At 45.4% G+C, this 72,089-nt stretch overlaps 2 protein-coding genes across 2 annotated transcripts; both read right to left on the reverse strand.

Moving 5' to 3' along the window:
• Positions 1-2,248: 2,248 nt before the first annotated feature.
• On the reverse strand, positions 2,249-8,877 carry LOC120841331. The gene is made up of 5 exons (XM_040212211.3): positions 8,830-8,877; positions 8,608-8,756; positions 6,464-6,528; positions 5,321-5,404; positions 2,249-2,370 (listed from the first exon to the last, which is right to left on the reverse strand). Exons 1-5 carry the CDS (start codon positions 8,875-8,877, stop codon positions 2,249-2,251), a joined length of 468 nt encoding a protein of 155 aa, XP_040068145.1.
• Positions 8,878-24,830: 15,953 nt separating this feature from the next.
• LOC120841332 lies at positions 24,831-25,403 on the reverse strand. Its single transcript, XM_040212212.1, has one exon. The coding sequence runs from the start codon at positions 25,401-25,403 to the stop codon at positions 24,831-24,833; it is 573 nt and encodes a 190-aa protein (XP_040068146.1).
• Between the last annotated feature and the right edge of the window lie 46,686 nt (positions 25,404-72,089).

The following is a 72,089-nucleotide window of genomic DNA, read 5'->3' on the forward strand; positions in this document are numbered from 1 at the left end:
CTTACATTCTTAAGGAACCCCAACGTGGCGAAGCACAGTACGTGCTAGTTTCTAACAAATACGGTGTTCATTCAGGTGGGGCTGTGCACCGGAAGTGTAGTAAAGTATAAATCGTGCGTAGCAGCCCAGAGACCTTTAACTGAACTTTGAATGAATTCCTGCTTCAAAAGAGTAGCAATGCTTTTTTCAGTCTACACTACTGCTTTCCCCATCTGCAAAATATTCGCATTCGCCAATTAATTTTATGTTCACAAAGTAAAACCGCTTACATTGCCATATTTATGTTATATCTTGCTAGCATTAGAGCGATGGCATGTTTTATGCTTGCCGCTACGGGCAAAGCTGAGGGAACGAAATAATCTAGGTTATGCCCGGCATCATAATCTAAAATAGAATCCAAGGGCTTGTACGACCATTTAGTATTTAGTTCAATAGAAGTTTAATATTGTGCAGCTGTACTGGTGATATTTTCTGCATTGAACGGATGAAAAATAGTGATTTCCTCCAAAAAACCTGCGTGCAAGGCGTTTACAAAAGCGATCAGCAAAAATTCAAATGCGGTATTTGTGGATTGTGGGGCCAAAAATTCAAGGCATGAAACGTGGATTGACATTTATATCTAGGACAAGTATTTCCTACACCGTGAAAAATAAATGTCAAAAATCCGTTTCACAAGCTCTGATACTAATTTACGGTATAGCTATGGTCTCGTGCAAAATTAGTGCAACAGTTTCTTTCTTTTAAAGTTTTCTTTAAGGTGTGTTTGATTTGTTGGGTCATTGCTGTACTAAGCGTCGACTTTTATTTGCCGCATTTAAAGTCCAACGGATTTTCTGCAGTGCATCAACGCTGACAAAGCTACTTGCGTGAGCAACAGGTACGTGGGTGCGGCACTCTGAAACTAGTTTAGTCTTGACAATGCGTAACAAAACTGTTTGACGCCGAGCATATTTACGTATAAGAAATGCCTTTGTACATCACTCTCGTTGTAATGAAGGCATTGGCTAGCAACCCTACATGGCCCTATTGTAGGAGGTAGTTCAAAAATATATCTACCTGAATAAAAAATTAGGACATTTTTTTGTATTGAACATTTAGTACAATTTTATATACTATCCCTTTATAACTATTAACCTCATCAGCATTTGTTTTCCTTAATTTAACTCCTTTCTTCAAAAAATATCTCCTGCTTGCCTTTTACACTAAGGCAAGCAGTGACAGTTGTAACAACTGTCACGACGACTTCACTTGAAAACGGCCGTTCACGGAACGATTTTTAAACAAATCTGAGCAAAATATAGTCTCGGGAAGTCCGGTCTCTGTTATTTGGTGATGTCATTCTCTAGATAGCAACGAATGGTTCTCCTAAAAGGTTTTTGGGAAAGTAGACGCCCCAGATTTCTCAGAGTTCAGCTAATTCATTTTTTTTAAATCAGCGGTTTTGTCAATGTCTCTGGAATATATTCATATTTATTAGACCACACGACCGCTTGACACGGTCGACCATCTAGCTGCAAGAGAGAGCACACTTGTGTTGGGGACAATACGTACGTATCAAATATTTCATTTCCCGGGAGGCCGCCTTGAATGTGCGAACTGCATCAGCATCACAACAGGCATTTTCAATGCTACAGTGGGGCAGGAACGGCACCAGCACAAACACAAAACTTAAGACATTGTCTTTATTTCACAAACATATCCCTAAACAAACCCATAACCCGAGCAAAAAAAAGCAAAAAAAAACAAAAAAAAAAACGAAGGCATATATTAGACAAAAGTACATGAAGGGTCAGATTTTCACAAAAACCCATAAAACCACAGACACCGCATAGAGCGGTTCAAGACAGACAATGACAGAAGAAGCCCACACAAAATGTAGAAAAGTAGAACTAGCGCGAGCTTAGCAGGGCGAAAGAGATGTATTCAGAAAAAAACAATAACCGGCCGAAGTGACCAATGACAACCCAACGCAAAAGGCTACCACTAAAATAAAAAAAGATAAGAAATAGAAATGGAGGAAAATAGACACTCCTACAAAAAGAAAATGCGTTTCTCTAAATCGTCGGATACGTCATATTTCTCTCCCTCATTGCCCCAACCTCCTTACGTAACAAATTAATTAACCGACTGATCAATGCACTGTTTATTTCCTTATGTATTTATTTATTTATTTAGATATTTTGTTATTGACTTTCTTTTTTAGTGCATGATTGATCTGTTTATTATCTTTAAGGCCACCTTGCGGGTTCTAGCGACAAGTATCCAGGTCGAAGGCATCGTAGCGACTTGGGTCACAAGTGTTGGGAAACTTCTTAGAGCATTCTTGAATTACCCGGTCCGAAGTGCCGGTATTCACGAACATCTTGCAGTCTGAAAATATATGTATTTCTACGCATCATACAACGTGTGACTAGCCGATGTTGGGTTATTCATTTATACGGGGTGTTTCTCGAGACGCGGTCTAAATCGCTATTACAGAAAGTGTACTTCGCACATAGAGAAAGAGTTAATATCATATTTGTCGCTTCCAAGGTCTCTGCTTGAAAAAAAAAGGTTCGGTGTACTTTATTTTTTAATCACTTTGGATTAATTAACTTTTTAATTAGTACATTTAAGGGTACGGTTAAAAAAACTATTTGATCTCCATCGAAAACCACTAAACCATCTCAATTTAGTAAGATATAAGGTACGCAGAGCACTCTACGGTGTCCTTATAAACAGTGAATTTGAACGCGTTTCTAGGTTCCGGTTTCCTCTCGATCTTTGCAAAGATCGCCTTGTGCGCGCTGCCATCTTTGCCTGCTGGGCTCTGCTGTGAGACGTATCAGACGCTGCGCACGCGTCCACAGCTCAGTGACTCAGCGTTTTTCATCCCCCGGGTGATATGCGATGCAAAGGTCTATTGAAGCTCATCTCTGATAACAGCGGTCCTGCCCCCATGGCCAAGGCGCTCAGCTATCGCCTCGCCTCTCGGCGAATAGAAAGGATGAGCTGTTCGAATAACAGTGCAAGATTTTAGCTTTGACACGTGGGTTCACTTCCGTCATGCTAAGAATGCGCAGAATGCGCACGATACTCGCGTCTTGGCCGAGGGATGGCAGGAGCGCTATCGCGAAAATTTTCTCCGATAGAAAACTGGAACCTGAAAGCCGTTGAAATCGAGTGTTTCTTCGGGGCGACCTAAAATGATATACGTTCCTTATATACAGTATTTGAAAAGTGAGTTTATTTAACGGTTTTCGATGATGCTCACCATGTTTATGATTCAACCGATGCCTTTAAATTTCCCCATTAAAAAGTTATATTACTCGAAAGTTATGAAACTAATTACACCTGACGTTACTAATTTTCCCAAATAGGTCCTTTTGAAAAAAATAATGCGAGATTACTGTTTTTTGTGCGACGCGTACTTTTTCGCAGAAACGATTTCGCCCGCGTTCCGAGAAATATCCTACATGAATAACTGAACTAACGTTAAATGTATTCGAGATTCTAGTTTTGAATGTAATTCGTTCACTTACCTTAATGCCCATCCCCGCACAAACTAATCGAAGCAATAATTATTGATTCTCAAGAACAACCGGCGACTGGAACAAACTACCTAGCGAATCATATAAAACTTTCAAACTCCCTTCAAGCTCACACTATTATAATAGTTTTGTTGCTGCTTCTGCAGCATTCGAGGCTTTGTTGAGCTATTCAAGTGTCGCGTTAATTCGTTTTATGCTACATATCGTTTTTTTTTCTAGCTTTGTACGTACACTATGTGAAACTGTTGAAAGTGAAGGTTGTCTTGCCACGCTCTTCGATAGACAGGTTGTGTGCGTTGTGTTTTATACTGCAATTTTTATTAATAAAGTGCCATGTTTTACTGTTATCGCCGTATTGTGCATGCGCGGTATATTCCGGACAGATGTCCCCGGACGATACATGTTTAAAAGTTGGAATTTTAGACGCTGTAGAGGTAAAAACTCTATATGGATTTTTTTAGATTGTTCATTATGACGAGACTTAGCAGTAATGTTTAGAGGTGGGCTAGTTGGTGGTGCATAGTAAGCATACAAGTAAAACAGCGCAAAAAACGAAAGGACAAGTAGAAGAAGGGACAGCGTTGTCTGTGCCCCTTCTTCTACTTGTTCTTGTGTTTTTTTTGCGCTGTTTTAAAGTTCTATATGTTTACTATGACGAGACAGGGCGGATTTGTAAATGATAAAGTATATTCATGACGACCTATGTATGATACAAATTTATTTGTGAGCTCATGAAGTAGGCGTTTGTCAAGGTGTTTTGTGCATGAGAAGTGTAATGTGAGGACTAGGCATATGGTGCGAAATGAGCAGCAAATGTATATTCTAAACTAAGTGCGTACTAAAAAAAATATATTTTCAACCATGATTTGTTTCGGATTATGCACCAGTGCGGACTGTACTTCGTAAAACACTGTAAAAACTTTCCTGCGTGGGCACCTGCGGTACTTGCACCAGTGTTAAATAAAATGAATAATTAAATAAAATGCCTCGAAACGTTTTACTGACAAGCTGACCCTGTTTTTAGCAGGAATAATGCTTGTACATATGTAAAAAAGGGGTTTAACATATTTCGTACATTTATATCGAAAATCTTTAAATAAAACATAAACATTTAGACTATCATAGCCGCAGGTTAAAATACTAACTATTCAAATTTTATGTATGATCAACAAATAGCCCTTGTCGTACATAGCCTCCTCAGATTTTTTTTTCTTTTAAGTTTGAGTTGCTAAACGTGCAAGGGCTTAACATAAATATTACGTCGCGGTAAAGTATAGCACTAATTAATATTTCAGGTTTTATTTTAGCTACTTTTGTAAAGGCAACTATATTATTTGTTTTATTTAAGTAGGCTTTATTTATCTCCTTAAAGTAATTCATAGCCTAGATCAGTGGTTCTCAACCATCGATGTCTCGCGGACCCCTTGTTGATCGGCGGAGATGATGGAGGACCCCGTTTGTGGTGAAGGGAGAGAATAGGTAGAGGCTAAATATAATATTGATATAATGAATGAACTAGTATGAAGTAGACTTTTCTTATTAATTTATACACAAGAAAACACACCCGAGAATCCAAAAAAAAGTTCTTCTCGATCTAAAAAAAAATGCAACTTTCATTGCGAGACTTGAGTGGTGAGGCAGGGCTTCGCGGATCCCTAGAATGCCTTCACGGACCGGAAAGGGTCCGCGGACTTCGAGAGTCCCAGGGAGTCCGCGGACCCCTTTTTGAGAACCACTGGCCTAGATGATTGCGAACACGCCTGCAATTATAATAATGAAATAGAACTTACTTGTGGGCGTCTCACTGTCCTGAATTATGCTACATTTACTGTAGTCGCTGTACGCCACCGTCGAATTGTAAAGTTCTTCTTCATCTGTAGGAACCGAATTGAGTACAGTAAAGCATTTTACTCTAAATGCATCTGGCAGATGTTTCATATACAAGCTACAGATTTTGCAGCGCTCAATTATGTAATATATATATATATATATAGTGAGATTAGTTCGTAATATATATTTTAAACAATACGCTCTAACGGAAGAACACGAGACATATTACAAATTACGCACACACACATGTGTGTGTGTGTGTACGTAATTTTATGTGGGTTTAAAGAAAGATTTACCGCCAGTATCTCAAGGTTGCGTAATATACGGTACGACATTCAGTGGCGTCTCTGAATATATATACTTAGATGTCTCGTTCACATTACCTAAATTGGAATAGTCGTATTGAGTGCTCAGGAATGAAAGCAAATAAAATGTAATATTTCATAAGCCGAAGTTTAAGGAGCGTTCCACGAAAAGTAAAACAAAGTTTCCGTTTTTTGAGGTCTATTTTAAATTAAGCTTGAGTGATATGGAATCGCTATCATGGCTGTGTTAAGAATAATATATAAAAGCTTCAAAATCAAGCAGCACGCTTAGTTTTCGAAACCTGTGCGCCTTACGCTAGCATGTCATAGTTAAAGGTCGTGCTGAGATGGGAAATAGTTGGAATCGGAAGGAAATAAAAACGAAGACATGAGCGTTCTTATCAACAATAGAGGAATCGATAAAATAGCATATCTTTTAGAGCCATCGTACGCCTCATCCCGTTGTGATAGTTTTAAAAAGGATGATATTTGTAGTAATAGAGCACAGATTGTTTTGCATATTCATTTTTGTTATGACGTCCAGAGAGTGGCACAATCTTCCTGAACAGAATGTCTGCATTGATGAGAAAGACGTCATCCGGTAAACGGTAACTTACCAGCACGCTTCAATTCGTCAACGTTTTCTGCTCCCGCTTGTCTGAATGCATTGAATAACCAACCCCTTACAGTGATGTATTTTTGGCAATGTGGGTACAATTTAGAATAACTAAATATAGTTCAGCTGACGTATAACCATTGTTTTGTTCAATGTTTTAGGAAAGAACAATTTCAACTTGCCTTCATTGTAGACAGCGTATTCGTTTGGTGTGATTTGCTCATGAAAACGCAATGTAATGGTTTTCCTGAAAGAAAATTTAATTAAATTACGTAAAGTGTACAGTTGTGAGGCAGAATAACGCAACACGTTGAATAGCGTTTCAATATAAAGTGATGAGGATTGCGCGAGCCAACAGATGTTGAATCAACTTTTTTTTAAATACTAATTAATATTATATTGATATTTGCAAGTCAATTTAATTGTTTAACTTGATTTTTTTTTTGTATATGCTTAAAGCAAAACGCGCGAAAAGGGGGATTTTAGATAGCTATCTGTGATTGATTTCGTTGCTCACACACAGAGAAATATCACTGCATGTTCGTGATTATTGCACTTGAACTTTGTTGGTGAACAAATCAGTTAAATATTCCGGTTCTGTAACATATTATTAAAAAAAAATCGGTAATGAACATTTAATATAAACAATAAGTGCTCACGAAAGCGCTTACTTCGGCTGGGACTTCAAATTTGAGAGTAAACTGGCACAATTTTTTTTTTACTTTAGCCATTACGTTTACATTTAACAATTGGATTATGAGTTCAGAAAGTATTAACCCAGTTTTTAATGAAGATGTGTAGCCGCAAATACTCACGCTACCTACGCTAAGCATACATTTTTGTTATATCTTCCACAACGAAAGCTTTTAATAAAAAAAATTTTATTTGCAATGTTGAAGTGACCTCTCATGCCCACAGTAGGAATGGCCGCTGCTTACAACCGCCTCAGCGGTACTCTCCATAAAAGGGGGAAATGTGGTATGAACCATCCCGCCACCTACCGGCTTGACTGAGCGGCCAGCGGGTATGAAACGACGATATAGTTCTTCTACGCGGCACTCTGGCCCACGGTAGTGTATGTTCCTTCTCCGCGAACCTAACCTAACATTAAGCATACATTTTTCTTATATCTTGCACAACGAAAGCTTTTGAAAAAAAAAAAAAGAAAAATAATTTAATTCTCGAAGAACTTTTTAGCGTACAAAATAGTCGATATTAGAAAATGTTTAATATCAAGTGGGCTTTACTGTCAATATATAACGAAAAACCTGTATTCGTTTCGTGTTCTTGAAAGGGGCATTTCAATAAGGTTTTTATTCAGCAAAAAAAATTATATATACAAAAACGACTCTGTTTATGGTACTTGATTTGGCTTTTTGTGTGCATAAATTTTATAAGGCATATTTTTTTTTTAATTAAGCATTATTACCATTCAGAAATTCAAACTTAACGTGTCAAAAATTAGTCGATTGCAAGAATAATAGACTAATTTCTAGTCAATGCACTCTGTGCGGCTGAGTTACTAGATAAAGGGACAATCATGAACAAAGCATGTAAAAATTAGCTGATTTCACGTAATTAACTTTTAATTCCTGGTTAGATTGGACATGTTACGATCGCAGTACCAACTTACCATCCCATGTTGAACCAAAATAAAAAATTTGAAAATAGGCAAGATGTTCTGAGATGATCAACGATAACTTTTAGGGGGTTCCGGCCCGATTCCGAACCTGGACGCAGAAAGAGCACCAAAATCCCACCCAGAGTGAGGCTCATAAATGTTTGTAGCCATTTTAGTCATGTCGCCACTATATCGGTAGTGTGCCCTTGGTAAATGTGCTGGCGGCAAGCTGCCGAGGTTGTGACGACGTACCGAAAAAGAAAACGTCAACAGTCTCCTACGCACGATTGTGCACATTTTTTGCGGAGAGTTTTCTGAATTGCGCTTCGGATTAAGAAATCAACGCGAAAATTGATCAATGACTACCTCGAAGCCTGTTGCCTTTCTTCAAACTCCATTAAATTGATTCCAACTTTAATACTCCTCTCCGATCAATACCGTCACTGCAGTGTGTCCCATTTAAGGAACCATTAAAAAGTTACTCAATATAATTGAGTTAATTGCTCAACTGATCCTACCAAATACGAATATATATAATATCCTCCTGGCCATCTAATCCACGTGCTTAAAACACATGCAGCTTTTACGGCTTTTGTTTTAGACCCAACACGAAAATAAAAATAAAAAGCAAAGCACACCGAATTATGTTTTACAATATAAGAGTACTGACTGGGGACTCTGTTAGGGAATAATAAAACAACTTACTTGGTATTGTCAGCAAGAACTTTGAATGACACTTGATATAATGCAGATTTATCGGTTGCATTCAGTGATTTTCGCAAAAACTGTGTACATCCAACTGAATCCACGTAAGTCTGGTACTTGATGTAGCCACTCTTGAAGCTTTTCAAAAACTGAACATTAGAAAGAAAGTTGTTTTGAAACATTTCGTAACTTGCGCACAAGATAATGAAAATGTGTATTTACCTTCCACGCATTGTGCTCGGGGCGTTTGTCACTGTCCTTACGGGCCATTGCAAGGAGGGTGTCCGTTGCAATAAACTCCTCAATCAAAAGTATATACTGCCAGAACATGGTTTAAGGGTTCCAATGGAGACTTCCTGAATAATGCGATGTCAGGGAAGTTCGCTTCCGAAGTAGAATGAAGCAGCGCAGATGTACGCGTGCAGAAAACGGGGAGTTCTGGAAGTGCAAACGGTTGTCACGCTTCAAATAGAATCAACGGCTGCCAGAAGTTTAAAAAAAGAAATCAAACCATAAGTTACATTTTCTATATCATGTTCCCGAAGAAGAGAGAAACAACAGACTGCGTACCCTGACTCATGGTCGGCACGTGCGCATTAAGAGCTTATCCCTTACGCAGTACACTTTTACGACACGCTATTTTTAACAATCCTGCCACCAAAAACCAATGTCACGTTGAGGGACTCAAACCGAAAAATATATTGTTTCGGTTACGGTTACGGTCACGGTTACCGTTTCCTGTTAATATCAATTTCGTTTCGGTTTTTGACTGTTTTCATTTTTACGACTTCGGTTACCGGTTACACGTTCCTAAAAACCGGTTTATTTCGGTTGCTCCAATCATTTGTTTTATTGAAATGCTAGACAGCCGCTTTACAATAAACGTTTTAATGTATTTCCAGATATCCAACCATGGGATATTCACAACAACAAGTCAAAACGTCTTAGTGCTTCTAATTTGTAAAATGTTGCACACGTTTCTAGCTCCAACATTTGTTCACTACATCCATTTGCATTATGTAGTTTGGTACCCCATTAAGCATACATATTGTCACGAATGCCCGATGATGAGGCGACGATTGAACAGAAAATGAACGTATAGTTTGGCCAACTTTGGCCGAAAACAAGTATAAAAGAGGAAACGTCGCATGTGTCGAAGGTCGCGGGAGTTGTACAATCGAGTGCAAGAACGAGACCGACTCCGCTATTCGGAGCATCTTTTGTACCAGCGTGGGTTTCCGGAACATCCAGCGTAGAACGTTCGGCGTGTAGAACGTTCGGCGTGTAGAACATTCTTAACTCGATCAGGTAACAAGGCTCTCGAACTAACCAGAACGTCAAGTTGAAGGAATAAATACAAGAGGAGTCTGATCCATGGAATCGAACCAGGAGCCTCCGCGCGATTGCCATGCACGGTGACCAATCTCCAAGCACGCGCTTCCTCGGCGACGCGCATGGCAATATTACCCCCCACCCTTCCCCCGACTACTCGGCGAAAATCGCATTATATATAACAAAAATAAGAATAAAGATCGCTACTTTTTTCGGCAGCGATAGTAAATAACCTTAAGAAGGTTCCCACTGGGCGCTGGAAGAGCCATTTGCACCTTCTCGACGCTATAGTTTGTTGCAACATGAGATAGGCAGAAAAGGCTTCGCCAACACTGAACGATGGAGCAGAACTATGCAGTCCCCTGGTAAAATAGTGCCAAGTGGTATAAAGTGGTAAAATGGAGGGCTGGGCTAGTTGCTGAATATCAAACATAATGTAAATGCAATAGCCTAAAACAAGGAATACCAGGGAGGGGAACGAACGACACAGAAAGCTGTAAAAATATGTCCTGTGTTTTTCGTTCCTTTGGCTAGTCTCCGTTGCTTTGCGCTATTACATCTTTGCTATTCCAAGCAACTGGATGTGGTTAAAGAAGCGCAAGTTTCTAGCTGTCCGAATCTGTGACGCTATAAAAATTGCGGATTTATATGGTAGTGCCATTTTTCTCCGGGGTTTGGAAGTGGAGCTTCTCCTACATATATGTAGCAAACAGGAACGTCACGAACTTCTGTCGAGCAGGATTTTTATGTCAAAATTCAAGGTTCGACTTTGTGGACAGTGCGGCGAGACTTTAAAGACCGACCAACGAAACCATTTTCCGCAAGATAGGAAAATGGCCCTCGCGCCCTCCTCTTTTCACCCTCTCCCAAAAATCACGTGACGGCAGGGGCTCGTTTTGTGTCGGCTTTTTCTGTAGGGATAATCTTCAAAAACCGCGAAATGAGCGACTAGCTGCGAGCGCAACAACGACCTTGAGACGTCCAGGTGTCTTCCCTCGTTGACGCGGGCACGCTGAATCCGCGAGATTGAGGAAGCCAGCGCGACAGAACGCTTTTTCCCATGAGCTGCAGGTCCGAGGCCGCTCGGTCGGTGGAGATCGAGGGGTCTTGTTATGCTGGGTTCGTTCCAGCAGCCGCTTTCTGGCATCACGCGGTTGCTGGAACCATTCCCGTCTCTGCACAAGGATTGGCTTGCGCAATAAAGGGTTCAAGTCGTTGATAATACATTCATTTCTGAAACTTATAAATAAAGTGGCTTTCCCTAACCTCTTCATTACTCTTTGAAACACATCTCCTCTCGTAGGTTGTTCATCCCATTTTGGACTCTTTTGCGTATTTATTCGTCCTTACCTCTGCTTGATGACTGTGTGATAACTTGATTAAGACCTTTAAATATTGGCGCGGGCTTGCGCGACCAACGCTGTCCCGAATTTACACGAAATTGGAAAGATTGGCGTCAGGAGGAGTTGAAGAAGCAAACCGAAAATCTTGCTTCTAATGAAGACGGCACAATCGTAAGATAGGTCTTTGCTTCACTTGCCTCCACAACGCCCCATCGTTTGCACTATCGCAACTTCTCAGTAACATAGCTGTATACCACATTTTACTCATGGTTACTATTGATGTGGCCCCATGGGCTTTCCCGTTATGAGCGAGTCGACTTTTTAACTACCGGCGACTCTCCTGAGTGAGAAAAAATATGATCACCTTCCCACAGCATCCACCCTTTTCTGCCCCCTCCCTTTCCCGAGTTGGGGAGATATCAGGCCACTCCAGGGAAGCAGCCTGCAGACTGCGCTTTTCGGGTACTCATTCTCAACACATTCGAGCGTGGAAGTAAACACATCGCATGAACGACGCCCAGTTTATTTGCAACCTAAATAATGTGGCTCTATACTGTTGGGACCCAATCAATTTCATCATCAATCACTATTTGTTACGATTTCATGGTGAAAGTGTGTCCGTCGTCATGCCGCAAAAGTGATCGATTCAAGGGGAGACATAGATTATTTGCAATTTTCCCAAGCGCCCCGGCCTGCGCGCGAGGAGTTGTGGGAGAGACTGTCCCTCGCCTGGCCGCTCTGCCTTGAGATCGCCTTGCCTTTTCGCTTGCCTCCTCATAATCCTCTGTTTTTCGATCCCATTACCTACTTTTATCTATTCCAGTGTATTTTTTATTGCTTCTAAGTGTTTCTATTCTCTTCTGCGCGCAGTATTTGCCTTTTTCGACGGGAGTGCCGACAGACAACACGCCGTTTCGTGCGTCGTTCCCGGGGTGAGTACTACTATTGCTGCGGATTCCAATTGCGCTGTTAGGTGTTCATTTTGGTTTATTTGACCCGCGTGCAGTCGAGAGGAGCCGTTTATGAAAATCCGCGCAGATGTCATAGGGGTAGGCAGAGCTCTGAATCAACAATCGCGAGGCAAGAGCCGTGTGCGCTGTGATTTGGCCGCCCACGCTCACTCCGTCGACTCGCACTATAGCCTATGCCTTCGAGTGCCGCTTACTTGACCAAGATACAGCACGCCGCTTTGCCGTCGCGAATCATTTGTGCGAATGCCTGCGAAACTGTAACACCATTCGGCATATCCAACGCTGCGGCGCCCGACAACTGCACGCAGCGTCTCGAGCCCTTAGCAAGCGCCGGCGGTTCAACGTCGCGGCTTGTATGCGCCTTTGGCATGCATTGCAGTCTGCTCGGTGGTTGTCAGTTGCTGACATCTTGACTCGAGCATAAGCTGACATCTTGACTCGAGAATTTAAATTATCGAAGGAACTATGAGTTTCAAGAAGACTGCTTGGGCGACAGCACATCTCTGCACTTGAAAAAGGGTGTTTGCAACTGACAACCGCTTAGCAGATAGATTAAGAAAGCATACCATAAGCGCATACAAGCTGCGACATTGGGCCACCGGCGCTTGCGAAGGGCTCGCGCCGCTGCGCGCAGTTTGTCACGCACACCGCACGTTGGATATGACGAATGGTGTTACGGCTTCGCAGGCTTTCGGATTAATGATTTGCGGCAATACATCTCTGCACTTGAAGAAGGGCGTTGGCAACTGACAACCGCTTAGCAGATAGATTTCGAAGGCATGCCATAGGCGCATTCAAGCCGCGACATTGAGCCGTCGGCGTTTGCGAGGGGATCGCGCCGCAGCGCGCAGTTGTCAGGCGCCCCAGCGTTGCATACGCCTTAGCGTCGCAAACATTCGGACAAATGGTTCGCGGCGACAAAGCGGCGTGCTGTATCTTGGTCAAGTAAGCGGCACTCGAAGGTACACGCTACAGTGCGAGTCAACGGAGCGAGAGCGGGCGGCCAAATCCCAGCACACTCGCGGCTGTCGCGTCGCGATTGTTGATTCAGAGCCCTGCCTACCACTATGAGACGTCCGCGGGTGTTCATAAACGGCTCCACTCGACTGCACGCGGGTCAAATGAACCAAAAGGAACAGCTAACAGCGCGATATGAATCGGTAGCAACGGTACACACCCGGGGAACGAAGCGCGAAGCGGAGTGTTGTTCGTCGGCACTCCCGTCGAAAAAGGCAAAATAAAGACACAAACACTATATATATATATATATATATATATATACAAGAATTATCGCACGCAGAAGAGAATGGAAACACCTAGAAGTTATAAAAATGCACTAGAATAGATAAAAATAGGTAATGAAATCGAAAGACAGAGGATTAAGAAGAGGCAAGCTACAAGGCAATGCGATCTCAAGGCAGAGCGGCCAGGTGAGGGGCAGTCTCTCCCACAATTCCTCGCGCGCAGGCCGAGGCGCTTGGGGGAGTTTGCAAAAGGTCTATAGGTCCTCGTATTTATTTTGCTGAAATACTCGCTCCTGTGACGCTCTAGTGCGTAAGGTCAAAGCACCCGAGGCAGTGCGTAATACTTTTCAACTGTCATTGACGATAAAAAATGAAAGCCGTTTACAATTCCCTGTAACGCCGGTTAGAGCGCAGCTCTTGAGGAGGAAGATGGAAGCGTACTGAGGGATAAGTGACTCCTTGAGGTCACGTGACCTCAAGGGGGTCACGTGACCCCCAAAAGTCACGTGATCACCTTGAGGTCACGTGACCCCTTAAGGTCACGTGACCCCCTGAAGTCACGTGACTTCTGGGGATCACGTGACCACCTAAGGTCATGTGACCCTTCAGGTCACGTGACCTCATGGGGTCACGTGACCCTTGGGGTTCACGTGACCTCGGGGGTCACGTGACCTGAAGGGTCACATGACCTTAGGGGGTCACGTGATCCCCAGAAGTCAAGTGACTTCGGGGGGTCACGTGGCCTCAGAGGGGTCACGTGACCTAAGGAGATCACGTGACCTAAGGGGGTCACGTGACTTCAAGGGGTCACGTGACTTCTGGAGGTCACGTGACCTAGGGGGTCACGTGACCTAGGAGTGTCACGTGACCTGGGTGGGTCACGTGACCTCGGGGAGGGTCACGTGACCTCGGGGGGTCACGTGACCTCGCGGTTACGCCGACGGCGACGCCACTCAAGCCGGAAACGGGCCCCTAAGAGCTGCGCTCTAAAACATTTGTGGGAAGTGCGTTAAAATTGTTTACGCACTTTCCACAAAATTGTTAAAAATCAGCTTGCGAAAACCGTTGCTTCCCCCCCCCCTCTCTCTCTCTTTTTTTTTCGCGCCACTACAAAAAATTGCGGCCGAGCAACGAAATTCTATTAAAACCTCGCTGCTTACAGAAAGGACACCAGACTATAGGGTAGTGAATCTGCCAGGGAGTTTGTAGAAATAAAAGGCGACCATTGAAATCTAGCCTTCTGCACATCATGTCCGGGATATTTCCATTTTCCTTCCACGCGATTAGAAGGCAAGACACTGTGGGAATCTATGTGCACTAACATGCTGCTTCTAAAAGAAAGTACCAGATTTCTAGTGCATGTCAATCTACATGTAAATAGTTTAATAAGTGTGCACAGACATTCGCGGCCTGGAGGATGACATGGAAGCATGGCGGAAAGCAGCTTGCTAGAAATATAAGTCCCTATTGCATTGCACTGGTGTGAAAAAAATTATTACGTATTTTTGTTTTATTTCTGTGCGAAAAAAAAAAAAAGCGTTTAGAAACCGAATACTCTGTGTTTCGAGGTGCGCCAAAAGGACATAAAAAACCGGGACAACCTGAAAAATACGAGGCGCCTTGCGTCACTCAGCTTTTCCTGGTTTCCTGGATCCAAGTTACTCGAGCAAGCTCGCATTCTGCTCGCAAAGCCCAGCCGCTAAGGAAAGGTAACGGACGGTGGTTCGAGAGGCGTGCAACCCTTGCCTGCTTGGCCCTCCCAACCACTTCTCCGCTTCCGTAAATTTTGAATGTTGTAGGTTGGTCCAGTAGCTTAGAGCTCAGTTTTCGAAAAGAACCGAAAATAAAAACGGACCAGTACAAGCTAGACTATGCAAGACGCTTGAAGACAGCCTGTCGCAATGGAAATGAACTGCTCTAATGTGGTAAGTCGGGTCAGTCAGTTCATAATTTTTCATCCCCTTTTGAAAGTCTCCGAACAAACAAGGAACCAGGACAAGCTCTGGTTGTCCCGGTTTTATATGTCCTTTCGGCGCTCCTCAAAACGCGCAGGGTTCGGTTTCTAAACGCTGTTTTTGTTTTGGCACGGAAATAAGACAAAAATACGTAATAATTCTCCACACCAGTGCAATGCAACAGAGACTTCTATTTTCAGCAGGCTGCTTTCCGCCATGCTTCCATGTCATCCTCCAGGCCGCGAATGTTTGTGCAGTGATTAAACTATTTACATCTAAATTGACATGCACTATAATTCTGGTAATTTCCTTTAGAAGCAGCATGTTAGTGCACATGAATTCTTCCAGCGTTTTGCCTTCGAATCGCGTGGAAGGAAAATGGAAATATCCCGGGCATGATTCGTGCAGAAGGCTAAGTTCAATGGTCGCCTATTATTTCTACAAACTCCCTGGCAGATTCGCTACCATATAGACTACTATCCTTTCTCCAAGAAGCGAGGTTTTGACAGAATTTCGTTGCTCGGCCGCTATCTTTTGTAGTGGCACAAAAAAAAAAAAGAGAGAGAGAGTTAGAGAGAGAGGAAAGCAACGGTTCTCGCAAGCAGATTTTTTTTTTTAGCTTTTGCGATATTTTGTTGTCTTTCAGTATGCTTTTGTGGTGTAAACAATTTCACGCACTTCCCACAAATATTTCATCGTCAACGACAGTTTTAAGGTATTACGCACTGCCTCGGGTGCGTTGACTTAGCGCACTAGACCGTCACAGGAGCGCGTATTTCCGCAAAATAAATACGAGGACCTATTTCTCCCTTTGAATCGACCACTTTTGTGGCATCACGACGAACACACTTTCACCATGAAGTCGTAACAAAAATTGATTGATGGTGAATTTGACTGGGCCCCAACAGTAGAGCCACATTATTTAGGTTGCAAATAAACTTGGCGTCGTTCATGCAATGTGTTTACTTTCACGTTCGAATATGTTGAGAATGAGTAGCCGAAAAGCGCAGTCTGCAGGCTGCTTCCTGGAGTGGTCTGATATTTCCCCAACTCGGGAGAGGGAAAGGAGGGGGGGGGGGGAGAGAAAGATGTGGATGTTGTGGGAAGGTTTATTCTCACTCAGGAGAGTCGCCGGTCGTTAAAAAGTCGACTCGCAGATAACGGGAAAGCCTGTGGGGCCACATCTATAGTAACCATCAGTAAAATGTGGTATACAGCTATGTCATTGAGAAGTTGCGATAGTGCAAAAGATGGGGCGCTGTGGAGGCAAGTGAAGCATAGACCTATCTTACGACTGTGCCATCTTCATTAGAAGCAAGAATTACGGTTTGCTTCTTCAACCCCTCCTGACGCCAATCTTTCCAATTTTGAATAAATCCGGGACAGCGTTGGTCGCGCAAGCCCGCGCCAATATTGAAAGGTCTTCATCAAGTTATAAAACAGTCACCAAGCAGAGGTAAGGACGAATAAATACGTAAAAGAGTCCTAAATGGGATGAACAACCTATGAGAGGAGATATGTTTCAAACAGTAATGAAGAGATTAGGGAAAGCCACTAGATTTATAAGTTTCGGAAATAAATGTATTATCGACGCCAATCCTTGTGCAGAGACGGGAATGGTTCCAGCAGCCGCGCGATGCCAGAAAACGGCTGCTGGAACGAACCTAGCATACCAAGACCCCTCGATCTTCACCGACCGAGCGGCCTCGGACTTGCAGCTCATGGGAAAAAGCGTTCGGTCGCGCTGGCTTCCTCAATCTCGCGGATTGAGCGTGCCCGCGTCAACGAGGGAAGACACCTGGACGTCTCAAGGTCGTCGTTGCGCTCGCAGCTAGCCGCTCATTTCGCGGTTGTTGAGGATTATCCCTACAGAAAAAGCCGACACAAAACGAGCCCCTGCCGTCACGTGATTTTTGGGAGAGGGTGAAAAGAGGAGGGCGCGAGGGCCATTTTCCTACCTTGCGGAAAATGGTTTCGTTGGTCGGTCTTTAATGGAAGGAAGTCTCAGTTTGGAGAAAACGTTTTTTACGGGATAGATTATTTTATTGTATAAATATTTACAATCAACGAAACATAATTCTAATAACTTAAAAGTTAATAAGATATTTATTCTTGCTGTATTGCCGCGCGCGCAGCTGGCCAAGTTGGCAGCGCACCTGTAGCCGAATGGTTATTGTGCTTGGCAAAGGCTTGGCGCCCACGCAAAGAGCCAAGTTTCGATACCTAGAAGCGGAGGCTCCTTTTTGGTAGTTTTCTAATTGTCACATTCTGGTAAATTCGAGAACTCTGTTGCTTGTTCTAGGTGAGAATATTCTAGACGCCGAACTTTCTACGGCCATTTTTTCCGGGAGCCCACGCGTGTACATATGAGGCTCCACGTGGCGAGCCTGAGTCAGTCTCGCCTCAGCGTTCGATCCTGCTGTTTCGCCGCCATTGACGTCTGCGACGCTAGCCTTTATTTATTTATTTATTTTTTTTTTTTGGGGGGGGGGGGGCACTAGTTCGCCCCATTAAACGTATAGCTTTCTTCAGTTTTCGTCGTCTCATTAACTGTCATTTCTGAACAATATTTCCAAAACAACCAAACAGTGCTGCCTTTACTAAAAGTAGAATGTTTGACTTGATCATTTGCCCATCACCATCCTATCCAAAGCTGAGTGAGCCAGCCCGTCGCGAATGGTCATACACTCTAAAAAAAAAAAGTTGTCAAAGAAGAGTAAGTGCCCTAACTTACTCTACTTTAACTCTCTCTTCATCGAAGTTACTCTTTCGCCACCGCTTCTTTCGATGATACTCTCCCTTAACCCTCACTCGAACTCGAGAGTAACTGTAACGAGAGTTAGTTTCTCCTCGCGGTATCACGGGCTGTCAACAGATGGCGCCGCTATGGGGTCGACGCAGGTTCGACGCTGCTCGGCGCAGATTTCTTTTTTTGTTTTTTTCTTTTCCCGGGGAAGGATTTTTTTTTCTCTACTTGCTTCTTTTTTTTTTTTGCTTTTTTTTTTCGGGGGGGGGGGGGGGGAGAGAAGATGGGCAGGGATGTTTTAATAAGTGAGTTGGTACAGCCTACCTTTATTTAATTTTGTCAACACGCAATTCAAATGTTTTTCTGCAAAACAAACAAAAAAAAAAAGGTGCGCAATTTACAGGTGATTTTTGGCTGCTCCTTGGTGCATATGCGTCGCCAGCGATATGAGCTCATAGGAACCGCCAAATTTGGCCGCCGATGTCCGCGTCTATGCATCGCCCTTCCGTCGCGGCCAAACGCATGGGACTTTTCGCTTTAGATGATTATAGTTGACTCTATGATCTTGACAGAAAAGCTTCGTACACTAACTACGGGTTTACGGAGTGCACTTCATGTCAGGTGAAGAACATTTTTTGCCTCCAACATGTCGCCAAGGCACTGATAGTAGACGACAGTGTTGGTTTTGACCTACAGTTTAGCCGGAAGTGAAGTCAGCTGCAACAAGCCTATACTTAGAAGCGCAAGAAAAACAAACAACCGAGCTGAAAGAAGTAGTAGTGCAAACTAAAAGCGCTACTGCCAACTGAATTTTATTTGGAAAACACGAACATATTTGCATACCAGTGGCGTAGCCAGGGGACCGGGGTGGGGGGGGGGGGGGGGGGGGGGTTCAAGGGTCGGAACATTCCCGAAATTTCATGGTTGTCCTCTTTACCCTTTCCCCCTTTCCAATGTCAGTATAATTTTTTTGTGTGTGTTTTGTTTCGACAATCCACTACGGCGAGGGGCTGTGCCCACAACATACCGAAGCAAAACGAAGACGACGCTGTCCGTGGACTGTGGGAAAAATACATCTCCGGCTCCGGCTCTCCGAACAGCTTTCTCCAAACTTGGCCATGTTAGTAACCAAATCCTTTCTTCAGGCTCGCAGGTGCGAATGGCTTTGTTCCCGACGTCACAAAAGCCGCGAAATCCTGACCTCGAAGGACGCTGGCCTCGCCTCGGGGAATGCAGGCGGCTTAACTAAAGTTCCCCTACCCTTTGAGTGTTGAGGACTCGACGAGCAGCGCAACAAGCAGGGCAACGCAACAAAACTCCAAAATAGCGATACTCTGACTTTACGAACCCTACAATAAGGAGAAAACCGGACGACAAAATAACTATACTCTTTTTCACCTCAACTTGTGCACCGGCGAATTCTCCTCAAAGAGAATTGTATCAGTGCGCCAACCAACCAGAGTGCCGGGTGTCCTCACCCTCACTCCCACTGGGAGGAGTCAGTGTGCATGTTGACAGTTGATTCAGCCAGCGGGTTGCAAGCAGGTTTGTGGCGTGCGTATTCGTAGCGGTCGCTCAGGTCGCTCGCGAAAGAACGGGAGTCTGTGCCATCAAACCGCACTGGCCGGCATCTCAACAGTTGCAAGGAAATGTAATGCATAGAAAACATGATTTGCAGCTATCGTCGCGCTTCGTCGCCATCGCTTTCAATCGGGCATGCGGACCGCGTTTGCAACTTCGCTGCCGCGCAACATTCGCGCTTTTTATGTTGCCTGGTATGTGACATGCCCTTACGTTACGGTCGCGGTTTTGTTGAAAAAGTTTATATTATTTGCTTCTTGAACTGATAGCCTGCGATTTCAGTCTCTCCAGCGTCAAATACCACGCCCGCGAACGGCTCTCTGCTGCACCGATAGGCATGCGAGATGTCCGACAGCATTTGGAAATGACTGGTAAAGTGCCAGATTGCTGTAAAAGACGGATTACTCAGCAGATTCTCAAAATAGTGTAAAACGTGTTTTCTGCAGCTGACGTCGACTGCATCAAAGCCGCGAATGTGGAGTGGTGAGAATTGTGGTCTAATATGAGCAGTTATACAATATTGTTGGTCTAATATGAGCAGTTATAGTTATATGAGCAGTCACCAAGAAAACTGCAAGTATATCTACAAGGTTTATTGTTGGTAACAAGGAGCATACCACATTCATAGTAGCTCTGGTTCATGTTCTGTGTTCATTGCAGGCCACTGTCCACAGCTCTTCTAGCCCCTGCTTTTTTGCTGCGATGACATGTAGCATTCCAAGTCGAAAAATTGTATGATCAAATGGTGGATATACACAGCATTGGTTGTTCTCTTTCCCCCCTCCCCCATGGTAAAAGCCCCTAAAACGAACAATTTCGGTATTGTACTGTACCGCCCAAAACAGTTTCCTGTTACAATGCTTGCATTGTTTGTTCCCAGTTCTCTTACCTTCGAGAAAACAGATGCAGCTGTACTACATCTGGGCACTATAACTGACCGCCCCACATCCACTTATTTTAGTACGGAACTATGTCACTTCATTGCAGGTCTAATCCTTTGAATCACTATAAAATATTTCTGGGACAGCACCAGCATGCATTTGTGTATAGCGAATGTACTTGTGGCAGCTTTTGTTTGCAGTGCCACAGCCCTGCATCTTTGCGACTCATAAGCTTCTTGAAGTTCGTATTTTGTACATCCCTAGGATGAACACAGGACAAGCACTAAAAGGCCCTTTCGTGTTTGTCCTGTGTCCTAGGTTTACAATATGATGTAAGCTCATGAGCCAAAAACTGGTAACACAAGCAAATTCTGTAGACCTGCACTGTTCAATTAGACCTCGGGCACTTCCTGTGTACTCTGCATTCAACGAACTGCATTTCTGGCGTCTTTGGGGCCAGGGGTGTTCTAAAATTGAATTCTGCTGTGCAAGTCTATTCTGTAACCTTCGCTGTACCCTTATTATGCTGTTATATTGTGTACGACAAGTGTGTATGATGTTTGTGATTGGGAGGGGGAGCGGGGGGGGGGGGGGGGCGGCGCCTCGTGAGGCAATTCCGTTTGCCTTTTGTGTCGGCTCTTGGGCAACGACTGTTTGTATGTTGTTGCCTAAATAAAGATTCAATCTAAGAGGAACTAGCAGACGAGTGCACACAAGCCGGTGTAAGCTGAAGACATGCTAAATCCCGCAATATTAGCCTGGGAGACGAGAAGGGAATGGAACGACGTCTTGAACATGGCTCGGTGTTTAATATTTCTGTGCAACATAACGGAGCCGACTCGTCGTGTTGCTGCAACAGTTCTCGAAGTGGCAAGGCTTCAATCAAGGTGACGAGAGTTAGCCCACACAGGCAGGCTGCCTTGTTTTCAGTGAAGGCTTCACGTAGGCTTCCGAAGCCGCCTCGTCGTGTTGCTGCAGCCGTTCTCGGAGAGGCAGGGTTGCATACCAGATATCGGGAGTCAGCCCACACAGGCAGGCCGCCTTGTTTTCAGAGAACGCTTCGAGTGGGCCTCCGAATCCGCCTCGTCGTGTTGCTGCAGCCGTTCTCGGAGAGGCAGGGTTGCATACCAGATATCGGGAGTCAGCCCACACAGACAGGCCGCCTTGCTTTCAGAGAAGGCTTCATGTAGGCTTCCGAAGCCGCCTCGTCGTGTTGCTGCAGCCGTTCTCGGAGAGGCAGGGTTGCATACCAGATGTCGGGAGTCAGCCCACACAGGCAGGCCGCCTTGCTTTCAGAGAAGGCTTCATGTAGGCTTCCGAAGCCGCCTCGTCGTGTTGCTGCAGCCGTTCTCGGAGAGGCAGGGTTGCATACCAGATGTCGGGAGTCAGCCCACACAGACAGGCCGCCTTGCTTTCGGAGAAGGCTTCATGTAGGCTTCCGAAGCCGCCTCATCGTGTTGCTGCAGCCGTTCTCGGAGAGGCAGGGTTGCATACCAGATGTTGAGAGTCAGCCCACACAGGCAGGCCGCCTTGTTTTCGGAGAACTCTTCAAGTGGGCCTCCGAAGCCGCCTCGTCGTGTTGCTGCAGCAGTTCTCGGAGAGGCAGGGTTGCATACCAGATGTCGAGAGTCAGCCAACACAGGCAGGCCGCCTTGTTTTCAGAGAACGCTTCAAGTGGGCCTCCGAAGCCGCCTCGTCGTGTTGCTGCAGCAGTTCTCGGAGAGGCAGGGTTGCATACCAGATATCGGGAGTCAGCCCACACAGGCAGGCCGCCTTGTTTTCAGTGAAGGCTTCACGTAGGCTTCCGAAGCCGCCTCGTCGTGTTGCTGCAGCCGTTCTCGGAGAGGCAGGGTTGCATACCAGATATCGGGAGTCAGCCCACACAGGCAGGCCGCCTTGTTTTAAATGAAGGCTTCACGTAGGCTTCCGAAGCCGCCTCGTCGTGTTGCTGCAGCCGTTCTCGGTGAGGCAGGGTTGCATACCAGATGTCGGGAGTCAGCCCACACAGACAGGCCGCCTTGCTTTCAGAGAAGGCTTCACGTAGGTTTCCGAAGCCGCCTCGTCGTGTTGCTGCAGCCGTTCTCGGAGAGGCAGGGTTGCATACCAGATGTCGGGAGTCAGCCCACACAGACAGGCCGCCTTGCTTTCAGAGAAGGCTTCAAGTGGGCCTCCGAAGCCGCCTCGTCGTGTTGCTGCAGCCGTTCTCGGAGAGGCAGGGTTGCATACCAGATGTCGGGAGTCAGCCCACACAGACAGGCCGCCTTGCTTTCAGAGAAGGCTTCACGTAGGCTTCCGAAGCCGCCTCGTCGTGTTGCTGCAGCCGTTCTCGGAGAGGCAGGGTTGCATGCCAGATGTCGGGAGTCAGCCCACACAGGCAGGCTGCCTTGTTTTCGGAGAACTCTTCAAGTGGGCCTCCGAAGCCGCCTCGTCGTGTTGCTGCAGCCGTTCTCGGAGAGGCAGGGTTGCATACCAGATGTTGAGAGTCAGCCCACACAGGCAGGCCGCCTTGTTTTCGGAGAACTCTTCAAGTGGGCCTCCGAAGCCGCCTCGTCGTGTTGCTGCAGCAGTTCTCGGAGAGGCAGGGTTGCATACCAGATGTCGAGAGTCAGCCAACACAGGCAGGCCGCCTTGTTTTCAGAGAACGCTTCAAGTGGGCCTCCGAAGCCGCCTCGTCGTGTTGCTGCAGCAGTTCTCGGAGAGGCAGGGTTGCATACCAGATATCGGGAGTCAGCCCACACAGGCAGGCCGCCTTGTTTTCAGTGAAGGCTTCACGTAGGCTTCCGAAGCCGCCTCGTCGTGTTGCTGCAGCCGTTCTCGGAGAGGCAGGGTTGCATACCAGATGTCGGGAGTCAGCCCACACAGGCAGGCCGCCTTGTTTTCGGAGAACTCTTCAAGTGGGCCTCCGAAGCCGCCTCGTCGTGTTGCTGCAGCAGTTCTCGGAGAGGCAGGGTTGCATACCAGATATCGGGAGTCAGCCCACACAGACAGGCCGCCTTGCTTTCAGAGAAGGCTTCACGTAGGCTTCCGAAGCCGCCTCGTCGTGTTGCTGCAGCCGTTCTCGGAGAGGCAGGGTTGCATACCAGATATCGGGAGTCAGCCCACACAGGCAGGCCGCCTTGTTTTCAGTGAAGGCTTCACGTAGGCTTCCGAAGCCGCCTCGTCGTGTTGCTGCAGCCGTTCTCGGAGAGGCAGGGTTGCATACCAGATATCGGGAGTCAGCCCATACAGGCAGGCCGCCTTGTTTTCAGTGAAGGCTTCACGTCGGCTTCCGAAGCCGCCTCGTCGTGTTGCTGCAGCCGTTCTCGGAGAGGCAGGGTTGCATACCAGATATCGGGAGTCAGCCCACACAGGCAGGCCGCCTTGTTTTCAGTGAAGGCTTCACGTAGGCTTCCGAAGCCGCCTCGTCGTGTTGCTGCAGCCGTTCTCGGAGAGGCAGGGTTGCATACCAGATATCGGGAGTCAGCCCATACAGGCAGGCCGCCTTGTTTTCAGTGAAGGCTTCACGTAGGCTTCCGAAGCCGCCTCGTCGTGTTGCTGCAGCCGTTCTCGGAGAGGCAGGGTTGCATACCAGATATCGGGAGTCAGCCCACACAGGCAGGCCACCTTGTTTTCAGTGAAGGCTTCACGTCGGCTTCCGAAGCCGCCTCGTCGTGTTGCTGCAGCCGTTCTCGGAGAGGCAGGGTTGCATACCAGATATCGGGAGTCAGCCCACACAGGCAGGCCGCCTTGTTTTAAATGAAGGCTTCACGTAGGCTTCCGAAGCCGCCTCGTCGTGTTGCTGCAGCCGTTCTCGGAGAGGCAGGGTTGCATACCAGATATCGGGAGTCAGCCCACACAGGCAGGCCGCCTTGTTTTAAATGAAGGCTTCACGTAGGCTTCCGAAGCCGCCTCGTCGTGTTGCTGCAGCCGTTCTCGGTGAGGCAGGGTTGCATACCAGATGTCGGGAGTCAGCCCACACAGACAGGCCGCCTTGCTTTCAGAGAAGGCTTCACGTAGGCTTCCGAAGCCGCCTCGTCGTGTTGCTGCAGCCGTTCTCGGAGAGGCAGGGTTGCATACCAGATCTCGGGAGTCAGCCCACACAGGCAGGCCGCCTTATACGCAGAGAAGGCTTCACGTGGGCCTCCAGCAGTTCCCGGAGAGCACAATTGAAGAAACACTTTGCCACACTGCTTACATATTAAGTGGCTCCACACCTGGAATGTGTGGCTGGCCTGATCCAGAGACAACTTCATCGCAGCTTTCATCTTCATAGGAGTCGTCGCTGTCATCTCCGGCGTTGATTTCGATGATGATTGGTGCAACCTCTTTGTCCGACAGGCTGTCATTCTCCCAGAACTGCTTTTCCATCTTCTTAACATGCTGTATAGCAGCGGTCCAGTTGTCTTTCGTGACATTCTTGATTGCCTGCTCTAGAAGCACCTTCACATCTTTTAGTTTGAAAGACGAGTTGCTTCGCGCAACCTCATTCTTCACTTGCCCCCAGATAAGCTCAATGGGATTCAGCTCACAATGATAAGGGGGCAGCCTAAGAACCGTGCACCCAACAGTTTCAGCACGTGTGTCCACTCGGTAGCTGAGGAACTTGTGTCGCACTTGGGAGACTAAAGAAATTAGTTCCACCTTGAGCATGTCTTTGTCCCAGTCAATTCCCTTTGAGCTTAGCCATTCTTGGATGACACTCTTGGTTGAAGATTTCGTGGGGACACACTCCACGCGTCTTGAGTGGTAGGAAGCGTTATTCATTACAATAACGCTTCCTGGCTCTACCCTGGTCAGGAACAAGTCAAACCAATGTTCAAACCTGTTGCCATCCATCTCGTCGTGGTAATCGCCCGACTTCACTCCATGAAAAATGTCGAGGCAACCTTCCACAAAGCCTTGGTCACCCCCAACGTGAGTGACAATCAGTCTGCTGCCTTTGCCAGATGGATTTTTGAGACCGGTGCTGAGGCCGCGATTTCCTGCGTCTCTGGCAGAACGCACCGTCGTGTCGACCCAGATCTTGTTGACGGTGTGTCCGGCGTTGACCCACGTTTCGTCGAGGTAATAGATCGCCTTACCCTCTGCTCGAAACTTCAGGATCGAGCGGAGGTACTTCGCACGCCACACAAGGATGTCGTCCTTCTCAATGAGAAGAGAGTTGCGACTCCTCTTCTGCAGCTCGAACCCAATGTCATGCAAAAGACGGTACACAGTCGATGGACTCGGTTCCACGGCGACCTCATCATCCTTCAGCGCTTCAATGAGTGCTTCGCGTATCTTCGTGACGGTCGGGGTTTCGTTCCTTCGAAAGAAGCCGTGCACGCAGGACCGCAACGCAGACAGCACAAAAGAGTCGTACTGGACCAGGCGACGACGGGTGCCAACCGACTTTGGGCGCTTACCAGTTGGAGGTCGAAGGAGCCCGGAATTCGTGATGGCTTCCTTCTTTATGGCAACAACTGTCCGTGCTCCGACGCCAGTATACTCAGACGTCAGCTGGTATAAGTCGTTCCTCAACCTGTCCGGGTATTGTTCTCGCAGCTTGGCGTACACGGAAAGAACCATCTGCTTGCAATCGCTCGAGAGCTTGCGTCCTTGCCGATGCTTCTTCCACAAATTTACAGGTGTCGTGGCGGCTGGCTTACGTCTCGACGGCGGTGGAGATGGAGCCATGGAAACTACCTCAACGATATCCACAAAGGAAATACGCTGAATAATAAAACAGAACGATAAAGTTGTAAAAAATATCTGAACACGCAGAAGAAGAAGAACGCAATCGGGCCGAGCGCGTCGAGCATTCGATTCCCCGAATACAACAACAACATGACGTCACCGAGTTAACCGGACGCGTTCGTAAATTCAACAGAAGTAAAGAAATAGACACTCAGGCTGCAAGTCTTGCGCCGTTTAAGTGGACAGTTTGACGGTACAATTGTTTTATTTGAGAAAAGATGTTAGCCAAGTCGGGAGTGCTGGATTTATTAAGAAAGCAATTCTGTTTGTGAACGACTCACTCTTCCGTGAACAAACGAACGTAGTCAGTAGGGCCTCAGTCACCACGCAGTGGCTGCGTGCGATTCGTATTTTAAAAAGAATCACACCAATAAATTTGGACATATGAAAAATTATAGCTCAAAACGTGCTACATCATAAGCCCTATTTAAGATGATTGGATTATCACGATTACGACGCTCGTATAGAACTTTTTCTTTGTAGACACTTTTTTGTTTATATTTGTTTCAAAAAAGGCGGAGGAGCGCTTCGTGGTGGTGCGACGGTGACTGGCCAATGCGCGGCCTGTAGAGGTGGAGCCTCCGGTGCACAAGTTGGGGTGAAAAAGAGTATAACAGCTTAGCGTTTTTTTTTTTTTTTGTCTTTTTTTAAGGTTTACTTGCCTCTACTTATTTAGCTTCAATAATACACAAACAAAAATGCAAAAAACACACTCAAAAACATCCCCATCATTCAAAAAAAGAAAAGAAGCAAGAGAGAAAAGCGACAGCATATGCACTGTTGAAGCAACTTTGGAATGCTCATAATCATTTGGTTTCAAAGCGTACCTAGTTGACTTCTTTAATCACTGAAGTGGGTAATGTTTACATGCTTGCGTTCAGCACGTGAGTCGTGGAACTTCCTCCACGTATATAGACTTTCAAAAATGAGTTCAAGAGCCAAGCAGTTCTTGACTTTTTTTTTAAGAATGATTATTGACCTACAACTTCAAGCGTGTCATCAACGTCTCCAACAGAACCAACAGACTCACGCCAGGCAGCATTGTCCGCCCTAGGCGACAGCGATGTTGTGGCCAACGACGCCGGTCGCCAATCTCCAGCCTGTGCGGAGCATTCGTTTTGTTAGATGAAATTCCTGGGGAAGTACTGGTTTTGACACAGATGTGGAGGGACCGCACCGCTTAGCGCGTCTCAGCGGTACAGGCAACTTGCATTTGCCCATAGACCTTGTATCCTAATGTAACCCGCCTGCTGCAAATCCTGGCCACCAAGCTCGTTAGCAGCGCTGAAGCGGAGCATTTGCTTTCGAGACTCCGAAGACTGGAACGTTGAAGCACCTGAGGGCTTCAACGTCCCAGAGGCGCTTGCTACTCCGTTCTAAGCTGAGACCAGACGCTTCGCCTTCAACGCGAGCTCGCTGGCTTCGGCAGTGCATTGGTTGAGCGTGCCTGCGCGATCACGCTTGTTTTTGGAAGGGCAGAAAGCTCGCGCTTAAAGCGGAGCTTCTAGTCTGAGCTTCATGGTGAACGCAGCATTGGCGACGTGCGCGATCAAAAGCGTCGCTGTGATCGGCCTTCCACGATTGGCCGAATGGTCACTATGACGTCAGCAAAGGTTTTCTCATTGAAAGAAATAAGAGCAATGCACGAACTTCAATTTTGACGGGGTTGGCAGTGTTGGTTTAAGAGCGCAATGATCTCAAGCTTCCACCATGCTAATTCTAAACACCGTCGAACTTGTTGTTCGTAAGGTAATGACGTCACGAGAGGAAACCATACGAGGGCGCCACTAAAAACATCTCGCCGCTAATAGGGGCTGCGCTTTTGAACATTCACCGGAATATGCAAATCAGCACCGAAAGGGTACTCTCGCTTCTTTCTATCGACCGACGGCGGCTTCCACTAAATGTTTAGACCCCACACAATGATAGAAACTGGTATTTTTCTCTTCCACTTGCTCGTAAAACGACAACGAAGAACGGAAATAATTTAAAACATGACTATAAAACGATAATTTGTGAAATATGTGATCCGCGCAGGAACAATGAGCGTGACGATTTACTAGCTCATTGCCCCAGTGCGCATTGCAGTTTTTGTGTTTAATCGTATTCTAAACTTCGCTATTCTCTGGCACTTTTCCGCAGTTTTCAGTCATTGGATACTCGAGTGTTCCGCATTGAAGTGCACGCACCGTAATTTTTTTGTGAGCCTGTCTGGACTTTTTTACTCAAAGTTAATTATAATATTTAATGACTGCGTTCTTTCGTCATTTAACATTAAATTTCCCTGTTTTAAATATTGGACGAACGAGATGTGAAAAAGAAGGGTGGACCTTTGTCCTCTAAGAAACAGAAAACAATATTGTGTTTGGGCAGTTTCGTTTCCTCTCTTTTTTTGTGTGTGTCTTTCAAACAGCTTAAGCAAAAAAAAAAAAAGTTCCTGAAAAAATTTTTGGCTACGCCACTGATACACACTTTATTATACCTCAAGCCAAATGAATCTGAATTTCTTATTTGAGGAAACGAGTGACGACGCACTGATGCAGCTATCATCTTTCTTTACGCTAAATTTGAACACCTCCAAAGTTTTCCCCTCTGTTTTCTGATCCTACTTGCCCGGAATCTGTTTTATCCAGCAAAGGGTCATACGAACACTTATCACAGTGGACTGCCAAGTTCCCTAAAGGAGACCGCTTTACAGAAAGTTCATGCCCTATGTACGATCGGGTGGTGCACGAAAGCACCCGATGTCAAATGCCCCACGACTGACACCCGCCCTTTTCCCTTTTGCCCTACCTTCAAAAGGCTAGTTTTATCAAAAGCCCATGACGCGAATTCACAGATCGTGTGGCCTGGTGCTCACCGTGACGGCGGAGCATTCTGCTTTTAATTAAGTGACAGTTAGTGTGCTGACGAGCGTGTGCAACGTAATCATGCCGTCATTTGTAGATCCTCAAGATATTAGGTTAAGACATGGAACAATGCTGGTTGAAGCGTGCACACGGATTCTGCACTTGGGGTTATAATGCTATACACCCGTACGATCGCCCACATATCGTTGATATTTTTAGACTACCGATGTGGCGCATTCCACATGTTTATGTGCATGTCTCTTTGTGCGCATGCTCTCCTGTTTTATTTATTTTGAGGCATAAGCTAGTTAGCTTCACTGGTGCTCTGAGGGAACGCCAAAGTGGCCGACAATCTTCTTGAAATTTATATCGCCCCTTTTCTTTTTGTTGGGAGACATTTGATTTATCATTATCTTTATAATTTTAACCTGAGGTTTCAAGCTGAGTTCAGTGCTTCGTGTCTGTCAGTCCCTTTTTGTCCTCTCGTTCTAGAGTTATCATGCCTAAGCAATCTCTGCCATATTGGTTTTTGAATACCGGGATAGCAAATACCAGCTGAGACAAACGAAAGAATTCGAGAGAGGGAAGAGCTCAGTGGAGGGGCGCGCCGATGGCCTCGAAACGGGTTGCTTACGAAGGTCCGTCGGCCTGGCGCAAGAGCTCTATCTCTCTCCCGAAAAGGGCGAGAGATGGTGATGAAAAAACAGTTTCCCTCCCGTTTTCCCCAACCACCATCACTAATCTCTAAATCTCTTTTGAGATTAGGGGACTCGGCGTCCTCGTCCTTGAAGGAGGAGGGATCCCTTCATTTCTAAGCCGACAGTGTTGAAGCAGCTGCGCGCCCGCCAGACCGGTTATCGCCTGCTCCGCTCTCTGCGCGTAGTTATGGGAGGGAGCGTGATCACGTGATTAAAGCCAAACGTGCGATTGGTTCACCGAACACCTTAGCTTCCTCTTCACTTTCAGCTTAGGAGTGACGCAGTCCAGCCCGCGAAGCACACACACACACACACAAACGCACGCACACAGAAAGTGGGATCGCGTGAACCAAGGCCTAATGATAAGGTAGGGACTGGAAGACGGTGGGGACGGTCCCCATGTCCAACACGCGCATCCGCGAACTGCAAAGGGGCAGATGCGCTTCGCAATTTATGGAGTGTTTTTTTTTTCTTTTTTTCGGCAGAGATAGCTCTTTTCAAGAATGGCAAGATCAACATGTTCATATCAGGACACCGTGGTGTCAGTTTCTAAGTTGTTTGAGTGCATTTCATTGCTTAGCGGACATTTTTTTTATCGGGCGAAGCGGCTCGGCATCTCCTTTATCCACGCTACCCTTGCTGGAACCAGTAAGAACGATGGTTTAATGCCAAGTGCGATCTTCAAAATGCGGATTGTCAAGACCTTGGATATTCACTCGGCAGCGCCTACACACCGGTGATCTTCCTTTGTTGTGGCCAACCATACATGTCACCACTGGCTTCCGCGGGCCGAAGACACGACGGACCGCTTTCTTTTCCACGTGAGTGACAATGAGATGATCCTCTCCTTCCTCTTGACCATCGGGGACATGTGTTCTTGCTGCGCAATGTACGTTTTGTCATGATCCGATGAGTTTGAACCGTGTCTAACTCTGGGCCGGGAATCTCCGACGAGTCCGCGTGTAGTCCACAGCGATCGGCCCGAAAGGTCCAGTACAGCGTTATTTGGAAGTGCTTTTTATTCTAATAGTAATAGTCAGAATGTCTCTGATTGGTTATTTTCGTGTTTGAAGTCATTTTTAATTCATGTTTTCTGTTAAAATATGGCTGTTTCTTGACGGTAGATCTGTGCTGTAGTAAAGTCCTCCCAGTATGTCCAAAGCCGAATTCCACGGGCCGCTGAGTAGTCCTTTGCCAAGATTCAGCTTGTCGGGTGGTTGTGGACTGTCAGCTATGTCGCCGCGCTATGCGAGTGTGTTTTCCAGTAATCGTCTTTACTCGACAATTTTTTTTTATGTGAGTGATTTTATAATTTAAGCATCATGTTCCGCTCAACTGTCATATTTTGTTTGTATAAGAGAGGACTGATAATTTAGTAGCACATTTGACACTGGTGAGCTGAAGGGGAGGCCAGCGGTTTGATTTATAACTTGTAAATAACATGGATGTAATATGGGCACATTTAAAACTATATGTTTCTGCAACGCAAACACCGCAATTCTTAAAACTGTTTCTTTTTTTTTTTTTTTCAAATCAACGTAGAAATATAGGTGTGAACTTAAATGTCGAGATAGCAATAAACACGTCTTAAGGCTAGATGAAGGCTTGAGGGACACTGTGATGTTGCAAGAGTAGGGCTAAGCAATTTATAGATTAACCTTTCTACTATTTAAAGAAAAAAAAAAGCTCTAAATTCGACCTTGCAATGCATGTGCCTGCCCCCGCATTCAGAGTGGTGCAACCAGTTCATCCGCGTGCAATAAAAAACATAGAGCCCACATCTATAGTGCAGCAGCACGATACCCGTCAATCTTAATTTGTATGTTCTTGGTTTGGGCTACTTTTAAATTTCTTTTTCGTCTTGTTTTGTTTTGTCTAGAATTCGTGCATTTTAGTATGTATAATTGTTTTTTTTTATATTAAGGTCGAATGGTACTTTTTTGCGAATTGGCCCATTGTAGAGCTGTAGTTACAATATTTAATGAATGGCCTCCCCAAACTTAGATGTTACTTGCATTCGCTAGCTTCCTTTCTAAAGTTGTAAAATAAACTATAACATACGGCAGTCAGCACTGAGACCCAATAGGGTGTTCACACTAATTTATCTATAAAAATGTTCCTAACATATCGCATGCCACTTGGACAAATGCAGATGTTAAGAAATTGCATTCATCCCACCCCTCAGATTCTCGTCTATATAGAGCTATGTCTTTCACCGCTATGGGCAGAGGCCAGCTGATTTGATACAGTTTGGAAGGTGGAGGGATGATGTGCAGGGAAGCTAAACTCTGTCCCTCTCTCCCATATTGCCTGCTACAATTGTTCCAAAAGTCAGAGAGAAGGAGGGGGGGGGGGACTGCCCCCTCCCCTTGCCCCCTTCTTCCGATAGGGTACAAACTTGGGGATGCCATAAATAAATGCAACCTCTTATGGCTGCCATTGCGTACAAAGGGGAAAAAATAGAGAGAGAAAGGGATGTGGTTTATCTTTATCTTAGGTGTTCATATCAGAAGTGATACGAACGGTTTTGAATGATTGCGGCTGGGCGAGCTAGCAATGAGTGCTGCCTTAGTGTTCGGTTGGGACTCTTGTTCAATCGGCAGGAAAGCAAGTCCCAGCCAACTATTGGAGCGGATCCTATGAATGGCTCTTGGAATTTTCGCAAATGGTCCGTTGTCTCGCAAGTGAGTGCACTGGTATTAGCTAAGGGAAATAACGAGCTGTTTCCTCTCTTTTAATATTGCTGACTCTACATTTAAGCATTCATTCTTCGCAGGAGGAGGGACACGACCGACCAACCTATCTGGTGATGCGAATCGACGAAGAGGACTCAAGTGCCATAACTGTGGTCTTGGAGGATCACTCCTTTGAGGTGATTGATATTGTGGCTGGTGAAGCGCTCGTTCTTGCAGTGCACGGAGTCCACGACATTTTTTACCGTCAAAAAGCAAGCCAGTCGCTCGCAATGATTGGGCACTTCATTGGTTCGAAGTACAGAATAAAGTCCGTCCTGGCTTTAGACTTGATCACAAAGTTAAAAACTTGTTAGCCAGAGGAAATTTGTGTGCCACTTGTGCCTTTTTTGCCAGGTTCTGAAATTAAAATCTTGGTTTAATAAACTCTATTCTACTGTTTTCTTTCTATGCTGACTTTTCATGAGATCGTATTGCCTGCAGGCTCATATGCTATATATTTCATGTCATTTTTGAGCTGCAGTTCCACATTTCCTTTTTTTTATTTTTTCAGCAAGCTTTTTTCCAACAAAGCCAATTTTACACTTCCGTTCTTCTAATTTTGTTTTCAAGTGTTTCCGTTACTTTTCACTGGGTTAGCTTACACTCAACAGCACACCAAAAACAATATTTAACAGCATAATTGAGCGGAGTTTGTGTGACCCCTTCCTGAAGAGGGTGCTAATTCTCTTATACAGAGCTTAGGCAACACATCAAATGGGGCTGTACTTACTGTACACAATTCTTTCTGTAGAGTAATTACAGCCCCATTCTAAGTGTTGCCTGAACTCTGTATTAAAGCGTTAAGTACTCTCTAAGGCGGGGTCACACAAACTGCTCAAGTGTGCTGTTATGTGACATTAACTCTTGCTAGAGAGCATAGTTAACTCACTAATACAGACTCTAGGCAACACTTCTAACGGAGTTGTATTTACCCCACAAAAAGGTTATAACAGCTCTTCCTGGAGAGCGTGCTTAACTCTTAAATACAGAGTTCAGGCAACACTTCTAAAGGAGTTTTAGTTACTCTCCACAAACAAGTGAATTCAACTCTTCCGGGAGAATATGTTTAACTCTTGCCCACAGAGCTTAGGCAACACTTCTAATGGAGTTGTAGTTACTCTAGACGATAGAGTGAGGGTAACTCTTCCTGGCGAGTACTCGTAACTCTTGAATACAGAGTACAGGCAACATTTTAACAGAGTTGTAGTTACTCTACACGAAGGAATGAAGGTAACTCTCCCTGGAGAGCATCCTTCACTCGTCAACATGGAGTTTTGGCAACACTTCTGATAGAGTTATTGTCACTCCACACAAAAGAGTGAAATGTACTCTCATCAAAGAGTTTAGGCAACACTTCTCATGGAGTTATAATTACTCTACACAAAGGAGTGGGGTTAACTCTTGCACTTACACATCAAAAGAGTAACCCTTACTCTCTCAAAAGTATTAGAGTTACTCTCTGTGGAAGAGTTAAGTGAACACTTGTATGGAAGAGTTAAACATACTCTTGCCTCCGAAGAGTTATAGTTACTCTTTAAAAGAGTGGATTCTGTGACAAGCCACTTACACTCCAAAAAGAGTTAAATCGACACTTGTTTTTTTTAGAGTGTAACAGTCGAACCTTTATCAAACTTTCTCGAAATTTTCAATAGAAGTACGAATACATCGAACTCGAACCTCAACCGGTTCGCGACATCCCCATTTGCTGGTCTGGAACATCGGTGCTTTTGAAAAACCCGAGTTGGGTGAACATCTCAGAATTCTAACTTATTATTTATTACCTTTAAGGCGAAATGTACTCAATACATGTAGGGATTGTAGGAGCGTGGCAGATTTAGAAATACAGACTTTTTTACTATAAGCTCCATCACCGATTACAACTAAGTATTCTTAACCCTAAATTTAGATTTAAAGGATACGTAAGACTAGATGCACCACTCGCCGACGGTAACTCTGCTAAATGGCCACGACATTTCAAGGTCCCTCCTTAAGGTCATTCTTGAAAAAAACTAGTTTTCTTATTTTTTGGTTAATATCGGTTACTGGTAAATAATTTACGGTTACGGTTACGGTTTCCATTAATTCATAATAACGGTTTTGTTCCGGTTACGGTTAGTGAAAAAATTTCGTTCCTAGATGGCTTTCGGTTTCGGTGCCGGTTACGGTTTGAGTCCCTGTTTTTGATTCGGGGGCTCAAATTTTCGCGAATCGAGTGTAGCTTGCGTAGCGTTCACATATTGCGCGAATCGTTCGTGGAACGTATTTTTTGCGAATTTTAGGTGATTCGCGAAATTCGCGAAAATTATTTCCTCACGGAAATGTAGTTGTTTACAGTATCTAAATCACTGCGTGTTCGTTTGGTTTGCGCAACGTCGTGCATGTGTGTGCATGTTGCCATGGATGAAGAATGGTAAGCGAAAGTTGGAACTAAAAATGAATGTTTAATAAGGCAAACTCGTGCCCTCAAACGCATAAAAAACTGTACGTTGTGCGACGGCGACAAAAGAGTGACTAATTAGATTTTGCCATCCTCAGCTTTTTATATATAGACTGCGTTGTCCAGAGCAATCTGAACAGGAACAAGCAATGCGTTACAAGATGCTACTAAAACATTCTAGAAGAGCGGCAAAACATAAAATTCATAATTAGGTTGCTGGGTTCCAACCCTATACTTCGCACAGGAGTCGCGTGCGATTCCCACTCGGGCATGCTTGAGGTACCGCCGACTTTATTTGGCTGACTCCGCTTCTGTGTGCACGCGTGCTTTTAGATATGGACATATGCGTATGTAGTACGACAGCTGTGCGTGAATATTTGGGTATGATCCAGTAAAATCATGCATTTTTCTGTCCTTGAACAATAATCGCTTCTTTCTTAAAATAAAACAACAAAAGAGTGACCAATTTCGACAAATCACTACGTACTCCCGCGGACAATGTAGGCTGAAACAGCCCTCCACACTTCTTCGGCTTACCTGTCAGTGTTTTTAAGAATTTTTGTTGCCAACATGTTTTGGAACGCAAATGTTAAGTCTTCAATCTTCAACCTCTTTCACTACTCGAAAGGTAATAGAGCTTGCGGGAACTCTAGGCGCAGTAAGAGTCCAGATTGAGTGTATTAGCTTGTATTGTTCGAGGGTCAGTATATATTGAGCAATCTGCCACGTCTGTAGTTGAGAACCAATCGTCTAAACCGTAATCGAGCCATCGAGAGATTACTCGGAGTAGCACCTTTTGCTTCGTTTTACAATTTGGCCACCAGGCCGCGCCACTTTTCGCCGCTAACTTGTACTGACGGTATCTTCCCGCTCCTCTCCTTCTCGTCTTCTCCGCTGGGTGGCGAAGCCTCCGTTGGAGCGCAGTAGCGAGCCTAGATTTAAGAAGGGAGCAAATAAAACAATGGAGAGCGTTTGCAACTTAATTGCGGACGCCTCTGGGGAAGATTGGTCCGCTTGCGTCGTGTTGTCGCGAGGCGAGGAGGAAACCGGGAGGAGAGCTGAACATGCTAGCAGACGACGGACGCCTCAGCGACGCTTTGGTCTCCTCCTCGCAGCACGCAATTCCAACGTGGCCCACAAACAACGAGGGCTTTGAGCCATCATCTGGCAACTGAAAGTGACCCGAATTGGCCGCCACCATGTTGCAGATTTCTTTTACACTAGACACGTAACCTTATGGTCTAGTATTTAACAAAGTAACGCGCACAAATAATTGCTTCCTGATATTTAACAACAGTGTGGACGAGATAAGTTATGTTTTGTTCGTTGTAAGTAGAAGATATGCGTTTACGACAAAAACTCAGCAGCTTCGAAATGTCTCTTCTAGATTCCGTCATTTGTGGTACTGTATTTAGGGTTTTTTAGCGGAGCTAGACACTGATACCTCGGGTAACAGTATTAAAAATAGTTTATCATGTTTTTGACAACAATCGCAATACCTCTCTCGGCTCAGTTTTGCGTAAAAGCCTCAGGATTCGGTAAGGTCACGTGACCAGTGGTCAAAATTGCACAACATGGCGGCAGCCAAGCGGGGGTCACTTTTGCCTGGTGAACGACTTACCAGTTATCGCTCTAAGCCCCTCTACCTCGGTGCACATAAGCTATGTGACCATGATCGAACAATTGGAAGCACTCTAAAATGTAGGCACACTAGGCTCGAGAATAGAAGTGGCACTATTTCTGCTGGCTCCACTCCGGCAGGAGGACAAACTAGAGGACAAGGCCCGCTTATTCCCCTCCACAAACGTCGTCACTAGAGGATCCACGCAGCGCCGCCCAGATGGCGTTAGTGTCGCGGACAGCGCGTCTCGAAGGGTCTCGCAAAGTCTCGCAATAAGCGAGACGCTAGCACGCATCGACCCACTGATCTCTATGACAATTGCTGGATCGCGCTTCCCCGCTTGTTCGCTGCAGCGCAAGTGAAGCCACCGGACTTCACTCGCTTGGGATACGATTTGCCGTTTTTGCTAGCCTTTGCTGCGGTTTTCCAGCGTGCTGTAGACACGTTTTCTACTCGTTCGTCGTCATTCGCCGAAAAAGTTTTTTGAAGACTCTGTGTATTGTTGAAACTTGCCGTTGTGAACACGTGGAAAATTTTACGAAAGTGCAGTGTCGCAGGAAAAAGGCACAACGCGTCGAAAGGAAGGGCTGGCGGCGTGTTCAAAGCTTCCTTGGCACGCCGAAGTGCCGAGTCTCTGTGCCTTCGCACGCTTGGATACCGACCAAGAACCGACGCCGTGTGTGCGTGTTTAGCGAGTGCAATGTGCGTGAAGCTGTTCGTGCCTCTGGATCAGCGTCTTTTCCCCTCGCGGTTTAGGAACGAGCTTAATCCAGCCTCCACTAGCGACGGAAGATGGGGGGAAGGTACGTCTTTTTTTCGTCCTTAGACGATTTACACAATACCGTTCACAACAGCTCCTCATCAATGATCAGTGCTGGCTTATTATCAATCTACTTAATTGCACTTGACGTTTGAGCGCGGCTCGCCTAATTGTAATTGGTCAACAGATTGCACACGACCATATCGGCCGCGCTTCAAAGATTTTCATTCTCGCCGTCTTGTACTTTTGCTTTCGAAAACCCCCCTGGCTCCACAACGTTGCCCTATTCGTGCTCCCACGGAATCTATTAGAGTAGATTTGGGACATAGCCATGTTTGATATAGTACATAAGAACACGTACAGATCTCCCCCTTTTATTGATAGCAACTCACCGGAACAGCTGGACGATCCAGAACTCCGTGGCCGATATATATATAAATGATCTAAAGGCATCTACGCGCGACACACGTTCAGAACTTTGGCGCGGCGTCAATTCTTGACCGGTATCCAAGCGTGCGAAGGCACAAAGATGCATCACTCGGCGTGCCAAGGAAGCTTTGATCACGGCGCGACACCGGCGACACGTTTTCGTCGAGTTGTACGTTTTGATACGGCTTCACGCACATGGCACTCGCTAAACACATTCACACGGCGTCGGTTCTTGGTCGGTATCCAAGCGCGCGAAGGCACAGAGACGCGGCACTTCGGCGTGCCAAGGAAGCTTTGAACACGCCGCCAGCCCTTCCTTTTGACGCGTTGTGCCTTTTTCCTGCGACACTGCACTTTCGTAAAATTTTCCACGTGTTCACAACGGCAAGTCTCAACAATACACAGAGTCTCAAAAACCTTCCTCGGCGAATGACGACGAACGAGTAGAAAACGTGTCTGCAGCACGCTGGAAAACCGCAGCAAAAGGCTAGCAAAACGGGAAATCGTATCCCAGCGGGGTTGCGTCCGGTGGCTTCACTTGCGGGAGCGGCAAGCGCGATCCAGCAATTGTCATTGAGATCAGTGCATCGACCCCAATGGGAACACGGTTGCCACTTTCGTCGAGCTTCACCGTGTATGCCGCTTGGGGTCGGATTGGAATCTGCTGAGTTTTGACTAGAACTGGGTTCCACTTTTTTGAACTTTGAACGCAAAGTTTGCACTGCGTTCGAATGAAGTTAGGCTATTATGCGCGAGCTCAGAAATTTGTATACGACGGACATAGCGTGTTGGAAAAGGAATGCGTTGTTTATGCAAACTAGCTAAATTACTAAAGTTCTCGTTTGCTTTTATATTGTGCGAATATGGTAGTTACTCTTTGAAATTGTAAGAAAAATATCGCGTCGATTATTGGTTTCTATGTCTGAAATTTTAAAGCGGGAATGGAAAGCCCAACGCGGCAGGCTTTGGGATTCTGGAGGCGTTCGAACGGTAAGCAGAGACCAAGGCTTTGCGTCTACCCGCTACTCGTTCCAACCAAAGATCGCCGCTATGACGTCCGCTCTTGTCGACTCATTTGTCTCAATTCATCTATGGTCACTGGATCCTGGGAAAGTAGCGCCAAGCTCCCCGTATGGTCACCATTTTGCTCCGTGAAATGAGAAGTTTCTCCTTGACCCATACGTTTTTGGTGAGCCGATCTCAATTCTCTGGTGACGGGTAGCTTCATGGAGACTTTTCTTGTACACCGAAATTTTGCTATTCACACACCGGCGAAACAAGCGCACATCTTCGTATCACCACCACATGTTGTGTCCGTGCTTGGAGGCACTCAAAGATAAGTTTACTGTTTTAAAATGCGCAAACAGAACAATGTATTTGCAAGAGATCTGTAGCGGTTGTCATGATTGAGAAGTTGATTGCATACACAGTGCCAAAACGCTTATATCGGCGAGTAACGCTTCCAGTACGATGATGCTCCATGGTGATCTTGGCGCGACTGGTTTAGAATAACCTTCTCGAAGCTTCGAAGATTTCAATGGACCGAGATGAGGATTTCCATGGCAACGTAGACGCCAATCGCCTTGCAGGGTTTTGGTGGTCTGTATGTTAGTATCCGTTTGTGTCCGGCTTGGGAGGTCGGTGGCCGAGTGGGCTAGCGCCACGGTGTAAGATGCACTCTTTAGGTGAGGACACAGACGGGCTGACCGCGCGGCGCGAGGAATCAAATAACGTTCGTTTGACGGCCATCCGAAAGGCTGCAGATTCCGCGGCCACCATGCCCGTGGCTGACAGTGTCGCCGGCAGCCAAGCAGCGAAACTGTGTGAGATCGAAAACAATTATCTCGTTGCCATGACACCCCGGTACACCGTGGTCTTTCTGCACGAGCGACAACCTTGCTGGAGTTCTGCGCGTGTGGAGCATGAGGCGGCACGAGCCGTCTTTGCCGTGCCCATAGAGTGCCTTCATACCAGTCTTGTACACGTTACTAAAAAAAAGTAATCGATTACAATTACTATTACTCTTGGCTAAAAAGTATTCGATTAGATTAATTGATTACTCGACGGCAAAAGTAATTGGACATCACTTAAAGAAGTAATCGTTACTTTTCCGATTACCTTATTGCGTAAAAAAAACATCTTTAGCGCTCATAACAATGAACTACTTCCAGCCTATATTTCACATTTGCACAAGTATTGAAGAAGAAAAACTGGCTACCTCTTCGTGGTCGTTGCACCTTCACAATGCGGACACAAGCATAGAATTCGTTTGAAGACGTTTAATGATTTGAGCGTTCGCTAGTGTGTGTTGTGTGTGTGTGTGTTTGGGGGGGGGGGGGGGGGCGAGCGGAGGGGGTTCTAGATCTTGTTAAGCTTGAGCAAGGGTTGTCGCTCAAAGTCAAAGTGACCGGATTCGTGGTGCAATACGCTTCCCCTACAAGAATAGAAAGCCACGTGGAACGATCTATTGTTATATTTACACATGATGTAGGCTATTATTAGTACATCCGGGTGTGAACCTTCTGCTGCGCGCCGAGATTGATGTGTTCGCGTCCTTTATCCGCAGTCACGCTCAAACCTACCAAGACGTCATAAACTACCTCGACATAATGGCGAGCTTTGGAGTGCTTCCAGAAGCCAGTTAATTTACGTGGGCTTCTGAAAACCACTATGCATGTCACATGCAAAAAAAAAAAATTGCGTACTGCGTGATACTAGTATTATCGCTCTACTCACTGACATACAAGCCTATTGGCAGGGAATGCATGCGCATGTAAACTACCGACAACTGCAGTGTACAGTGAGTAGTTGTGTATTACAAAGATAAACGAACAAAATAAAAATTTGTCAAATTCACAATTGTTCTGCATTTACTCAGGAATTGTCGGGTCACACCTACCACCACCCACATGCATTTATAGACGCGATAGATGTAGATTTTATTTAAAAAAAAAACGATATCTATACTTTCTTATTAGTGGGAAATTACGCTTGTGCAAACTCTTGATGGCTCGCACCCACAGCTCCCAAAGCTCCTTTTTAAAAAAAAATTAAATATTGACTCTGCGCATAGTCAGTGGCGCTGGAGGGCGGTCATGTGTTTACAATGCGGGTCTCCGTATGTAGCTCATCTATATAAATCGAAATGGGCAGGGATCAGGACTGAACTAGAAATTCCTGGGATTTGAAGCGCGACTTTCATAGACGTCCCCCAATTGCGATGCACTAGAACACCCGTACACTACATCCCTATTATATATTTCAAATTGGCTGACCTATGTCATCGGAACATTCCAAACATTTGAACTATCAATATCAAAAGAGCGTTTGGGGTCGTACAATCGACACCTTTAACCGATTGGTATACATAGCTGCGCATCGGCATTCAGTTAAGTAACCATCAAGCCTTCCTATACATGAAATTATAATATTTATGTCTCCTCTGCTTCTTTGTCGGTCCGTCAACGTCGGCTTTTGTGGCACGACGTTTTAGTATGATGAAACTACAGCGATGCCTGCAGGAACGCGGACTTAATATACACACAAGTTTGTACATTTAAGGAGGAAAATCATTCTAGCACGTGAGAGGCGAGACGGAATGTCCAACGTGCCTGAATTTCCAACGAGGCGAAATATCCAACCGAGCCGGAATATACAACGAGCCTGAATGTCCATCGAGACGAAAGATCCAACCAAGAAGGAATGTCCAACGAGCCTGAATATCCATCGAGACGAAAGATCCAACCGAGACGGCATGTCCAACGAGCCTGAATGTCCAACGTGCCTGAATATCCATTATTGGATCTTCCGTCTCGTTGGACATTCAGGCTCGTTGGACATTCAGGCTCGTTGGACATTCCGTCTCGTAATCCGCGCCTAGCTGGGCTTTGCTTGTGGGCGAAGTCGAGGGAATGACAGGCGAGTTTGGCGGGTCCATGCTTCTTTTTTCGCTGCCTGAACTCGCGATGAGGGCGAACATCCCCGATAAAAATATTCCGAGTCCCAAAATAGCAAAAGTGTGGTTTGAATCTTGAATTAAAGTGGATTTTGGATTGTAAAACAGGGTTGCCAAACGCAAGTCTCAAAAGATCACGCGTGATCGTCGAGAAACCGCCAACCGCCTCTCGGTGTGTCTGAACGGGGTCGCTCACGAACCGCATCCGCGACCGCTTCGCGAACGCGGATCCGCTTCCAGTGTGAATGTGCCATTAGACGACACCGGCTCGTAGACCAAATGTTTGACCGGTACTTTTCGATAAGAAGTAAGTGCAGGCCTCAAAAGACTTAAGTTTGAAAGTTGGTAAGCAGGCTCGATGTAAACAGTAGATACAAGGAGATGTTGATCATTGTTACCAGTGGCCATCACCGACTTGTTATGCCTGATTCACCTGGTCCGATTCTGCTTGCGATTTTCAGTATCGAGGTCGACCATCTCAGCTACGGTTCACGCTTTTGCAGCCCGAGCGACGTCGCGACTGAAAATTGCGAGCGAAATCTCGTCATGCGAATCAGGCTTTAGCGTACATTCTGCGACGTCCACGCGGAATGAATCGCCGCATGTCACATCATTCGCGCGAAGTTTTGCGGTGTAACGAGCCTTGGTAATTTCGCTGAGGCCGCTCAGGTAGTAAGACATTGCCGGGAAGACGTAAAATCAACAATTCGAACGCGAAAAATCGCAAGGGGACTCACACCGAGTCCGACAACATCGCATTTTAATGGTTTCTTAATGGGCGACGGCGAGTTTCTTTCCTACACTCCACCACGCATGCGCGGCGCCGGTGGCGTCCGCTAGGGGCGCTGCGGTTTGTTTGTAAACATGAGTTGGTGTATACCAGAAAAGTCTGATTCCAACGTTGAGCCGAGCCGGCATCAACTAAGGCGAGCTGACGAAGATGGGGGTGGGGCGGAGAATGGACTGAATGGAAAATGTTTTTTTAGGAGCCGGTGGAGCCCCCCGGGAGCTGAGGGTCCAACTGCAAATACGAAGGGTGGGGGAAGCCTTGCAGAAAAAACAAAAAGATGCCGTTCAATTTCGGGTTTATAAACATGCAGGGGCAGAAATTGACTGAAGTGGGATGAGATTGCGGAACAATTAAATGATGAAGATTTTGTAGTGTATGGATTGGCAGAGAGCGTTACCTCATAAGTGTTCACAATTCCTTCGAGACTTTCAGGTGTTTGTCCGCTAATAAAACATTAGTATCATCCCCATACATTATTATATCTGGGAAGCAGGATATGCTCGCGATATTATAAATATAAATAAGGAAAACTGTTAAGCCCAGTATAGAACCCAATAGGACTTCATAACGCGCTTCTAGCGTATTTGAATAATGTTTATTAATTGTTTCACATATTGCAGACTATCGGTTATATGGCTTCATTAGTAAAGCGGATACCATAACGGTCTCATTTTCTGAATAAAATATTATGTTGAACAATGTCGAAGGTTTTTCTCAGGTCTAAAAATAGGCCAAGGGTTGTTAACTTATTTTCAATATTTCTAACTAGTTTCTCGTTAATGTCGTTTAGGGTTTGTCCTGTTGATATTCCTTCTCGATACACCTATTCCGCAAATATTACTTGGCGATTTGTAAAAAAAAATTTCTGGCGTTTTTTTTTATGATGGCCTCAAATATTTTAGAAAATATTGTCGGGACTCAAATCGGCCTACAATTTTCGAGACTTTTTTGGCAACCACCGTTATGAATTGGAGTAACTTTAGCTAACTTTAACTCGTTCGGAAAATACCGCTCTCTGGCGAGTTATTTGCTGTATGTGATAATGTGGGTCTAATATGTCCTGCTGCCCAAAGGAGTACGGGAAATTTCAGGGCTAATTTTTTAGCTTTAATGTGAAGCATGTTGCAGCATAACCTCGAAAATACCAGTCTTTCGTTCAAAGGCAAAATAAAACTAATTTTAAACCTGATTAAACGATATTTCAAGGTGCACCTGGTGGATGCATGTGCAACCTATTTCGGAGGTAATCTAGCAACGTTGAGGGACTTGCTACGTAGTCATGACGTAGCAAGTTCCATTGGAGCAGCGCCGTTATTTGGAATTCAACATGTTTCTTCATACCTTTCCTCCGCAACTCACAAAGCGCGCATTGTACCAAACAGTTCAAGAAGACGGAAAGGAGGGACTCCCCTTTTGCTCGGACCCTCGTTTGTGTACCCGGACGCAGCCATTCTCCCCCTAGAAGATTAGCCAGTCGCTCAGAACTCGGACAAGAGTTGCTTTCCCCACCCCGTTCACCACTAAGCTGAAAGTGCTGTGGAAGCTATGTGCTTCTTTGGCCAGCTACACGCTTTTCAACCCAGGGGTACCTCGAACGGCTCGGTTTTAACGCGTGGACGCCATTAGGAAGTTTTCGTAGACCGCGTTTCCCCCTCCGCTAAGCCCTCCGCAACGAAGAGGTCGCTACTGCGCCTGCGCGACGATGGCCTTGACTGTAAAGTTCCAGGTATCGTAGTGGGTTGTGGAAAGCGTTGAGGGACGGCGAAGACGATCTACGAAAACTCCCTATTGACACCACCACATCGCTCACAACGCAACCAGTGGCAATGCTCACGCCAGCCTTGCTGCGTCAAAAATGCGGGGAATCTATTTTTGTTCTGTTTTTGTTTGCGCCGGGTATCCCATGACGCATCGCGCTCTCCGTTCGCTACTCTTCGAGTGCTTGCTCGAGTGCACCGTTTGGAGCGAAAAATATAGCCATTCGTTCAAGATACAAACATGCGATTATCATTTACGGTTATTATCCGTCATGTTTCACTCAGTTCCGAGCGAAATTTGAATATTTCGATTTTTGTTTCCGTTCCCTTTTGAAGTATCCTTAAAGTACAAGGCTATTCCACTACCCCTTTTTATTGTTCTGCAGAAGCATTCACATGTGTAATTTTTAAAATGAAGCGGAGACCCTTTTTTAGCCAGCCACGTTTCGGTAAATGCCATCACGTCAAAATTAAGAGATAATGGTCTAACGAATAAGTCAAGCTTGTCTTGTTTATTTCGAATACTGCTAGTGTTTAGAGGGATTACTGAAAAATGCGAATGGTAATACATGTACTAAATTTTATCGAAAGATAAGCAGTAATGAAAAAAAAAAAGAAAAAGAACACTTTCTCGAACGTTACGTTGACGAAACCCCAGGTTGTAGTTTTCTCGACGGCGCATTGACTGTTAAATATAATTACCTTAGAGGTGTCATCCTTATGTAAAAATATTTTTCTACTCTTCGCCCAGACATACTTCCACCCCACCGTCATTTTTTTTTTCGTGCGATGGTGGCTCCGAGCAGCGTTTTTCTCCACCTGTTAAGTGTTAATTCACGTAAACCAGTGCGCTTGGGTCACTGTAATCAAGAGCCGCTGTCGTTAGTTCAAGCTTCATTGACATTGGCAAGATTTTATTTCTCTCTTTACGCTAAACAAACCGTAAAATAATCTTGTGCTGGCCTTCTTTGAACGTTGGAACATGGTGACATATGTCAATGTCGGAGTCTGTGACGGGTTCATCCAGGATGCCGGCAACTCTTTTAACTATATCTGGCGCGTCTTCCTCCGAAGGCACACTTTGGATCTCCAAATTGTTGGGACGCTAATATATTCCCAGCTCCTTTTTTTTTATTTTTTTTTTTTTGGTAGGTTGGCGTTTTTGCTGTCAAACCCTTGGTTCCGGTTTGTTAAGTACTCCATCTCCTTTCGCAGTTTCTTCACGCGATTTCTAATTTCCTTATCATTCTAGTGTCACCTCCAAATATAATGCCTTCTGCTCGCATCCCACGGCGCAGATCATTCATCGCCTTAGCGAGGTCCTCGGTATCCCTGCTCATGTTTGGAAATCAATCTCTGGCAAACAGAAGAACACTCAGCCTGGCAGCAGTGCACTCGAAGATATTTAAAGAAGCTGACTAATATCGCCAGCCTACTGTGGAAGAGCAGAAAGATTTAGCGTGGTACTTTCAGCGTGCACTGCTGGCGAACGGTGATGTCTTCCGTCCGACGCTGGCTTATGTAGGCAGGTTTTGTCACCCTTGGCGCTGCTCCCGGCTCCACTTGATCACGTGCTGTTGCAGTATGTGCTGCGCTGATGTGCTGCGTCAGCGGGCGTGCCGAAGGCGACTTCACCACAGGGCTCGTTATCAACTGCGGTGGACAGGCAGGTAAATTGAGCGTGCTGGGCTTTCGGCGTGCACAGCTGCCGAACTGTCAAAGTGCCGAGCTGTCAAACTGCCGTACTCTGTGCTGTGCATCAAATTAAAATTTGATAAGGACAACTTTTTCTTGCAGAAGACATCTTGTTTCACAGCCTTCTTACATTTCATTCCGCACTGATCACCAGTTTAAAGCTGCCAGTTCATATTGCAGCACAAATATCTTTCTCGATTCATTCCTACGCAAGACTGGCTCTGGGAGGAACCGCCTTTCCCAATCGATCACCTCCATTGAAGACGTCTCTTTCTTCGAGACCGTCATTAAGCCCGCTTCAAACAAGGCAATTTCGCACAGCAACTTGACGTCGCAACTCCAGCAACACGGGCCGCCCGCGTTCACACACAGCGACCGAATTGCTACGACTTGCCATCATCATCATGAAGTTCGATTTTTCTTACCATATTTAGACGCCCAGCTACGCGCTAAAAACGTGTTTTTATATCTTTGAATGGTGTTGAGAATACTAACTCATCTTTCTGAAAAGGTCTATTTCCAAAAACGATCCATTTCAAACCAGAACCAAGTTTATATCTGTCATCATCACCCCCACAGGGGTGTCACGTGAAAATATCGCGTCCCTGATTGGCTGCAGCCGTTTCAAACGTCTTCGAATTGCTCCGAGTTGCTCGCTCGTTCGAGCCGGACCCGATCTCAGCAATTCGTGTCGATCTAGGGAAAGCTAGGGAACAACCAGCCAGCAACCTCAAAATTGCTGGAAAAGTTGCACCGTCTGAAGCGGGCCTAAATGAACACTTTTCTAATCCTACACGACTTTAATTAATATATATATTTTTTTTTTATTTTGTACGTTTTGATTTTGCATTTCTTAAACAACTTGTACCTGAGATCTGCATGGGCCGGGCCCACCCGCGAGCTCGGGCTTCACGTGTACATTCATGAAGTTTTTTAGTGGGTTTAAGAGGGACCATAACGGGGAAGACCCAAATGCTGAAAGCACGTGTTCGTGTTTTTATATGTTTTTGTACGGTTCGGTGTGTGTCTAGCGAATTCTCCTCCAGAGGACTAGTGGCGCAGCAGTCATTTTCGTCACAGTCGCTTCTCCCCATCAACATGCACACGTATGGCCCTCTTGACTGTACAATGCGCACACCCGCAGGCGCAAACCATCTGCACGTACGAGCGCGTGCATCCACAATATGGATGAAAGGGTTCCCCCGAGGGGAGCTTTTCCGAAAACTCTCCTCGCAGACCACAGCAGGAGACGGCGCTATTTTTGATACTTTTCTTGGGTTGAACGGAGCAGGATTGGGCAATATAGAACTTCCTTCGTCTTTTGTCTCAAACCGTAGTAACATTTTCCTTTCTTTTCAAATCTGACAAAATGTTTTGTTTACTGCTTCTTGCCATTTTTAGTTCTTAGTCTCTTCTAATACCCGGGTTTGGTTGCAAAAAAGATCGAGAGGGGTGATTTTCCTTTGCGATCTGCCTAATCCTCAAGATTAATCAAAATAATAATTCCAGAAAAAAAAAAGTATGCTTACTGCATGGACTATTGGGTACCGAAGCAAACACGTGTAGCACTGGCAAGCGAGCTGTCACGCCCCGCAATTTGTGAGCTAGTCATAATATGCAGAATTATGGCGCGTTCACACTGGAAGCGGATCCGCGTTCGCGAAGCGGATCCGCGCGTTGTCAACAGCAAAGCGGCTAGGATCGAGCGGTTGGAGCGCGTTTTTGCCAACCGCTTCGAAACCGATTTCTCCCAACCGCTTTCAGGAACCGCAAAGCGGCAACCAATCACAACGCGAAGCTGACGTGACGTCAGTGACTTTCGAAACAAGATGGCACCTGTCCCTCGTGAGGCGTCCAAGGCGCTGTAGTCCTAGCGTCACAGCAGACAAATCAACGGAGAAACGTGATGTTCACGTCCGTCAGTTGAATCCGCCGCGAAAAGAATTGACTTGTATTCTTGACGGGCTTTGCACCGGTGATTTGGTTCGGGTAAGAGTTTGTTTATTATTTCGGGTGCCACAGCCCGAAGCTCGCTGCCTTGTTAGTCTCTGCCCGTAGAACGTCAGAACCCGCCCCTAATCGACCGAAATGTCAGCTTTTGAACCCAGTAAGACAGTCGCGTGAACTGTTGAAAGCTTTCGACACCGTGCATGACCACCACGAATGCCGATAGAGACGTCGTGAACCTGATTACGTAGCCATCGGCACTGCCAATAACGGGCAGGATACCTGCGCCAGCTCGACCTGTAACGCTTACTACTAACAAAAGAAATAAAGGGAACCTACTCGAGGAATAAAGTGTACGTACCAAACGATGCAGAGGTAATCCATACTTTGTTTATTTGAGCTTAATGTCAAACAAACAGTACACTCGATCGTCGTGCGAGTGACGAGAAGAGAGTCCGCCACCAACGAAGCCACGACAGGCTATACTTCGTTTCAGCTTCGGTCCGAGCGCGGCCGATGTTATGAGCCGAAGGGCCAATCAAACAGCGAAAGAGGCACAACGTCATGGCTTGCTCTCTGCAGTTGATAGGACCAGCCGGTATTCGCCGTCTCTCTGTGCGCGCTCCTCCGCCGGCTAGCCCTATCAAGCGCAGAGAGCACGCCATAACGCTGCGCTTTTTGCGCTGTTTGATTGGCCCTTCAGCTCATAACATCGGCCGCGCTCGGACCGAAGCTGAAACGAAGTATAGTTCCAAACACATTCCCCCGCACCCCACGGTCTATTCCACCGCTCACAACTTCGAAAATGATAAGAGCGAACGAGGGGGGAAAACTGGCCTTCTATTTCGAAACCAAGGTCAGCTATTCATGCATGAAGGGTCCACTTCGAAGAAAAGGTCAGGGGCATCCTGTTCTAAATCAGCAAGGCGCGCCTAGGTGGGCTTTGCTTGTGGGCGAAGTCGAGGGAATCACAGGCGAGTTTGGCGGGTCCATGCTTCTTTTTTCGCTGCCTGAACTCGTGATGCGTGCGAACTTCCCGGAGAAAAATATTCCGAGTGCCAAAATAGCAAAAGTTTGGATTTGGATCTTGAATTAAAGTGGATTTTGGATTGTAAAACAGGGTTGCCAAACGCAAGTCTCAAGAGATCACGCGTGATCGCCGAGAAACCGCCAACCGCCTCTCGGTGTGTCTGAACGGGGTCGCTCGCGAACCGAGTCCGCGACCACTTCCAGTGTGAATGCGCCATTAGAGCGGGCGTCGGCGTGCTCGTGAATATCAGAGTCGGGCCGGGACGGGCCGGCTGTTGGAAATAGATAGCGGGACGCGGCCGGGCAGGGTCCAAGACACTGCGGGCCGGGCTGGGCTGGGCTCTAAATATTGCCCCATGCAGACCTCTGGCTTGTACCACTCCCTCTGCAACACCCCCTGGGCCCTGAGGGTGTTGAAATGAATAAATAAATCGTAGCAGTTTGTCCGTCGCGTGTGAATGCGGCAGGCCCCGTGTTGTTGGTGTTGCGGCATCGAGAAGCCCGGTTAAATTGCCGCATATGAAGAGGGCCTGACATGTTGCTTTTTGTGTTTTCGATTATATTTTTCTTATAATATTAAGGGGTGCTTTATTGGGGTTTTCTTTTTCCCAGATACCATTTGGCATTTCTCAATGTCGGAGAACAAACTGGTGTCAATCGGGGATATGTCGAAAGAAGCACGCCCGTGAGATTCCCCACCCTCCCGGGGAAACGCGTGCGACCCGAAAATGAGCAAAACATCCCGGTGCCTCACGGGAAGCCCAGTGCGTTCAGGAGCAACAGGAAGCTGTTGGCAAAGACTTCTTTCCGTGGACCTTTCCCATTCAAAGACAGCTCCAATTCAGCAGATCTGTGCAGTATCAGTCGGCCATTACGCCGACCTCTTTTCCCATATATGGCGATCCATACTTGAGGTGACGGGCGGAGCGCTGATATGAGGAGTGAATCAGGACTACTTCCGCGTCTCGCCGCGCAATCAACGGAGAAATAAAAAAACCTTGCTAAGTAAATATACGAATTGCATTTCTTTCTCTTTTGATTCTCGAGGTATCTCGGCTAATCTCTCAATTATCGTGGCGTGTTACCGGGAATACAGGAGTGACGAAGTGGCAGGGCCTGCGTCGCCTGCTTCTATACTCCATCTCACAAATATTAGACAAAGGCTTGGGCACGAGCGCGCGGCTATGGAAAGTGCCCGCTATGCAGGAGTTCTCGTACAAACGAAAACATTCTGTTGAGCTAGGCTCACGCACCTGCACCTTTAATGCAGACGTTTGTGAGATGGGGTATAGACTCCTTCCGAAAGTCTGCCCTCTGTTGGAAGCCGAAGAATGGCGGACATGAGCGCGAGCTTCTTGCGTTGGATCTCACCTCGGCTGCACAAGCTCTTGTGCAGTGGGAGCACAAGTGAAAGCTACCCGCTCGCGCTGTTTGCGCGGCCCTGGGAGTCGATTCTTACACCATTGTGAGTAAGTCAGTTCTTGTGCCAATCGGCGCGTAACATTCGGAAGTGGTCTATACTGCGGGCTCTGTCAAATCATCGATAGATGAAGTTCCCCATTACTGTGTTTATACCTGATTAAGGCTGCTTCACACGTATGTGTCAGTCAAGTCCACAGCAACCAAAAATAGGAGCAATGATGAAGGAACCGGGTAGACTATAGCTGTGTGTGTGTGGCAAACACTGTGTGCGGCAAAGAGTTTTCCCCGTGACTATGTTCTTGGTGTCGTTTCGGTCATCCTGAACGCAACCAACGCAACTTTATGAACCAGGCTCCCTAATATAAATAATTTTGAGTACCTAGCGCGCTCCACCAGGAAAGCAACATCTTAAGAACTAGCAAGGAGAACGCCATGCAGCTGGAGTAGGGATGGTGGGGAAGCCCCAAAGGTGGCGCAAAGGCTCGAGAGTTTGCACGGCCGCCAAGAGATGGTGCTAATAACGAATAAGGTATATTTGGGTGGTTTCGGTTTCCCCAATATCGACGAAAACCAGCTTGCGATCTGTTGTCGAGGCAGTGTGCCTCGGTTCATGTTCTGTATAGATCATCTATTACAAAAGATGGACCAGAGAAGAGGAGGAGAGAGATGAACAAGGCACGACGCACACCGGAAAGCGATTTACAGTGTGTGTTGTGGCCGCAAATGCGGGAAAAAGCGTTTTGAAAAAAAGTAATCTTAGCAAGAAAGATGTTCCGACAAGGGCTTGCACTGCAGGATGTTTAGATGCCAAATGCATAATGACACTTGGTTTAGTTGAGATGGATCGATGTCCAGGTGGTATTTCGGGATACAGCAACAGGCTGAAACGGGTGGCCCTAGGCCAAACTAGCTCACAGGAGTATACAACTCTAAAATCCAGACGCTTACATGGACAAGCCGTGTTGCACGTAGCACGATACAAGCATATGATGTGCGTGCACCGGTACATCTGAAGAAATAGTTTCTACACGATCTCGTGGTTACGCGCGACATTGCCGCAAATCTGAGGCGATCCAAACACTATGAATCTTGGGTAGAAATGAACACTGGGAACTCACCTGCCCACCACGCACAGCGAAACAAAAATGGCGACCACGAATTGCTGGCACAGGGTGGCTAGACGGGGTTCCGCTCCATCCTCCGCGTTCAGACCTCGATGGAGCGTAGCGAACTTCGGCGCGAATTTTAAGTTTTTTCAACAAGTTGATTTCGGCCGCGTATTTTCGGCACCGATTTGAAGTGCAAGGGGCGCGGCCAATGACGTCACGGACGATTTGGTGTTCTTTGACGTAAACACGTTTTATTTTGGATGCCGCCGACTGCATTTTCAAACGTCGGTCGGTCGGCGAGTGTGTGCGCGTGGTCGGGTGCTCGGCAGCTCGGCGGTGTACTCGCTGGTGTGTGTCGACGTGCCGCCTGTGCTCGTCGCGTATCAATTGCTGGCATCCAGAAACAGTGTTTTCCGATTTCGTTCGCCCCGTGCCGTCGGTCACTCCTGTTGCAAAAGAAGATGCGAAGTGACTACTGTACCGTGACTGTTCGACGGCACAGTTGCAGAGCGTTTAAGTGCCGTCCGACGATACTCCACCGACGGTACACACTTCGCGTTTAAAGGGATACTACAACAAAATTTCGGCGCTCATTTTTTGGTCTATATGTGTTCAAAAGAGCAGTATCACATGGAACATACCAATATCTTGTTAAAAAAGTCTCGAAAAGGAATTTTAAAAAGAATTAAACGATTAGCAAAGAGCACCTGGTGGATGTCGCTAACGCCTCGTTTGTAATGCTCGACACCTTGACAGCTAGTGACGGAGGTTGTCTCGTCTTCGGCCACGACGTGAGAAGGGGCGAAGGAGGAACTCCCCTCTTCCCGAGAATGCCTTTTGTGTGTCGCAGAAGTCGCTATTGTCCCCCTAGAAGATTATAGGAGATTAACCCGTCACTCAAAATTCGTAAAAAAGCAGCCGCTTCGGTGGCTGGAACGACTAGGCCATCCTCTCGACGTCAGCCTCGCCGTAGCTTTGCTTGTCTTGAGACGACCTACGTCACAATTGCGTTGGATGTCACGTGCTCTAAGCTGGGCCTTCTCCGAGCGCTTGCCAGAGTGGGCCGTTTATAACGAAAAATGCGGCCACCAGGATCAAAATACAAACGTGCGATTGTCATTTACGGACATTGTGGATCATATTCAACCTATTTTTGAACACGACGGGAATATTTCAAATTTCGTTGAAGTATCCCATTAAAGTCCCGTATAAAACGAATTGCCGAAACGAGATATTCAAACATGTTAAACGGATACTACAACGAAATGTCGGCGCTCATTTTTTGGCAAGGAGCAGTATATATCACATCGAACGCACCAATACCTTGTTAAAAACGACACGAAAAGGAATTTTAAAACGAATTAAACAATTAGCAAAGAGCACCACCTGGTGGATGTCGCTAACGCCTCGTTTGTAATGCCCGTCTAGGAACCTTGACAGCTAGTGACGGTGAGTGTCTCGCCTCCGGCCACGACGAGAGAAGAGGGGAAGGAGGAACTCCCCTCTTCCTGAGAATGCCTTTTGTGTGTCGCAGAAGTCGCTATTGTCCCCCTACAAGATTATAAAAGATTAACCCGTCACTCAAAATTCGTACAAAAGCAGCCGCTTCGGTGGCTGGAACGACTAGGCCATCCTCTCGACGTCAGCCTCGCCGTAGCTTTGCTCGTCTTGAGACAATTAACGTCACGATTGCGTTGGCTGTCACGTGGTCTCTGCTGGGCCTTCTCCGAACGCTTGCCAGAGTGGGCCGTTGATAACGATAAATACAGCCATCAGGCTCAAAATGCAAACGTGTGATTGTCATTTACGGATACTGTGGACGACCATATTCAACCTATTTTTGAACACGACGGGAATATTTCAAATTTCGTTGAAGTATCCCTTTAAAACGCCTGCTTCACACGCAAGCGGTCGTGGGTTCGATCCGCGGTGGCGGCGTAGTTATTATTTTTTTTTTTTCGAACATTTTGACTTTCGGCAATATTTACGACATTTATTTTTTACAATTAACACTGAAAAAAAAATGTGGTCGACGACAGTGCTAAAAACGCGAGCTATACTGCGTTTCAGCTTCGGTCCAGACGCAGCCAAAGCTACAAGCGCGAGCTCCGGGCTTTCAGCATCCCTGGCAAGCACGCGCGCTCGTGCAGTGCAAGCACTGTTCTGGGCCACATGCTCGCGCTTGTAGCATCGGCTGCGTCTGGACCGAAGCTGAAACGAAGTATAGTTGCTTTTAGAGCCGCTATATGAGCTGCGCTTCGAGTATCGGCACTCCGTTCCCGACATTGTTGTGGGCGCCGCCATATTAGGGCTTGTGCAGAGCAGACGCAACTGGAGATCGTCAGAATTAAAAAGCGCGACTTCCTCAGCATTCGATTTGGTGTTAGGAAGCTCATGTAATATTGCTTTTCTCTGTCGCGGTCTGTTTAAACACTTTTGGAAGACGGAAAAGCATTTCCTCTGATTTCAGATAAAGCTTCAGATAACTGGCAACCATGATTTTAAGCCACAATATGGCCAAGTGTCGTTACTCTGAAGCGTAGCTTATTTAGTGGCACTAGTTGCTTTAGGTCGCGGGGCACGCGCTACTGCAGCGGGGTGCAGTCATGCCAGTCAATGCTACTCGCTCGCCGCTTGCACGGCTTTCGCAGCTATTCGCTACTCCAATTCACTATAGGTGGCGCCACTCGTTTTCCAAAATGGCGGGTTTAGTGAGGGTCGGAGATGCGTGCCGCTGCTGACCCTGTCTAATGTGCTGGCTTCACTGAGCGACTCAAATTATTTCTGGTAATACGAGGAAGCTAGGGTGTTACGAGCGCATGTCGCCTCTTTATCCTAAAAACAAAAAGGGTGTTTAGCGTAATATTTACGCAAGGACGCACGGTTTAATTCTGGAGCGAAACCGAAACTAACCTCTATTTTGGATTTTATTTCTCGATATAGCTATTAATTTCGGAGTTTTCATAACTTAAGATGTGTCTCACATCGTAATTATTTAGTTAGAGAAGTTATCCGCGAAAACTTCATTTTGTGACATACAGACGATCCAGGCACTTCAAAATATTTATTGAAGATTTCAATGTCCCTTTAAAGACAGTGTCTTTCATACTCCTTAGAGATAACATAAAATATATTTGTTCTTGAAAATATCAGTCCTGATATTTTGTGCGTTTTCGCTGCCTTTTCTCGCTCAGATAATTGTCATTGGGAATAATGAACTGCGGGCCTTTTAATGGGTTTTGGGGTATTTAGATGATTATTTGTTTTAACAATATTCCCAGTGCAAGAATAAGCGAATACTTCTAATTTTTACATGTCCACAAAACGTATAAATTAATGAACGCTGTTCTCACTACAACAACCGAAAGACGGAATCCGAGTCAGACAGCTGAAGTGTGTTTTTATTTTTATAGCAAGGCGTGACGGATAGGACTTTTTATTGCATTTAGTGTTTGACTGTTTGTCTATCGTGATAACGACGTCAACATTTTTATATGCTAAAAAGAAAACAAATTTTACCTTTCTGGAAAGACTATTATGGTTAAATGCCGTATTTTCCTGACCTTGACGTTAATTGTGGACATACATTGCCGCGATGTGTAATAATAGTAGTTATAATAATAATAACGTTCAGATATTTTAATACGCAATTTTTCGAGCTCTAATATAATCTGTTGCTTATGATACAATTTCAAACGCGCGAACAAGCATGACAATCAAAAGTGTGCTTATTATCATCGCTGGTGCCAGCTGAAGCATTTTTAAGTACCAAGTAATAAAATAAAAATAGTCTAAAATCAATGTATTATAGCTAATATCAGAAATCCATGTAAAATTGCATTAACTGTGGGTAAAGTATATTTTGCTATCAAAGTCGTGACTTTTGACAATCGGCAAAACGTCCAAAGTCACCGCCAATATTTTTCTAGACCGAAAGCCCCAAAATAAATATGAAATATAAAAATATATATTTATTTTAATTACCAGTCTTTTCATAACACTTGGTTACTTTCATTTTTACGCTCCGTCGTTTTACCAATCTCAGCCTTTCCAGTTCGAAGGAACGTCTACCTGCTTGCACGTCTGCTCTGCTCACTCCAGTACGTTTGTTTGGCGTTGAAAGCCGGTGAAACAGTAGTGAGTTTTAGTATTGCGTATACGAGCGAACGCAAGCGCTGTGTGTTTGCGTTAGCTTTGCGTGTTCCACACTGCGCGTGCGCGGAGCCCCAAATTGCAATCTTGGATTGGCGCATGGCGATGACGCGCATGCACAACGTGGGGCACGCAACTCTAACGCAAACGTAGAGCGCTAGCGTTTGCTTCTATACGCAATACTAAAACTATCTAGTAAGGTACAATTCCATACCGGCTGCAGCACTACGTTGGGACAGTGAACTGAAGAGTGTTGTTTGCATTCGGAAATGACATTTCGCGAGCCATGAACGCGAGCCGATCCGCCGTGACCGCTGAGCAGGAGAATCGGGGGACCCTCACTAGAGCGCTTCCCGTTTTCGCCGCGGGAGGGCGAGCGTCGAGCTGGAGACGCGAATAGACGCTTTGCAGCAGCTCTACATGGGCGCCGCCATAACCGACCTTCAGTTTTTCTTTCCTCTTATTCCGTTTATTTCACTTACTCATTACCATTGCAAACCAGATTATTGATTTTTTTTTTGTTGTTGAATCTTTTTCCTCATCATTGGACTTCGTGGAGGCTCGTCGACCCCCGTTTCAGAGGCTCGGTACCTCAGTAAGACAAGAGAAGGTCGGCAGTGGCGGCCGTAGTCTGGCGCGCGACTAAAGTGCAAGGGTGATAATCCGTCGCAAGGGTGATAATCCGTCGCATTACACCCAGGTACAACTCCAGAAGAATGCGTACGAAATTGCTGCGGCTGGGCTCTGTTGCTTCCGGTACACCTAATCTTGATTTGCAACAGGAGTGACGGACGGCACCGGGCGAAGTTTGAAAATGGAGAAGGAGAACGCTTATTTTGATGTTCCTAAGAACGCGACGCGTACAGGCGGCAACGTCGCCGACACGCACCAGCGCGGACACCGCCGAGCCGCCGAGCACCCGGCCACACACACGCCGAGCGACGGATATTTCAAAACGCAGTCAGCAGCATCCAAAGGAAACGTGTTGTTGACGTCACAATAACTGAGACGTCAAAATAAAAGCGGTTATTCTGACGTCTGTGACGTCATTGGCCACGCCCCCTGGACATCAAATCGGTGCCGAAAATACGCAGCCGTTTATTTTGCCAGTCACTTTCTTACGGTACAAACTTTACGATGCGTTCGAGACTCCGCAGCTTCTCTAGATTCTTCCTCAAATTTAAAAGTCAATCAAATTCAAAGTGAAGGTCAAAATAAATAAGTCATAAAATACTTAAAGAAACAAGCAAGTTGGTGAACATAGTAAAAACACCGCGAGGCTGGGAAAAAGAAAGGAAAGACGTTTTTACTGTGGGGCGTTTTCAGGTAAGATCACACAACCATGTCCAAAAACCATTTTTAATTTTGATGAAAAAAAAACAAAAAACAATTGCTGGCTCTATGTACACAAGAATAAAACCAGTCCTTGGTTTGTAAAAAAAAGAAATTTGTCTTTGCGAAAAAGATTTGCAAGCACCCTCTCAGTCACGTGCCCGTCTTGCATATCGCGCGATGTTGGCATTTCGGGCGGCTTCCCCCAAAAACTGTTCTGGCTACGGGTCTGCAAATATTTACTGAGAAATTAGGCATAGGAAGGATTGACAAAAAGTATCAATTACCGACTATTCGGGTCGTTATTTTGAGAAACAAAAACGCAAATACGGCACATCACGCAATAACGTTCTAGATTAAAGATTTATTTTTCTCCGTATCAATAAAAGCTGAGATCTTCAAAGTTTTTTCAGTGTCTTTCCACGAAATATTTTTTTTTATGGTTAACGGGAGAAATTTGTGCTTCCGAATGACTGGCGAACAGCGCGTGTAGTGCCAATTCATAAGAAGGATGATCATTCTGTTGTAAGCAATTTTAGTCCTATTTCTATCACTAGCAACTGATGCAAACTTATGGAACATATTGTTAGTAGTAATATTCATTTCTTGGAAGAGAGGAGTTTGCTGACTTCTTTTCAACATGGTTTCCGGAGGGGGTACTCCAAAATTACGCAACTAGTTACCACAGTCCATGACTTTGCTGCTACACTATCAAGTCTGGACAGGTCGATATAATTTTTTTTTTTATTTTTGCAAAGCATTCGATAACGTCCCTCATGGTAAACTTATTTTTAAACTAGAGCGTCTTGGGCTACCACCAGAGATAGTTAACTGGATAGGATCCTATTTGTTCAATCGTAGCCAGTTTGTTGAAGTTGGTGGCCATTTTTCCGGTACCCTCGATGTTTCCTCTGGTGTTCCCCAGAGTAGTGTAATAGGTCCCCTGCTATTTCTGGTTTATATAAATGATATTGTATCAACTGTGAGTACTAACGTTGATATCCGATTATTTGCAGATGATCGTGTTTTGTTTAAAACCATATCCTCGGTTGATGACCAAAAAACGCTTAATTCTTCTCTTTCTCTAGTTGACGATTGGTGTAACGAATGGGAAATGCAACTGAATTCCGCGAAGACTGTTCACTTACGCATGACGAGGAAAATTAAACCTTTGAAATTCACATATCAAGTAAATAATGTTGCAGTAACCGAAGTAAGTGAATACAAATATCTTGGAGTAACCCTAACAAGCGATCTACGATGGTCAAAGCATATCCAAAACATCAGTTCCTCGGCTTTTCAAAAATTAGGTTTCCTACGACGCAAGTTAAAAAATGCTCCAACCTCCGTTAAACTCCAAGCTTATAACTCCTTGGTAAGGTCAAAAATAGAATATGCTAATATAATTTGGGATCCAAACACGAAAAAAGATGCATCAAAACTTGAGATGGTCCAAAGGAGAGCAGTTCGTTTTATTTATGGAATGTACAAGAGACTTGACTCCCCATCCTCCTTAAGAGCGGCAAACAATATCACGTCCCTGGAACAGCGTAGGGAAATTGCAAGACTGAAGTTCTTGTATCTACTTTATAACAACAAGCTGTGCGTCGACTCAAGTTTATATATAACCTCCTTATCTTCCAGAGCCACTATAGAACCACCATCAGTTTTCTCTTCAACCAATATTTGCTCGAACCAACATTTTTAAGTTTTCATATTTTCCACGCACCATATCAGATTGGAACGCCCTCCCTTACAGCATATTCATAGCCCCTAATTTTAATAAAGCACTTGATGATCATCCTTTTTAGGTATGGTCACTGTGCTCCTGTGTTGTGAACCTTTTTGAAGATATGCTGTACAAACTTTTTTCCCCGCTGATAGTTAGTTATGAGAGTGTTAATTACTAAACATTATGAAAGCCATGTATAATGATGGTTTACAAGTCTTTTGTACCCCACACCTGCAAGGGCCTATCAGAAGGCCTACAGTATGTAATAAATGAAACAAATAAATAAATAAATAAAAATTTACAAGAATTGCTCACACCGTGGCATTTCACCAAATGTATATTATCTTGAAAATTTTTTCTAAAAAAATGCAATCTTTAATAATCTTTAAACACCCCGAAATTGACGTTTATAATATGTACTAACAGAGTCTGCAAAAACATAATGTAATATTTGTGTGGCTTTGCCATTGACGCTAACATGGTTGCCATACGGGGGGCGTGCAGATTCCCGTTCTTCACAATTTCATTATTATTTAAAAGCGTAAAATTGCTGCGGGGTGGTCAGGAAAAGACAAATTGAAAGCACAGAGGTGGACGGAAGTTTTGAAGGGAAAATTCGTGATACATTTTCGTACAACCGACCCAAAAATGCCCATGGTCGGAGAAATGGAGAGGCGCCACCCTGTAACATGCTTCGCGGTGCCTGTTTCAACAGCCGGCGTGTAGTGTATTCGTCTACGCGACGTAAAGGAAGTAACCGGAGCGACGTTGCAAACAGATGAGCCTGGTTTAGCAAAGCTAAGGATATCATGCAGTTTTATTTTCTTCTTGATGTCCACTTGTAAATGCCCTGCAGCTCAAAGCAACGAGTACACAACGTATGAACATAGCACTTCCTGGACATTAGACCGCTAGGAAAGTAACACCTCAGAAAATACACATACCAGCTGTTTCGAACTAATCTTATTCACTATGCGAGCAAAAATTGATGCAAGTACTGAAGCAATTATGCGATTTAAACGTTATTTTTTGTAATTCGTTAATTAAAATAACTGTATATATATTTTTTTTTGTTTTTTAAAAGAATGTAAAGAAATCAAAACCGAATAGGAACTTCAGTGCTAGAACGTGCAGTGCGAAAAGAAGGCAAATACTTTTTTTTTTTTTTTATGTCCACAAAAAAGAGGCTAGCAGCATCCAGCGAACCGTTTCCTTTTGCACATTATGTGATGTCCTCTAACGAGAAAGTGCCGACGTAAAAGCGCCGTGGAAGCGACATGAAAAAATAAAAAAAAAATTTTAAGTGATCCAAGTTTTGTAATAAAACGCAAAAAAAAACCAAAAAAAAAACCGAATTTTTACAGTAAGCATTTTACCTCTATGTAGAGCTCCAACCAAGTGACGGTTACGCGCTTTCATGCCCATTTCAACGAAATTGGGAGAACGATCAATACAACAACTCTGTCCGTAGAAGAAGTGATGAGGAAACGGCGTGGGGGGGGGGGGGGGGGGGGGGAAGGGATGGGGGGGTCTTTGATGATACGATTGTCATATTGAAATTAAAAGTTTAATCCACCAATAATTGCGACAGTTCCGATCGCCTAAGACCCCGACTACTAATATCGTTGTGTGAAAAGTCCATTCTAATATTTACACGTTTTGAGGAGTTCATCGAGCGAATAAGAATGTTCCAACGATGAGCTAAACCTACACGCGTTCCCGAATCCAACACTGACCTTTTTTTTTTTAATTTTAGCACTGTAGACAGTTCTGCGAACAGTGTATACTTGTGTGCAAATATTTGTCTAACAGTTTTGGAAGGCTGGAAATCATCGGGAATGACTCGGAGTCATTGCGGAGTTGATACCCGGGAAAGATAAGAGGGGTACTTTGGTGCTTCGGAGAAACGGACCGTGGCATTTGAGACAGGGAAAGTGCCGTGCGATGCATATCCTTTTAAGTTCTTTGCTTGGGCGACCGCGGGTTTCCCAAAAACCTTTCTTTTCTTTTTCACTTTTTTAGAAGGGAACAAGGGGAAAGGGGGGGTGGGGTGTAGGCGCTGATTGTCTTCCTCCTTTGTGGCTTTTGACAGAAGCACAACGAGAGACTGACTGGCAGAAGAAGCGCGGGATTCATTTCTCTCGATGGATGCCTTCTGTCTATGTATGAAAACATGATTCCTTTTTTTTTTCCTTTAGCATAGTTGTTCTCGCCTTGACTATGGTCCCGGTGGTGCCTTGCCGTTGTATGCCCCCTAATTTCTTTTTTTTTTTAGTTTATGTTGGTGCTTGCGCTGATGAGGTATCAAAGTGGACAAAAAAATGTGTTTAAGAAAAAAAAAATTGTCGTTTTTGCGATCAGGAGCGTTTTCAAAGCTTGGAGCATCTCACCTTCGTTCCCGTGTAATGTCGCTCGCCTTCGCGTAGCACCCCTCGATTCTGAAGGCCACCGTATTGAGATTGAGAGCGTAACCCAACACTTCAAGAGAAGGGGAAGCTCTCTTTTTATCGGAACTCTCTTTAATTGTCCAACAAAATCAACTTTCATTTATTTCTCGCTCGTGGCTTACAAGTACTGCGCGCAACTAGTGAGATGGGGCATAGTTAGAGCTGATTAACACGATGCATATTTCTAACGCACAGTAGTTTTGCGAAATAAAGGTTTTGCTCAAATTTATAACTCACACGTAAAGTTCGACGTGCAATACCTTTGACGTATTGACTCGCGAGAGATGGCCCCATCACAGCTGAGTCTGGCGATGTTCCAGACCCAATATATAAATTTTGCTCCTTTACCTGCTACTATTTCGTGCAGGTTTCGCGCCATATCGAAATGAAAGCGCATGGCGAAGTGACGCTCGTTTTCCGCTCCATGGAAGCTTACGCCAGCTCGTTGTCTTTGCTGGTACCTTGAGTGTTTCACAGCAATGCGGATCGTTCAACATGAAAAAAAAAAAAAAGTACGATGGCATCCTTCGTACACTCTCGTATCCCATTGTTTCTCTTTCATGGCACTAATTTCTTTGTGCGCATTACGGCTGTTACGACGCCAAGTCCGTCTGCACTCTCAAATTTGAACTTAGGCTCAGATCAGAGACGGACTAGTTTAAATCAGGAAATAATAATTAACACTGTAGCAAAGCAAATCTATCATATCGATCGGAAATACGATTTGGCACATTCCGTACGAACACACACTGTGCACAGTCAATCCAATAGCAAGTCAGCGCACAAAACGCCGCCACACAGCACCATAACATCTAATCGATTTTTGCGTCGCACCGCGTACGGAAAAGAGAAAACAGTTATTAATTTATATAAACGAAGCGAATTTATTTAAAGCCTGCACACTCCGTAGGTTCAGTTTACTTAAGATTATCAATAGACTCGGTCATGTCATTTGTCGAAACAGATAAAAGACGTTGGCAAAAATGATTAGACTGAATGAGTGAATCTAACGCACGTATTTTACCAACCGACGGTCGCGCGCCTTCAATACCATTTCCAATTGTCATAGCGCCCCTTGGACATACCTTGGGGAGCAACATATCTTTACGTCGCCACCTGAGGCCTTCATTAAACGTAAACTGCTGACCAAAAAAAAAAAAAAATGCTAACCCGATTCTCGATCGCTCGCCGCAAAGTACGATTTCGAAAAGGCGGTACTGTACGTCACTTGAGATAAAGACTCGTAAGAAAGAGGACCGACATTTTTATTGCTACCTCCGAAATGGCTCTGCCTCTGAACAGAAACGAGCGCCACCCACTGCATCACACAGCGCAGAGGCCGGACTCGGCCACCGCGCGTATTATCACTGACGTCCGACGCAATGCACACTGAGCTGACTGACCACAGACATACCAAGCGCACGCGAGGGAGGAAGAAACTTCCTCCGCCGGGAGAACAGCGTCACACGACATGTTTCGGGGATCCATTTCACGCAGGTAGCGGATAACGCCGGCCTTTTCACACTTCGATACTGGCGCCAGCGCCACGTTGCCTTTTTTTGATAGCCCCCCTCTACGGCGTCCATCCATGACCTTCAGAGCTGCACACTGTCGCCGTTGTTACTCGTGACTTATGAGGGAACTAGTCTTCTGTTAGGTGGCGAATTGAATGAGTTGGTAAACGTTATACATGATGAAAACAACTCAAACGACGGAGTCGGAGTGAAGACAACAAACACGACAGGACGAAACAGTTCTCGCAACTAAAATTTCATTAATAAAAAAAAAGAAGAAAAAACGAAGAAGAGAGCGTAGTCGACACTGATTACACCAACACAGACTTACTCCTATATCAGGCATCCCACAATCTTCGGAGCTGAAACGGGTCACACACCGTTATTCATATCAGTTTGCAAAAAACAAACGTCTTACCTGACAGCTACTGACGGCGCACTGTCACACTGTCAATAAATTGTATTTTTTACGGGTGTGCCATGTTCTGATTTTATACTTGCGGCGTGATTAATAGACTGAATAAGGGATTACTAATTTCTGAAGGATTAGTAAATATGCCCAATAAACTTCAAGAATATTACAAAAAGGAGGACAATAATTTTTAATAAAGTGACGAATTCTAATTGAGTTAAATTGCCACGGGAGACGCATAATTCGCTAAGCAAAGAAAAAAAATTGGGTGAGTTTTTTTCCGGCTTTCGCTCAAAGGTCGGTGAGCTTTTCTTCACCGTCCCGTCGTGGATGAGCGTCGCCGTTCCTCAAAAGCAGGCCGAACTTATGCTGTATAGACACTGACATCCAATTCACTATTCCTTTGAGGAGTCGAATGAGCTTGCTACTTTCCTCTCTGTGTCTTCAGAGACAAAGAATTCAAACATTTTAATTTGACTCCCGTGGAGCACAGGAATTATCACACGATTCCTCGAATCTGTTGAAGCCCTCACTTTCAAACTCTTGACAGCTTCGTGAAGGCACATGTACATGAGTGTTCCAGGCAAGCAAGTATATGTGGCACCGATGACAAAATCGGTGGCTTTAGCCGTGACAAATGAAACATAGTTTAGGATCAAAGAGAATTTAATGCACCGAGTCACTGAACGGCAACTAATGTTCACAAAAAAATAAACAGATTTTTTCTTTTTTTTTCTTGCGCGCGCAACATTTGCTTTAATTTGTCAAGGCGCTATTAAAATGATTTTCCGCTTAAAAGTAGCAGAGGAAACCACAGAGTTTACGAAAACGAAAAATGGACATTCAAAACAAGCAGAATATACGGACATGATTGTAAACCTGAGACTGGGGCAGGAAGAGAACACAACAGAAGGTAGTAAAAGAGGAGGCAACGTCTCAATGAAAACAGCTCAAACGAAGTTGAGACGTTGCCTCCTCTTTTACTACCTTCTGTTGTGTTCTCTTCCTGCCCCAGTCTCAGGTTTACAATCATGTTCAACTTACACCAGATCGCCTGCACTCTGACCATTTTTTCGAGAATATACGGGTTTTCGACTTTCCACAAAACGTTTTGTGGTACTGACCAATATCAAAAAAACGTACACATTTTCTTGAAAGTCGAAAGCCTGTGTTGTCAGTTTATATTAAATGTCCCTCTCTCGGTATCGCACTTTCGAAACCAACAGGCTTGGCCATCTACATAGAACCACAGAGACCTCGAATTTAATCCAGAGGACTGGCGCCTGCACTTTAACTTTATCACAGTGCAAGGCTTTCGCGGTTAGTCGCTTTTTAAGCGACAGTCATGCAGGCTACCTTTTTTCTTTATTTTTCCCAGTGTCGTTTTTTTTAATTATGGAAAAGCGAATGTGACCCCCCCCCCCCCCCCCCCTCATATAATGCCTTCCTCAAGAGGCCCTTAAGGTAACCAAATAAAATGAAATGTACGAGCTTGACGCTTCTTTAAATATACGGTCATCAAAGTCCGATTTCAAATAATCCGATTAAATAGGTGTTGCGATTGCAAGCTTGGCACAAAGGTTGGAGCAAATAAGGAACACTAATGTTTTGAGGATTCTTGTCCATCTCTGGAAAGAAGCTTTGTGCTCAACTTACTGGTGGCGCTGAATGTTTACCTCGCCAACGTTCAGCACCAAGAGCAAACAGTGGTACAATAATGTTACTATTTTTTCAGTGTAGAAGCATCCAATATTTGATGTGTAAATAGTGTTCGCTACGCCTCAAGCAAAAATAAGCCTGTCGTCTGGAATATTTCGAAAACCGTGATTGTGACAATAACGAAGTGTGAGGTTCTACTGGTTTGCACTGTGAGTGTACCGAGGGCTCATCAAGTTTAAAAAGAAAAGCTTTTTTTTCTGGTGGCCCCGATCGTTCATGTTGGAAATATACCTTGTTTCAAAATGCTCCAAGTGATAGCCTCCTTTTTATGCATACTTTTCTCCCTTTTTATCAGCGTTTTATTTTCTTGTGTTTGCTCTCTCTGTCTCTTTAGGAGGTCGGAAATTCGTCAAGCTGCGCTCAGTAGCTTGGGCGCCGCGATCAAACTGGGATGGGAACTTATCGCTGCTGAAGTTTGCGCGGTGATATTTGAGACGGTCCACGCACGAGGCAACGAAGAGACGCACATTCGATTTTAGGCAGCGTGTTGCACAAATTTGAAACTACTGTGTGAGGTCGTGCTTCGACATGCCATGGGCGTCAATCCTTCTCCGCCCTATCTGCTTTTCATCATCCCTCCCCTCGTACTGCAAAGTAATATACCTTCGTCGCACTTTATGTATTTATTCATTTATTATTATTATTATTATTCCGTGCCTCAGAACGACTGAATTCACTCTTGGTATGAGGCACATGCGTACAGTGAACAAAACACATGCGGGAATGCTACATCACTATGAATCGAAGACAGCATGTTAGAAAATTCGTGAATCAAGTCCATAAATAGTATCTCAAGCTGACAAACGTGTTTTATGTCTTCATAGCACAGATCAATGTATATTGCAAATTAAAAACAAAAAAAGTACATTAGTTTTTTTTTGTTGTTTTTTTTCTTGTGCGTGCAATTTTTGGGCTCCTTTTAGACTCATGATGTAGAATACCCAAGGCTGTGGTAAAAGCTGAGAAACTTGGTCGAAGAAAACAGACAGGAGAAAAGAACGTCTAAAAATAGGGACGTTCATTTCCCCTGTTCTTTTTCTTCGACCAAGTTTCCCAGCTTTTACCACAGTCTCGGGTATTCTACATCATGATCAACTTCCACCAGCTCGCCTGCGCACTCACTGTTATTTAGACACCTCAGTGTTCCCACCTAATTTGTATACTTTGTTAGTAATGACCGATATGCAAGGTACAAACCTATTGGAACCTAAAAGTTTGGGTAACTCAAACACTATTTCATTTAGTAACAGAACACTGTTAAGTGGTAGCCAAGCTCTGGATCCTCCCTTTCGCCATTCATTTTTATCTCCTTTCTTTCGTAATCGCACGGCGTCCACAACGGTTGTTTTGAGGTGAGAGTTCACTTATCAAGGTCAGAGTTTTCCCGGGGAAGGCGGATGCGACAAAATATTTTTATCTTTATTGATTCTTGTTTTTTTTTTTTTTTTTTCCTCAAGGTACAAGTGTCGAGACAATAAGAGACCTTAAACTGGTGAATGACCTTCGTAGAAAGTTTATGTGGGGTTCGAACATAAAAGATTACTACACCCACCGGGATTGGTTGAAATGTGTAAACAGAACGCAGCTGAAGACTTTGCACACCAAAACGGGGGCGCACCGGCCACCGGTCCTTTGTGTCAGGGAGGACCTTGACCCGTATAAAACCCATCCGAAACCAGCCCAATAGTCAGTTACTTTAGCAGTTCCATCGAACAGACTGGACTTCGGAGGTGTCTTGGAGTAACTTATAATAGCCATGGCAGAAAAGAAATCGCCCTACGACGAGTTCTCGGGACTTACGTTCATCGAAGAGCTGCTCCGTGACGGTGACGAAGACCTGGGACACAGCTGGAGATCGAGTGGAGGGTCTCCTTTCACAAGTGCGGACATTGGTCATGACAACGGGTCTTCAGAAGGTGCCGGTGACGAGAAGAGCGATGTTTCCGACGGCGCAGCGATGTGGCGGGCATGGCCACAGGGGTGTTCTTGCGGGGATCACAGGGACAACAGCTTGTCAGACACCCTGCACCAGGAAGGCAGTCAGATCAGCGTGGTTACCGGGGGAAGGTGAGTGTGCGCTTGGATTGTCGTTAACGGCGGTTCTGGTCTCCTTTTGGGACCTGTCGCAGCCTCCATCGTTTCTAGAGTGGTGTTCATCGTTATCACATTGCTTCTTCGATACCATGTATTGTCCTTCTCACGATTTGCCAAATGACATGTGTATAAGCGTTATTACTAATTGAAACTCTTTCGTGTGCGCTGAGCAGGTTTCCGTGCCTCCATATCGCCGTCAGTGGGCTGCTGCAGGACCGGAGGTACCTGCTGGCCTTGGACTTCACCGAGAAGTTCACTGATATGAACCAGAGGTTTCTGGCATATACTGGTAATTTTTGTTTTAATTCTTTGCATTTTTAGTTATTAGGGCCTGTTTCCTCGGAGTATGTTGGATATTACCATTTTCACTTTTTCTCCAATCCCCATCAGATGCGTGCTCCCTAATCGATGCTTAATATTAAATTTCTTACGAGAGTAATAATTCAAATTTAGGTATTGATGCGGATGATCTGCTTGTTATGAATATTTAAGTCTTGCGAAGAAACAAACGAGACACACATAAATTCGACGCGTTCCTGGAGACTCGGTGTTATGTATTCCTTTCTGATCCAACTTTCTATAAAATTGTGAATAATTTTAAAAGTGGACTGTTTTGTTGTGCATTCGGCTTTACCGTTTCCCTGCTTTGAATAAGAACGAACGGTCTATTTGCTCGCATTATCTGACATGCGTTTTTCCCCAAGCCAGAGAGACAATTTGCTAAACACTGCCGGTGGCCGGTATCTCCTCCTGAGGCTAAATCAACCGCAAGAGGGATTTTAAGGTCACGTGTTCGGCTCCTTAGTGAAAATAAACTAAAGCTATGGAGCGTTATAGTCAAATGGCTGCCGTAAGTCCTTATTCGTCTTGACTAATAAGGTCCGATTTTGCCCGCCGAAAAGGGGTGAAATGCTCGAAATCGTGACTGAAATGTACAACGTTGTGAGGAAGGTCGCGCTAAGCGAGGCGAGGCTCATGTATGCTGAGCGGAATTTTCTGGAGAAGTGTGTACTTTCTGCCCACTGAGCCAGTCACGTGATCTCAGAATTCCTCTTGCGGGCGAATTAATCCCGGGAGAGATACCCGCACTAATCAGCAAACCGGCCCTGGAGAATGTGAACTCCTTAGGCATTCTAATGAATCGTGGACTGGAATTAATATACACCCATGTTCTCCCCCAGAGCCCTATTACATGCCACGTCCGAACCACCTGGAGGGCCGCGACTGGATGAAGAGGGTCCTCTGCTTTAATCTTACGTCAATAGTCAACGGAGGACTCTAGAAGACCGGGGTGAGTGGCGTTGCGTCAATTGGCTTTACATTCTTGCTCAGTTTATAGTTACTTCCAATTATGCGACGTGTGCAAGCTGTAACGACTGTAACGCAAAAATATATATTTCCATACCATTCAATGATGCTAAACGCACGACGTCGTACAGCTCGGTCGAAAGTGACTGTACGGACGACTCTGAGAGCTTGCATCAAACAGTTTATTTAGTGGTGAATCTTTTTTTTTTTTTGGCTTCCTATTGTGTTGGGATGATCGTTAAAATTTTAAAACCAAACACGATGTCGACAGCGTAAAGCGTCGACCGTCGATATCGCCAAATGCTTCCGACAGCTCGAGCATTTGATACTGGGTCCGCAGCGTGTGAACTTGGAGCACAACCACAGCCACGCCGCAGCTTGGACAATCTGTTTCGTACAAGCTATGCATTTTTTCAAAATACATAATCCACTCTGAAAGCCGGTAAAAGCTAGCGCATGATTAACTAAAACTATTACAAGCCATCCCCCCCTCTCTCTCTTCACCGTAAACAAGGCGAGAAGCCGAACGCGGCGTACGACGTCATGCATATCCAGCTCTTTGTACAATGTTCCCAAGATCGGGACTAGCTATGGACGAATGCTTTTGATAGGGGGCTAGGGAAGGGGTGCTTTTATTTTCAACAATGCAGGGCTGGCCTGGCAGTACGCAAAAAAGACATAAAACGGGTCATCCGCATTGCTGGGTTGATACTTTGTTGGCGACTTCTTTATTGTGGTGTTAACAATCGGGTACTGTGTCCTGTATGTTTTCTCGGGAGAACCTCCCTTTGCAAAATGACTAAACCTCAAGGGATGCTTTCTGACCTTCCGAGTTATGCGTGTCTACTGCAAAATGGACGGGTGCTTTACGATGACTGTGTGTTATTACAGATGACTCTGACATCCAACAGCGAGTACCTGCCTACGCTGCGGATCATGGGATCTGGATATGAAGGAGGACTCTCTAGTTCTCCAGCCGTTCGCTTCGCTCTGAAGAAAAGCGAGCTCCTGGCTATTTCTCTTAAGAGTGAGGTAAGTTCAGCTGCTATCTCTGCACCGAGGTTACTGCCAGTATGTAAGAACCGGAGAAATCTCGATGGCCACTGCAAGATACCTTGGCTTCAATTTTTGCAGTGGCACTAGATTTCCTACGCGAAGTAGTAGTGCTTTTTCTTATGACATCTCAATGCTTGTTGTGCAGCGTGCGAGGAGATATTTAGCAAGAAGTTAATTAGCGTCAGTCAGGGGATTAGTATGACTCAGTACATAATGTAACCCGCCTGTGATTTTTGCAGGTACCGAACAACAAGGGGACTTTGGTCAGGGAGTTCGTTCTTGCAAGAAAATACGAGATGAAGAGGTAAGCTACGAGTTTATTTTGGGGGTCCGTGCTGCGGGTACTGTACTATCAATTCTGTATCTATAAAATGAAGCTAAAGATTTGTGTAGGGAACACAGGTGAAGGATGTCTGCCTTCTTACTATATCTATGCTATCGTATGATCATGCCCTGTGCGATATTCTCGTTACTTTTTGGGCATTTAAAATATCGCGATCGGTTCAACCTGTGCGTTTCTTTGTGTGTCTTGGGATCACGTCTTCACGCATTTTGAGGCCACGGAGCTATTCAAGGGAAGGCTACCGGATAGTGCCGTTGCGCTGTTCCCGCTTTACAGACAGTGTTACGATATGCTGCAAGCGCTCTTCACGCTTGTGTTTTTTCTTTCTTATAGAAATAAGTTTTCCAAGGATGATCTCGTTCCCACTTCCGGACCCCCGCGGAATCAGCACCCGAGACCTGCGCAAGGCCATCCGAATCCACTGCCAGCCGGAGTTCGGAATGGATTTCCCCGAACAGAGAGCGGCCTTCATCCTCCTCAAGATCCAGGTCTCACCAAAGGCGTCCCAGGAGTGACCTCTTACGCCCACCCGGTCTTGGATCCACCAGTCCGGTTCCCCAGCATGCGCAAGCCACCGCAGAACTCGATCTTGGGGGCCACCTACACGCCGCCGCACGTACGACCAGGGATGGCGGCTCCCCTCCGCTCCCCGGTCTGTCCCCAGCAGATGCATTTGACACCGAGGCCTGGCGGGCAGTTTGACCAGTGCTCCACTAGGCAAGAGATGTCGAGCCGGTGCAAGGGAAACGTTTCCCAAGTCCGCGTCCCTACCAGTTCCGCATTGGTCTTTCCGAGCGAATGCCTGCTGCCCGGGCCTCCGTCGGTACCACCATGTCGGGCTCGTCTCGCTTCGCCGCTGTGGGTGAACTGCGATCTGCCACCCAGCAGCCACGCTGCCTTTGCTGATCTATATTAGTCACGATAGAATGTAGGCTTTGCTCCCCTCCTTAGGAGATATCAGTATTTTTGGATGTAATAATAAACATCATGATACCAATCGTATTTTGTGTTTTGTCTAGTGGGTTATGGTCTAGCCTCTTGTCAATCACCAGTCAACATTGTACAACCGCCAGGGATGGTTGCCCCACTGAACAGTGAACACTAAACTACCGCACGCGAAGCTAAACCAACTACCGAAAGCTGACGTCCAAGCGTTCAGGAACATGAAAGCAAAGGACTCGGACTCTGTTTCTGTTGTGCGTGAAATTCAGTCCTGTCACTTTTGTCAGTGTAGGCTTCTCAACCACATAGACCATCTCTTTGGAGGGGCAAAAAAATGGTTGATGGGGTTAGACATGCTGCTTAAGTGAAATAAGCTTTATTTAAACCTAGACAAAGCTAAGTGCTTACTATTTAAACCGAAAGGAATGACACTAACGTAAAATTTAAAATTATAATTCCAGGACTCTTTCATTCAACAGTCTTCAACAATTCGATTCTTGAGAGTTCTATTCCGAGAAAACTTATCATGGACACCGCATATTGATTCGCTCATAGGAAATATTTGTCGAGCTGTTGGTCTTTTGAATAGATTAACATATTATTTCCCCCAAAAAGCTACACGTAAAATTTACTTCGTCCCCATAGACTCCGGCTTAAGTTATTGTCCCTTGGTGTGGTCAAGTGCGTCCCAAAAAAATTTAGATTGTATCCTATCTATACAAAAGCAAGCATTACGAGCAACTGGAAACATAGAATTACTTACGAATGCCACACAATACTTTAGAGCATAGCAAATATTAACCTTAAGAGATCTACGCAAGTATAAACTGCCCCTCAAGATTTGACAGCAATTTTATACTGACAAATTGTTGTTCTATGCAAAGTACCCTGTGAAAATTGACCCGTACAATTTAAGACAAAATGTAATAATGAAATCTCGTTCTCGGACAAATTATGGAGATCAGAAGCTAAGTTTTCGGATACCAGATATTTTGAACCAACACCCAACTATTTTAGATTTTCTCAATTTCGCCAGGTCACCCCATAAAGGGGCGCGGAAACAAAAATTGAACTACTTAAACGACGTATTTTTCGCGGGCTCAATATTTCGCGATTTAGTCAAAGCTGAAGTTTTGGAATAATTCGCGGGTTCTAATTTCGCGACACGGTGCGATCTCAATATAGATTCCAATGTGTTTACATCTTACCCGAATTGTTCGCGGGACCTATTTTTCGTGAATCGTAGGTGATTCGCGAAAATCGCGAAATTTATGTGCTCGGGCAAATGAAGTAATTTAAAGTATTCACATTTCGTTCGGAAATGAGTCAAGCATGGCACATAATATCAGTAAATGATAATCGCACGTTTGTATTTTGAACGTCTGGACATATTTTCCGTTCCAAACGGTGCACTGGAGCAAGCGCTCGAA

The sequence above is a fragment of the Ixodes scapularis genome, unplaced genomic scaffold (genome assembly GCF_016920785.2).
Source record: "Ixodes scapularis isolate PalLabHiFi unplaced genomic scaffold, ASM1692078v2 PGA_scaffold7__128_contigs__length_106722199, whole genome shotgun sequence".
Classification (NCBI taxonomy): Eukaryota; Metazoa; Arthropoda; class Arachnida; order Ixodida; family Ixodidae; genus Ixodes; species Ixodes scapularis.

Coding starts and splice junctions, on each gene's coding strand:
- LOC120841331 (XM_040212211.3), bottom strand. CDS start 8,877: ATGGCCCGTAAGGACAGTGACAAACGCCCCGAGCACAATGCGTGGAAG. Junction 6,529..8,607: donor GTTCTTGCTGACAATACCAA/GTAAGTTGTTTT, acceptor ATTTTCTTTCAG/GAAAACCATTACATTGCGTT. Junction 2,371..5,320: donor GGACAGTGAGACGCCCACAA/GTAAGTTCTATT, acceptor ATATATTTTCAG/ACTGCAAGATGTTCGTGAAT.
- LOC120841332 (XM_040212212.1), bottom strand. CDS start 25,403: ATGAATAACGCTTCCTACCACTCAAGACGCGTGGAGTGTGTCCCCACG.